The sequence below is a fragment of the Mchenga conophoros genome, linkage group LG13, assembly GCF_057382185.1.
Source record: "Mchenga conophoros isolate Kocher_MC1m ecotype Shallow Benthic linkage group LG13, M_conophoros_male_GT1.1, whole genome shotgun sequence".
Taxonomy (NCBI): Eukaryota; Metazoa; Chordata; class Actinopteri; order Cichliformes; family Cichlidae; genus Mchenga; species Mchenga conophoros.
This window is the reverse complement of record NC_140538.1, coordinates 26,270,793-26,331,740: the sequence shown is the minus strand read 5'-3', so window position 1 is coordinate 26,331,740 and position 60,948 is coordinate 26,270,793. Positions and strand designations below refer to the sequence as shown.

Below are 60,948 nucleotides of genomic sequence, written 5' to 3'. Positions count from 1 at the left end.
AATTTAAATAACCAAAAATTGCTGCTCTGTACTGTGCTTTGGGTCGCTCTCTGCATTATCCTTTCTACACTCACTGGCCACTTCTTTAGGTCCACCCGTTCAGATAAATATATATCTAATCAGCCAACAACATGGAAACAATTCAGTACATTTAGGCATGTAGACATGATCAAGAGAACCTGCGAAATTTCAAACTGAGCATCAGAATTTGAAAGAAAGGTGAAATTAAGTGACTTTGAATGTGGCACGCTGTCTGAGTATTTCTAAAATTACTGATTTTGTCCACAAAACAATCTGTAGGGTTTATAGAGAATGGTCCAAAAAGAGAAAACATCCACTGAGTAGCAGTTCTTTGGTTGAAAATGCTTTGCTGATACCTTCTGATAGGAAGACATCATTAAGGTATGTAGAAGAGCATGTCTGAATGCACAACACATTTTACATTAAGGAATATTAATATGAAATTGTTACACAGTTGGTAACACAGGTTTTTACGGTGGTTGAGCTTTTGCCCGTCTTTACTGATAAACTCTGCCTCTCTAAGAATCTCATTTCATATCCAGTCATGTTACTGACTTATTGCCGGTTACCTAATTAGTTGCACAGTGTTCTTCCAGCTATTTCTTTTTAGTATGACTTGCTTTTCCAGCTTGTTATTGCAGTTTTTTTTTTTACTCAGTTTAAAAATTTGCCATGTTTTTATATGACATATACCATGTCACAGGGGGAAAGGCAGTGAATACCCTAGACAGGTTTACAGTCTACTGCAGTGTAAATACAGAGAAACAGATGTCCATCCACACATATGGCCAACTTAGAATCACCAGGGAACCTGACCCTATGCATGTGCTTCTTACTGTGAAGCAGCAGTGCTAACCAATGATGTTCTGCCACATGCAAGGCATTGCAACCACCCATCTCAGCACTGCCAATATTAACTCTGTATTGCCCATAGTTGATCAGTTGTGCATTATCATGACTTACTAACCTGCTTGCAAGAAAACAAACAAGGAGACAATTCACATTTTAAAAAGAAGGTCAGAGCAGTCACAAAGAATTCAAGACAGGCCTAAAATATTAGTTTTTACATCACAAGGCAAATGCATATATATATAAAACAGGCAGCATTAAATGTATTAAAAAGAAACTAACCGGCTATACAGCTAGCAGTAGGTTACCAATCCTTGTTGTTTCCATACCACACCTTACTTATCCCATAAGTTGGCCACGACTGATATGACGCTTCTGTTTCTACTCCGTTTTTTCTTTTTTTCTGTTCAGCTTATATATATATATATATATATATATATATATATATATATATATATATATATATATATATATATATATATCTCGCCGGTCTGATTTTGACATTTCCGTGCGCTCGGGGGCCCCCTGCTGGTTGGTGTGGTAATTTCGCCAAAGCGATATAGGTACCTGTAGCCACTAGATGGCAGCAGATTTCTTTCCTCATATATCTATAATTGACATCATCTGTTCTGATCGGGAGCTCTAATCCGTCACACTAGGCACCTTTTCCGTTAAAGATTCAGGTAACGTCCTCCCCAAAAACATATGTCTGTTGTGAATTTGTGGTCACTCCTATTACGAATGAACTCTCTGAACTCAGGAAAATCTGCAAAGTCTAGTCTAAGGGGGTTTTGGACGTGAGGAAGGTGAATGTTTTCACTTTCAGGATTAATATTGCGCAATAAGGTAGAAGTTGTCATAAAGTTAAACTTATGCAACTCATGCATAAGTTTAACCGAGGGACATCAGATGCTTTGTGTCAGCAGAAATGCCCAACACTGTTTGGACAATCCTGTTATCCGTTGCACGTATTTGCTTTCAAAAGGGGAACTGATTATGAAAGTAAAACGCTCCTCCTCTTTTAAATCTTAACTCAGCTATCCCGCCAGTCCCTTTGGACTGGACACCGTGTGGGTCAGAGAGCTGGAGCACCCTGAGCACAATGGAGAAATCAACAAGCAGACAGAGCAGGAAAAAAGTTGTAGCAGTGGTGGGAGGTGGTTTGGTAAGACAAGAAACTCAAAGTGAAGTATTATTAATGTGCTTTTTTTTCACGCCGTGTGGCCTTTGACTTTCACACTTTAGAAAGTGTATTTGCATTTTAAAGGCTTCATTTAAGGGGAAAGATTGTTTAGCAGTGGGTATATGCAGCTTACATATTAATATTGTTACTTGTTTGACCATAAGATAATTATGTATACAAGACCATGCAGAATGGGATTGCACAAAGTTTCTACAATCTATCCTTTAGGTTGGGGCACTGAATGCCTGCTTCTTTGCAAAAAGAGGCTTTGATGTGGAACTCTTTGAAAGTCGGGAAGGTAGCAGTCAAAGCATTTTTTTCCTTTAAACTTTGGTTTTCTCTGTAATTGCTATCATCACACACTACTCTCTGACAAATATACCCACACACTAAAGAACATTACACGAACGTGTAAAACCTGTGCATGTGGTCTCTGGTCAGATATCCGACGTGCTAAGATTGTGAAGGGGAGAAGCATCAACCTGGCCTTGTCTCATCGAGGCCGGCAAGCACTGAAACATGTTGGACTGGAGGAGAAGGTATGCCGATTTATTCACTGTTTAAGTAGTAAAGCAGAGGTAAGGCAAAGTTTACAGGAGGGGGGCTTGGTGACCCCCCTGCCACAACTCCCCACCCCTCCCACTTGTTTATTGGACCAAATGAAAGACCAAAGTGCATGGAGGCAAACCTCCTTTTGATTTCTAGCAACAAAATAGCATGAAGCCATTCCCCGGGAAATCTCCCACTCTCCTATTTTTCTTTCTTTTTTTTTGCTTGAGTCCACTCAGGATGCTTTATAATAGCATCTAAGGTCACTGGCCCTTTTTTTGGTGCTCCAAATTTGCTGCGCTGATCACGTCATGAGCGAACTCTGCATCAGTCCCTTATTTTTACACATGCATGACTTTTCAGGTTGACAGAATAAGGCCCGCTCTGCCACATTTTCACATATACTATAAAGGGCAGACACTGAGTCACAAGCTGGCTGTCCATAGATTGCCCTTGTTTAACTTTTGTGCAGAAATGTCTGCCGTTATTTATCCCCAATGGTCCAGTTTTAACATTTAAGATGTTCTGCAATTTTTTTCTTTCTTAGATTGTTGCCAAAGGAATCCCGATGCATGCAAGAATGATCCATTCGCTGAATGGGAAACAGTCCCCAATCCCTTATGGCAGGAAAGGCCAGGTAAGCCTTACCAAGTGCATGACTGCTGTCAGATAGTACAGAATTTTCTAATTCTGTGATGTCTCACACTTACACAAAACCAAAAAGTCTAAATGAACCAGATTACACTGTGAAGACTGATTAATGAGCAGAAAATATGTTACTTATATGATATGTTGCTCATTACTGTTTCTTTTTGAGGGCTGTTTAACTGACTGCACATCCATTTTCTATCATTAGTTTGCTGAAAAATAATGTTACATAATAGTCTGTTTTTTGCTAAACATACTGTAAGAATTGCCTCATGTGTACAGATACAGCCTGCAGATGAATAATTTACTTTGCTTGCTAAATCTCCCCTGTGTTAAAACGCGTACCCCCCCCCCCCCACACACACACACACTGGTAGTTGTTTGGTGAAGTAACATAAGAATTCACCAAAGGATGACAACTACAACTGACAGGCTGTGCAGTGAGACTTGAGTTTTTGTCACACGACAGTATAGAGTTTGTTTGCCTTTACAGACTGCAGACTTTTAGGGTGTTTGGAAGCTGTTGTTCGATTAGAGTGCTGACAGTATGGCGAGGATTCTTCACCTCGTGGTTGGGGAAAAAAAACAAAATTATACAGTGAAGATAGTGAAAGCAGAGGCAGGCATTCTAAACCCTAGAGACTTCCTGTTTCCATATGAAAATGAGCAGAGTTGATAAGCTGTACCTGTACAATTGCACTACATTACAGATTGTTCTCCTTTCAGTACATCCTGTCGGTAGACCGAGCCAATTTGAACAAAGAGCTGCTAACAGGTAAGAACATAAATAGTGTCTCTGGAAGTGAGATGACATTACCAAGCAACTGTCACACCAAAATGGAATTTTTATCAGCCAAACGCTGAGTCTTTGTTACAAGGAAATGAGTCAAAATGTTTTTTGTTTTTTTTTTGGCATAGGTTTTCCTTCTTTCCGACATACAGCCTATATGGGCAGTTTAACTTGTTGGGGTTCAAATAATACAGGGGTGTCAAACATAAGGCCCGAGGGCCAGAATCGACACCACAAAAGACTCCAATCCAGTCGACTGGATGACTTGGATGGGACAAACTTTGGACTTTTAATAGCATTTTCATAAGTTTTACAGCCGTTCCTCATGATCAATTGCTCCCTTGTAGCTATTAACACAACGTCAAAGTGATTAATTGATAAATAATTAAATGAAAATAAATTACTGGAGGAAAAAAAGGGACATTCTTTCTGAATTTAAGCCCAGTCATACTGACACATTTTTCAGTTATTACAGCAGCACTTTTTCATCATGTATTTATGCATCTCAGGGATTTAATGTGTACTTAATCTTTTCTACAATGACAGAAAGGCGTGTTTCACCGGTCCACTTAAGATCAAAGTGGGCTGCATGCAACCCACGATGTAAAATGAGGCACTGAAATAAGACATAAATGTTACAATGACATGTTTGCCACACCTGACCTGCAAATCCCAAAAGACACAAAAATTTCAGATCAAACTTAAAGTAGAGCACATGAATTAATCAGCATTTAACAAGAGTCCCAACTATATGTCTTGTCATTAAGTGCTTTGTGCTGGCTAATGAGCTTTGATGATGAAAAGTGATGCAGAAATAAACAAGTGGATTCGTTCATGTTAAAGGATACTCTCTTTCAGCAGTTGTCCTAATTTTGTTTGATTGTTATTGAGCTGAGCCTCGACCACCGCAGATGCCCGCTGTGCAGTAGCTTTATGCACGCCTTCGAACCGGCTGAGTGCGTCACGTGACGTCAGAGGATATGTTAGTGTTTCAGCTAAAAAGGATTTTGCCTAATATTTAATGAAGAGCCTCAGTGTACGTTTGGAGATAATGTGCGACAGCATGGGTCTACATTTAATTAGATTGCCTGCTCGTGCTGAAAGAGAGGCTGATTACAAAGCCGTCACTCTTATCAGGGTCCATCCAGGCTTCTGGAGCGAACGCCGAGATAAAGAGATTTTGGAAAGTGTGACAGCCTAAACATAGGTTTTCATAAAACCACTGTCAGCTGTGCTGTGTTGTTCATGAGATTCGTCCTAATTGCCATGAGGCCGTATTCCCTCAGTGGCTGAACATTTCCTGATTGTTTTAATGAAGTATAGAGTGGTCATATTAAACTGATGCTGTTGTGTCATGCTTGCATCAGTGCTAAAAAAACAGTTTTTGTAACATTTTTCCCCTCACAGCGGCAGAGACATATCCAAACACAAAGATGAACTTCGACCACAAACTGCAGGACTGGAATGCTGAAACGGGCCTGATGACCTTTGCCAGGTAAACAGTCACTAATCTTATACATGCCACATGCAGACAGTCACCTAAGGAGAGGGTCTGCACTTTGGGATTCTTTGTTTTAACTCTGGATTTATTGACTATGGGCCTGTACATGTTAAACGCCTAAGGCTGGAGTTGGTGAAAAACAAGCTGTACTTGAAACCTTGTGGTGGGACTTTCTAGTTGCTCTGTAACTGGTTCTGCTTGAAGTAAATGTGACAACTCAATTAACACTGAAAGACCTCTGGGTGTCATAATCCGAGTGAGTGTCTGCTGTTTTGGTGTGTGTTGGCTGCCTGTCAGCTACTCCTAAGTTTAGTTTTGCCGTTCGTGAAACAATACTCAACTCACCTGCAGCTCGCTTTGCACGTCCTCTGCCACTACTGTGGCTGCACAATCATCGTTGGCTATCTGCCATCACTCATCCACTCAGGCTACATGCTACAGCCGCATCCACGTCACCTGCCTGCCATTGTCAATCACTGGGAATAAGGATTGGATCAACCACCTCTCTCATCCCGCTTCGCAGCCAGGACACTCCCTTCAAAGAGTTAATTTCCCTTCAGCTGAAAAGTAAGCCATTGCTCCTAACTCACTTTTAGCCAGTGGTCCACATGTCAGAGACTCGCATTACATTTTCCTTGTTTCCAGTTTTGTTTCCCTGTGTTCAATAAAGCACTGTCAACTGCTCGTCAGTTGTCTCTAGGGTCTGTTTTTGGGTCCACTCCGACGTATCGGCCTTCTGTCCACTGACAGTACAGAATGGCCTAAAAGAATCAACCCATCAGATCTAATTCTGACCACAATATCCAAACAAGTTGCCATTATCGGTTGGCCTGAGTGGGCCTCCAGTTTCTGTGATGTAAACCCATGACAAGGAGGGGGAGATTCTTTCTGCAGTTCAGGGGCTCTGTTCTGAGGTCACACCTGCTGCTCACCAGCCTCCAGCCTTCAAGAGCTAAAGAAAACTTTTGCTCATTCAGCCTCTGAGGGAAGAAATTAATAAATCTGTGTCGAGCTAAGCGTAGTGTGGCCGAATTTGTTGTCGATTTTTGCACAGGAGCCCTTTGCACGCCTTATACGATCAAATGAATCATCAACTGGCATCACGGGACAAGCCTGGTTCGTTTGAGGATTTAGTCTCTCTTTCTCTCTCTCGATTGATAATCATCTGAGGGAGAGAGGCTGAACAAGACCATTAATCTCATAAAACAATGTTCCAATCCTTCCCTGTGTCCATTTTGCCATCTCTGGAAAAAACATCCACCATAAGCTCCACCATCCACCTCTCTCTCCTCCTTATCCTCCACCCGAACCTATGCAGATCGGGCGATCTTGGCTCACTTAGGAGGAAAGAGAGAGGTGCTTTTATGCCCGTGAATGTTTCTATTATGGGAATCCAGATCATTTTCTTGCTGCATTCCTTCTTCGGCCAAAAAATTACCCACCCCCGTAATTTCAGGGATACAGGTGGAAGGCTCGTCGATTACTTCCAAACCCTGTCTCCCGCTACCAGTCACCCTTCGCTTCAACCAGGTCTCCAGTTCCCTCCATACTCTTATAGATTTTGGTGCTGAACAAAACCTCATCGATCTTGAGTTAGTCAAGCAGTTGGACCTCCCACTCATCCCCCCCTACCGGCCACTGGACTAAACAGCCAAGTTTTTGCTCACATTCACACCAAACCAAGCCCATTTGTTTATTCTCCTCCGGAAATCATTGGGAATCCATTTCATTATTCAAATTCGCTTCACCCGACACCTCTTTGATCCTCGGCTATTCATGGTTGGAAAAGAAAAATTATCATTGATTGGGCCGGCAATAAAGTAGCTTTTTGGAGTCTCTTCTGTTTGGCAGATTGCTTACAATCGGCCCTACCTACCGGTTCCTTTGACTCATTGCCACCTGCCAACCAACCATCGGTGCTATCCTCTGCTCTGAAGGAGTACCATAACCTACAGGAAGTAAAGATAAAGCTGTGTCTCCTCCTCCCCACAGGCCCTGTGATTGTGCCATTGACCCCCACTCCCTCAGTTTCATGATCCAAGTGAGTTTCTGCTGTTTTGTTTTGTTTTGCCATGCTGGTTCCAGCATCCACACATTGGGGTGGAGGTTCATTTCTACACCTGTGGTCCATCAGTGGCAATCAGCAGACTGGCTAATTTAAGACCAGCTCAGCCTTCCACTCATTGCCTGTCTGTCAGCTACTCCTATGTTTAGTTTTGCCGTTCCTGGAACAATACTCAACTCACCTGCAGCTCGCTTTGCACATCCTCTGCCACTACTGTGGCTGCACAATCATTGCTGGCTATCTGCCATCACTCAGTCTACACGCTACGGCAGCATCCACGTCACCTGCCTGTCCTTGTGAATTACTGGAAATAAAGGATTGGATCAACCACCTCTCTCATCCCGCTTCTCAGCTGGGACACTCCCTCCCTCCACGGAGCTCATTTCACTTCACCTGCATTTCACGTCAGAGACTCATGCTACATTTTCCTCAACTCACCTGCAGCAGTTTCCCTGTGTTCAATAAAGCACTGTTAACTGCTAGTCAGTTGTCTCTTCAGTCTGCTTTTGGGTCCACTTCCGCATATCTGCCTATTGGCCTCTGACACAGAATCTTTTTAGACATGATCAACATATCCATGCCGTAAAATATTAACACAGGATGCACGAGCACAAACTCCGCTCAGTCTGATCAGAGGGTCCTAAATTGAAAGGAGCCTTATCTATAATGTGTTTAACAACAACAACAACAACAACAAACATTTGATGTGTATGCTGCCCTATCTGCTTGAATGAGTCACTGTGAAGTTACTGCACTTAAAAAACCCCCACTTTGATTAAAAGAAGTCTTTTGTAGGCTTCAAATGCCACCCAGTCTCACACACCTTATGCATCCAGGGCACGTCTCTCCTGTTCTGCTGTGGCTGAACTGCAGCAGGATGTATTTGCTCTCTCAAGTGTATATAATTTAAAGCACACGAATAATCTGCTGGTCCTGTCTGTAGTTGCATCATCCCATACTAGGTGGGAAATGTACAACAGAAAGCCATCGGCATGAAATGCGTAAATGCAGATGACCTCTAGTCACAGAGTGTGACTCCCTTAAATCCATGCAGTGCTGCAAATGTAAATTAAAAACAATCTGAAGCCAGACTCTCATCATTACAAAACCAGATGCTGTTAGATTTACTATGCACTGGGTAATTATGCACGGCTTTATAGCTGGTCATTAACAATAATAAATCCACTTAGCTAATATTGTTGTAATGGTATTTAAGCAACTATCTGTATTCAGATGTTCCTGTGACCTAAACTCTCATTACTGTGTAGACTGGAAACTGCATTCAAAGTATGTATGGCAACCAAATGAAAGATTTAATGATCTTTTATCAGGAGTGTTATCATTTTAACTCCATCTGCATCAGGACTAAAGTGGTGCCCTGACTCCTCACTCTTCTTGACTTAGGATGTTGGCTAATGGAAGTAATACTACCATATCCCTCTACTGCATGACTTTTTAATTTTTTGGGGAAAAAATATTTCTCCCTATTTTGGGGGAGCTTTAGGGTTCCTAATAATATATCAATCATAAAATTTGACCCCCCCCAAACAGATATTTGTTTGTTGCTTCAAGGCAACACTGTGCGATAACGGTAGTAAAATGCCAAGTTATTCTATAATAAGTTGTATTAGTACAACAAGAATGAACAAATAAATAAACAACAAATAAACAATGTAAACATTTCACAGAACAATAAAACACCAAAATGCATCCAACATTTGACCCTAACCACGCACACGCACATGCATACCTTGTGTTTCCATCACTTTTGGGGACATTACATTAACTTACATACATTTCCTGGAGACTTACCCATCACAAGTCCCTGCCTGAACCTTACCCTAACCCTAGCCTAAAATTGAATGATTTAACCTGCAATTTGTCCCCATAAAGTAGGCGAGACCTCACAATGTGAGTGTGTACACAAATTTGTGTCCCCACAACAATAAGTAATACACGACCACACACACACACACACACACACACACACACACACACACACAGCAAAATTGGTATGGCCCGGATCAGGCTCACACAATGTGCTTACACATGGCCCACATACCACAAAGAATGACGGCCCTTTGGTGGCCCAGACCTGGTTTGCCAGAGGTGGCCCACACATGGGCCAGCACAAGGCCAGTTTCAGACACACTGGTGGCCCTGTGCTGGCCCATGTTTGGATTAACTCTGGCAAACCTGATCTGGGACACCAAAGGGCCGTCATTCATTGCGGTATGTGGGCCATCTGTAGGGGATGTGCAGCCACGGGCCAGTTGTAGACAAACTGCTGGCCATGTGCTGGCCCAGAACAGTTTCAGCTCTGGCCCCAGATGTCAGCCTAATGTGTAACATGCCACATTCACCCACTTTAGCTTAACTGAGTGCTTCCTAACTACATTCATACACATTCACATTCTTGACATGCAGACTGGAGGAGCCAGGGATCAAACCACTAACCTTCCGATCAGTTTGTAACCTGCTCTACCACCTGAGATATGGCATGCCATCGCATAAACGGTGGCGTCATTGCCAGACCTAGCACACATCTGGTTGACATACACTCTGCCAAAACACCAGTCAGTCAGAAGTGCCAGCTTGATGCCAGATCTGGGCCAGACCTGTTTTCTGTAGGCCTGGGCCACATAAACCAAGCCACAATCAAGCCATTTATGGCAAGCCATCACATAGACAGTGCCATCTATGCCAGGCCTGGCCCATATCTGGATGACATACGTCTTATCATGCCAGAAGTCAGCCAGCAGTGCCGACTTGATACCAGATCCTGGCCAGACCTGCTTGCTATGTGGGCACTAACACAGACACAGTTACTTTACCAACTGACCCCTGAGCTCCTAAGTGTCCTTCAAACCTCATTCAAGGATCCACTCCTCTACTTCACTGTCACTTCCTGAAAGCTCACTTTCTGAGGACAGAAAGTGCACATTCCCTTGGTTTCCTTCCATAAAAGGTATTTACATCCATGTCCTGTAATTATGAGCAGATTGTAAAGTAAAAAACATTGACTATGATCATATAAATGCACACAAACACATCTCTACACACATGCTAATGCATTATATTGCCTGAAAGAAACTGGGCTAACTACGCAGTGTTGCCTTGAGGCAATGAATGAAAATGAAAATTAACAGTTTTACTGCATAAATAAATTTGCTGCTAATATGCTTCTTAACGTATTCATGCACATACAAGTATTTTTAATATACATTTATTTTACTATAAACATGTAAAAGAGTGATCTTTATCTTGCCTCCTAATGGAAATGTCTCTCATGTAGTGTAGCTTGTGGAAAGGGGTCCACTACGGTGGCCCTGAAGTGCAAATCACACCAACAAATTGCTAAACACAACAACAAAATTGAGAGGCCCTGAAGTGCAAATCACACCAACAAATTGCTAAACACAACAACAAAATTGAGAAACACAAAAACAAATGGAGAATCACAAAATCAAACTAGAAAAATTTGCATTTCCTGCGAAAATGCTGTGTGGATGCCTTAACGCTGAAGATGTCTGCAGAAAAAAGCTGAAAAAGTTGAAACAAACAAAAAAAAAAATGATGCCCTGAGCAGGATTCGAACCTGGCCCTTCTGGTCTAAGAGCAGGTATTTAGCCCACTGAGCCAAAGTCTTTCTCACATAGAAGAGGTGGAGAGATTGACAATTGTGCTGAAATGAGCAGAAGCTGCTGAGAATTGTGCTGATAAGAGGTGGAAAGGCTGGGAAGAAAAGAGGTGAAAACTCTGAAAATTTTGCTGAAAAGAGTTCAATCAGCAGAATTTCTTCTGAAAAGAGTTTAATCAGCAGAATTTTGCTGAAAAGAAGTTTTTGCTGAAAACAGCTGAAAAGCTGGTATTTGTGCTGAAAAGTGGTGAAAAAACTGAAAATTGTGTTGAAAAGGGGTGAAAAAGCTGAAATTTGTGTTGAAAAGAATTAACAAAGTTTAACTGTTGACTAAAAGAAATGTTGCCATAAGCGGGATTTGAACCCGGGCCTCCCAGTCTGAGAACGGACGCTTATCTCACTGAGCTAAAACACAGCTCAGTCCAGCATGCAAAATCAGTGAGGCCATTGATAATGTGTTCCATTCATTTCAATGGTCAAAAGTCATAACACACATCAGCAGAAATAGCAGAATTTTTTAAAGTTTAAACATAGTATTTCTGCTAAAACTTAGTATTTATACTAAATAATATTTTTTTTCCTGCCAAATCATAGCATTTGTGCTGGAACACAGAAAGTTCTGCCAAATCATACAATTTGTACTAAAACATTATTTATAATTTAGCAGAAACACTGGGACTTGGTAGAAATACTATGATTTACATGAAATACTTTGACTTAGCAGAAGTACTACAATCTAGGAAAAAAGTACTACAGCATAGCAGAAATTCTATCATTGAGCAGAATTACTAGGATTTAGAAGAAATACTAAGATTTGGCACAAACACTGATGTGGCTCAAGAACCTTTATTGTGCAGTTATACTGTGATTTGGAAGAAATACTATGTTTTAGCACAAATACTATGATTTGGAAGAAATACTATGTTTTAGCACAAATACTATGATTTGGCTCAAATACTATGATTTACCAGTAATGCTATGTTTTGGTACAAATACTACACTTTGTCACAAATACTATAGTTGAGTACAAGTACTATGAGTTTACAGAAATACTATGATTTAGCAGAAATGCAATGTTTTTGCAGAAATACTGTAATTTCGCTTAAATAGTATGAAATAGCAGTAATACTATGATTTGGCAGAAATACTACTTTTTAGCACAAATACTATTGTACAGAATGGTGTACGTCAGTTTAAGTGCTGCAATAGTAACTAACCTCGGTCAGAAGGAGAGGCTGACATCCAGGGATTAGATTACCACAGGTGGAGTTTATTGGCGGTCAGATGGATGGTACAGGGAGGCATGGCATACAGTAGGAGGATGTGGAGAGGTGATATGGTGTGGTTTCTATGATTAAGAAAACTGGCAACAAATTCCTCCACTACAAATCAGTCTGATACCACTTCTTACAGGGTTCACGTTTACTAAGGCACTACCCAAAAGGCGCCACAAGAGGGCACTCCAACACAAGAGATGACCTATTTACACTGTAAACACCCCCTACTTAGCCACTACATACTACAGTGATATTACAGTATACAAATTCACACAAATACTATGATTTGGCAGAAATACTATGACTTAGTAGTAATACTATAACATAACAGTTCAATGTTCTAGCACAAATACCACAATATGGCAGAAATACTATGTTTTAGCATAAATACTGTGATTTGGTATAAATACTACGATTTGGCACACATACTATATTCCGCAGATACACTATAACATAACAGATATTCTACGACTTAGTAGTAATACTATAACATAACAGAATTATTAATTGGGCACAAATACCACAATTTGGCAGAAATACTATGATTGGGTACAAATACTATGATTTGGCAATAATACTGCATTTTAACACAACTACTGAGATTTGATTGAAATACTATGATTTTGAAGAAATACTATTACTCCATACAAATACGATGCTTTGGGACAAATACTATGTTTTGGTTCCAATACTATGATGTGCAACAAATACTATGATTTGGCACAAGTACTATGATTTAGTACAAATACTATGATTTGGCAGAAATACTATGCCTTAGTAGTAATACTATAACATAAGAGATATACTATGGTTTTGCAGACATACTATGTTTTTGCACAAATACCATGATTTGGAACAAATGCTATGATTTAGCAGAAATATTAAGATTGGGTACAAATACTATGATTTGGCAATAATACTGCGTTTTAACAACAACTACTGAGATTTGATTGAAATACTATGACTCCATACAAATACGATGCTTTGGCACAAATACTATGATTAGGCAGAAATACTATGACTTAGTAGTAATACTATAACATAACAGATTTCCTAAAAAAAAACTATGAAATTGCAGTAATTCTATGACTTGGCAGAGATACTACGTTTTAGCACAAATACTATAACAACGCAGAAATACTATGACTTAGTAGTAATACTATAACATAACAGTTCAATATTCTTGCACAAATACCACAATATGGCAGAAATACTATGTTTTAGCATAAATACTGTGATTTGGTATAAATACTACGATTTGGCACACATACTATATTCCGCAGATACACTATAACATAACAGATATTCTACGAGTTAGTAGTAATACTATAACATAACAGAATTATTAATTGGGCACAAATACCACGATTTGGCAAAAATACCATGATTCGGCACAAATACAATGACATGGCAAAAATACTATGATTGGGTACAAATACTATGATTTGGCAATAATACTGCATTTTAACACAACTACTGAGATTTGATTGAAATACTATGATTTTGAAGAAATACTATTACTCCATACAAATACGATGCTTTGGGACAAATACTATGTTTTGGTTCCAATACTATGATGTGCAACAAATACTATGATTTGGCACAAGTACTATGATTTAGTACAAATACTATGATTTGGCAGAAATACTATGCCTTAGTAGTAATACTATAACATAAGGGATATACTATGGTTTTGCAGACATACTATGTTATTGCACAAATACCATGATTTGGCACAAATGCTATGATTTAGCAGAAATACTATGAATGGGTACAAATACTATGATTTTGCAATAATACTGCGTTTTAACAACAACTACTGAGATTTGATTGAAATACTATGATTTAGAAGAAATACTATGACTCCATACAAATACGATGCTTTGGCACAAATACTATGATTTGGCACAAGTACTATCACTTAGTACAAATAATATGATTGGGCAGAAGTACTATGTTTCAGTACAAATACTATGATTTGGCAGGAATACTCTGATTTAGCAGAAATACTATGTTTTAACATAAATACTATATTTTGGCATAAATACTATAATTTGGTATAAATACTGTGATTTGGCACATATAATATATTCAGCACATATATTATAAAATAACAGAAATATTATGATTTGGCCCCAAAACCATGATTTTGCACAAATACCATGATTTTGCAAAAATACTATGATTTTTCAAAAATACTATGATTTAGCAGAAGTACTAAGATGTAGCAGAAGTACTTTGTTTTAGCAGAAATACTATGATTGAGGAGTAATACCTAAACATAGGAGAAATATTGATATACAGACACACATACACAGAGACTAAAGGGAACAGGAGCTGTGGAGAGTCTGGGCTTGGTATATGTAGGTCAGTTAAATTAGCTGCACCTGCTGTAGTCAGCCCTTACACACACAGACACAGAGAGAGGTGTGAGTTTTCTTCAGTGTATTTCTGACATTCAGGATTCCCCTCGAACAAATGGCCATAATTTCCTAACCGTAGAGGCTAGAACGGTCATTCAGACATTGTTTTGTTCAGAAGAGATGGGGGAATCTTCAGGTCTTCATAATTCAGAGATAAAATATAAATTATTAAAGATATATGACTTGTAATACACTGTAACTGAGTAGAGGCGAAGCAAAAACTGCCTTGACTTGCTCTCAAACAACCTTTGGTAACTCTAAATCTATATGGAGCATCAAAATCATTCTTTCACCGTAAGAAACAGCAGGCTTTGGTGAACAGTCATGGAAATTTTCAGGGCTCTGTGGAAATCCATCAAAAAGATATGACGAGAGAAAAAAGTGGTTCATTTCCAGAGATTGAAATCTGATGAAATCTGAGCGAGGGACAAATTTCCTACCCTCAAACAAGTCTAACTCATCTCCTAACGGTAATAGGTGAGAAAGAAATTCTTGAATTGTGAGCGTCAGGAGTGTCTGAAGATATACGGGGACAAGCATGATGTCTTAACTCTGCTTCGTTAAGGAGATATGACAATTTGAAAATGCCTCTCATCAGAGAAATCCAGCGGTGATTTTGAACAAACTCTCCATTGAGTTTATATGGAGAGTTTTCTGACTTTGTGTTACTCTGAGGAGATTTGCAAAGTATCTATAAGTCCCACAACAATGATAGTGACATTTTCTGAAAGCCAGCAAAAATACCTACGTCTTGATGTATAATTTGTGGGGCTTGAGTGGAAATTGAGCGAGTAGCAAGAAGTTGTTTGGACATGAAGAGAAAATTTAAACAGTTTCACTGTCCCCTCTGAGTTAATTGCATAGCAACCATAGCAACGCATGTATTTTCTGAAAAATCACAATTTTGCAACTGAAGACTTAAAGAGAGATAAGATGAAAACGGTAGAAGATCTGAAAAAGCTGAATCACACAGGAATAGCCCAATCATTTGAGAACGTTTTAAAGTTTGAATGGAGTTTCTAGGTGAAAGTATGAGGAAGTAGTTAAGTTTCAAAGACAAGAAAGTTTTAGCAGAATTGTGGAAGTTTCCCATTCATTTCAATGGGACAAATTAAAGGAAAAAAGTGTAATATTTTAAAAAGTATAATAGTAATAAACACCAAAAGTCATAGCTGGCATTAGCAGAAAGAGCAGAACAGTTTAGAGTTTGAACGGTGAAAATAGCACAAAAATTGTGGAAGTAGATCCACGGCGAAAAGTGTACGGAAACACCCGGAATAATAAAGAATAAAGAGAAACAGGAACTCAATAGTGTGGATGCCTATTAAGGCATCCACACAATTAAGAAGCACAAAAACAAAATTGTCCAAAGACATGCAGCTTGAGGGGATAGGTTAATTGGAAAATCCAAATTGCCATTGTGTGAATGTGCGAGTGAATGTGAGTGCGACTGGTTGTCTGTCCCTGTGTGTTGGCCCTGCGACAGACTGGCGACCTGTCCAGGGTGTACCCCGCCTCTCGCCCTATGACAGCTGGGATAGGCTCCAGCGCCCCCCGCGACCCTGAAAAGGATAAGCGGAAGCGAATGGATGGATGGATGGATGGAAAAACAAAATTGAGAAGCACAAAAACAAAACTGAGAATCACAAAAACAAAATTGAGAATCACAAAAACAAAATTGAGAATCACAAAAACAAAATTGAGAAGCACAAATACAAATTAAGAAGCACAAAAACAAAATTGAGAAGCACAAATACAAATTAAAAATCACAAAAACAAAACTGAGAATCACAAAAACAAAATTGAGAAGCACAAAAACAAAATTGAGAAGCACAAAAACAAAATTGAGAATCACAAAATCAAATCAAGAAGCACAAAAACAAAAGAAGAATCACAAAAACAAATTGAGAAGCACAATTAAATTAAGAAAACCGGAAAGGGTAGGTACCAGTCGGCAACAGGAGACATCACTGATTTTTGAATCACTGAATATTGTGTATGTTGGAAAAGTGACAGAAATGCTGGACACTATTTGTAAATGGTTTTATTAAAGAAAATTTTTAATGTTTCCTTTTGGTTAAATGTTAATATTTAAATCCATGCCAGTTGCTGTATATTATGAACAATATTATATTCAATTTAGCAAGAGGGAAAGGAAACACTACTAACATTAAAAAATGAAGGAAAAACAGAAGGGCTGGAGCACTCAAGTAAGTCCAAAGGTTTTATTAGGTGCAAAAAAAAGGAAAGAAACTAACGTTTCGACACAGTGTGTGTCTTCGTCAGAGTAACTCTGACAAATGTCATTACAAACTGAAGTTCAGTTGGTATCTAAAACCCAGCTATGTCCTTCAGGGCCAAATACAGTTCTGTGGCTGATTCCCAGTCTTGTGGCTGCTGCAGTGTGTTTTGTTGTACAGCCTGTTGTAAATATTCCTAAATGTTTGGATCACCACACAATCCAACCAGTAGCCCCTCCTCGGGAAACACATCCAGTTCCCTCTCCTCAACAGCAAATCCACAGTCTCTTGAACCATATCTGCAAAATGAAAATAGAACAGTGAAGGATTTTTGCTGACAATATGGAACTATATAAATCAACGCATGCAGTGACATGTTATAAACTGCTCTATCATACTTATGTGTAAAATTATGAATATATATTAACCAACTTAAGCAATAACAACACCTTGCATTTAGTTTGATGCAAAAGGTTAATTCATTTTCAAGGTTAATTCAGGCAAGAGAGAGTTCGTTTGGAATCCCCCCTGGACACGATGCAAGTCTGCTTGGCCGGATCCTGTGTTTGTTCCAGAGGTCTATGCATTCATCCAGGCCTTTCTGTAGAACCCCTCTGAAGCAGAATCTCAGCAAGCATTGGTGTTCGTGGCTTCCATTTAAGTTTCCAGAGTCTCTTAGGTCTCCAAACAAGTCCATCCAAAACTGAGACCTGGGTATATAATTAATATTTAAGAATCAATTTAGCTTTGTTCTTGGTCATTTTATAGGGTTTGTTACATTTTGGTCCCATTTAAAACATGCCACAAATGGATGTCAAACAAAGTAATGCATATTAGTTTTCCATAAATATTGAAGCGACCCTGCAGTAATGTTCTTGTTAAAAATGCTGTATTCTTTTCACTCTGTTCTGTGTGTTGATTGTGAGGAGTGGAGAGTTTGGTCTGAGTTTTTCAATTTGTATTGGCGTCGTTAAATCTAGGCAAGCATACTCATTTCGGCACAACAGCTGACGGTGACCATTTTGAGTTCCTGCAATAAAGTGATGGCTGTTAATGTCTATCTCATCCAACTTTTCAACACGTCCAGCAGGACGCTACTCTATTTTCTTAAATGCATGTAAAAAAAACCATGCATTTAACGATCTGATCAGCTTACACCTACCAGACACAAATGTACCCACCTTCCTCTTCTGAAATAAGACCACCATGACTCTATGCGCTGATTCCCAGTAGATGATCCGTAACTGTGGCTTGGCGATCCAGCATAATAGTCCGTGTGCGTGTGACGGAGGGTACACTGTATTGCTGCCATAGTCCCATTCTCAGTCCCGAAGTATGTTCGTAATCTCATTGGTATCACACCAAGACTCTTTACACAGTTTATATAATTGTGAGCTATAACAGCCGGGTTGTTGTTTGTTGCTCCACACACAAGCCACATCAGTCTTGTTAAGATATTCATTGTGTGTACTCATGTTGTACAGTGTTTAACTGCATTATGGTTACTGTGGTTTAACAGAGACAGTATTGATTATGAAATCTACATTGATCAGCCAGAAGGTTATGAAGAGGGAGAAGGGCTAGTCTGTAGATTACAAAAATCCTTGTATGGGTTAAAAGAATGTGGTGGTATCTGGAATAGGATCTTGCATGAATACCTAACAGCGAACAGTTTCAGGCAAAACCCAGCAGACCACTGTGTTTATACCAAAGAGACAAAAGATGGTAAGGTGATTATGATCATCTGGGTGGACGACCTGATAATTGCTGCTGGCAATGAAAAGGTAATGAAGGATGCGAAAGAAATGCTTTCAGTCAAATTTAAGATGAAAGACTTGGGCAGACTTAAGCATTTTCTGGGTATTGATTTCACTCAGTCTGATGGATGTGTAACAATGTCACAAGAAACCTATGTCAACAAGATACTGATGAGGTCTAACATGCAGAACTGTAAACCCAGAGGAACTCCCTGTGATCAGAAGTTGTGTTACACAGAAGGTGCTACTAAGATAAGAGATGTGAGGATGTATAGAGAGGCTGTAGGCAGTCTTATATACCTTGCATCAGGTACCCGTCCTGACCTGAGTTTTGTGGTAAGCAAGTTTTCGCAACATTTCCATGAGCCTACAGAAGAACAGTGGGGAACTGTGAAACATGTGTTGAGATATCTCAAAGGGTCCAAAGATAAGAAGTTGTGTTTTAGAAGAAACACAGATGAAAATTTGGGTCTAGTGGCCTACAGTGATGCTGACTGGGCAGGTGACACTGCCGACAGACGCAGCACTACTGGTTACTGTGTACGTCTATGTAACAACAGTTCTTTAGTTTCATGGAAGACCAAGAAACAGCCCACTGTGGCGCTCTCTACCTGTGAAGCAGAGTATATGGCTCTGGCTTCCACAATGCAAGAGTGTATATATTTAGAACAGCTTTTGAAAGGTATAGATGACTACAGCTACACTCAAACAATAGTGTACGAGGACAACCAGGGAACAATTGCCCTGGCTAAAAACCCTGTGAGCCGACAGAGGTGCAAACATGTGGACATTAAATATCATTTTGTAAGGTCCATTGTAAATGAAGAGAAAATGTGTCTGTTATATTGCACCACTGAAGAAATGGTTGCAGATGTTATGACCAAACCTGTTTCTAAGCTAAAACTTGCTAAGTTTGCTAACGTTATGTTTGGTGCTTAAAAGAAAAAAGGAGAGAAAAAGAAAAAAGGAAGTGTGGTAGAGATTGTACAACTGTTTATCGTTTATTGTACAACTTTTCTTTGATTCCAGCAACCTGAGTACAAGAGGGGGTGTTAAGATATTCATTGTGTGTACTCATGTTGTACAGTGTTTAACTGCATTATGGTTACTGTGGTTTAACAGAGACAGTATTTTAGTTGCCACCACAAGGAGGCACTGTTTCATTGTAAGAGCACGGATGCTGCGTCATCACGCCCCTAAGAAAAAAAAAGTATACCAAAATGGCACCCATGAGAAAAGTTTTGCCGCATGTTGATGAGGAATAAAGTTCCCAAAATATTAAGGACATTTTTGCCTCCGTCGTCATTTTCCTTCGAGTTGATCGCTGTCGGTGCTGCAATACTCAACATGTCTTCTTGAAAAGCCATCTATACATCCTGACAGGGCCAAGCCAAAGGGTTTCAGTTTATCATAGCCATCTACATGCCATATGTAATTGGGCCCCATGGAGTGATACGTGCGTCTTGTGAACCTCCTTCGAGTTCTCAAAGCGATTCCTTGAGGATTTAGTTGTCTCAACAGCCTCATAACTACATCACGCTTGACACGCAGCTTGTGTTTTTGTTTGAGAACTTGCCACATGGTCCGATATCCAAACAATTGTCCTGGTCCTCGAAGCTCGGCCAAAATGGCACGCCTCACCTCAGGAAGTGGAGAATAGTTGCCTCGTCTGTACAGTCCAGATTCTTTTAATTGCGTTTTCAGTGTACGCATACTAATTGAAATGTCACGATTACACTTGAGCATATCCAGTATCACCTCATATGTATGTCCTGAATCAAAATATTCTCGAATAGCAACAGCTATGTTTGGGTCACCGCTAATGTTCATGTTTGAAAAAATGCGCTACAGGCAGAGTAACTTCCGGTTCCAAAGATGAACAGCGCGGACGTCCAATCAGTGATGTCTCCTGTTGCCGACTGGTACCTACCCTTTCCGGTTTTCTTAATGTAATTGTGCTTCTCAATTTGTTTTTGTGCTTCTTAATTTGATTTTGTGATTCTCAGTTTTGTTTTTGTGCTTCTCAATTTTGTTGTTGTGTTTAGCAATTTGTTGGTGTGATTTGCACTTCAGGGCCACCGTAGTCCTCCCCCCCAAATGAAAGTCACACCACCTTCAACTCATCATTTTATTGGAAAGAGATGTGCCTGGTAGCATTATTTAAAAAAAAAAAAAAAAAAGATGTTTTTTTTTTTGAAGGGCCAGTGTGAGGCATGAAAATGTGGTTTGTTGCCTCAGGGCAACGCTATGCAGTAGAGGGATATACACACACACACACACACACACACTCTGAATATTGTGTTGACATTCATGGTCAAGAATGAATTTCCAAAAAAATAGCGTTGTTAATATCTAAAAGAAATTTGTGTCAGGGCTCTGTCTGCAGGCGGATGGAGAGGAGGATCCAAATGCGAGACTCTGAGACTCTGGAATTGAATTGAGACTGAGAACCTTAGCTTTATTGCTGGCGACAAACGAAAACGTGAACAGAACAATGACACCGAGAACTGAACACACAGGCATAATTCTGAGGGTACGACGCGACACCGAGCATGGGAAAACACAGGGCTAATATACACAGGGTAGTAATGAGGAAATGGGCCACAGAAGGGAGACACAGCTGGGGGAGATCAGGGCTAACGAGACGGGGGAGCTAAGCTGCACACACTAACAAAAGACAAAGACTTTCACAACAAGACAGGAAGTACTAAACCAGATGCAGACATGACGCTGAGAGACAGACTAGACACTGAACAGAAACTGCAATACACATGAGAACCCAAAACCTAAGAACTGATCCCCCACCAAGAATAACAGAAACAGATCCATAATGATAATAATAAACAGAGCACCAGAACATCAGAAAACAATCCATAATGCAAAAATAAACCAAAACATAATAAACTCAAAATACTGGGTCCAACGGACCCAGAACCGTGACATCTTGTATTATCAAGATTTTTTGGGTTTTGAGGTTTTATGTACTCCACCTCAGCTTTGATTGGTCAAGCACTTTAATTCTTGAGAAAACGCATCTAACATGAAATGAAATATTTGTCAGTCGTGTGTGTTGTTAATAATAAAGTAATAAGCTAACTGTTTTTTTCTGAATAGATGGACAAAAACTGAAATGTTGTCTTCAGAACTTTCTGCCAGAAAGATTTTCTAAGATGTAGTTACAGACAAAGGAATCTATTCAAATCAAACCAGGCTATATATATTATAAAGTGTTATCATTAAGTTGAACTTGCTAAACTTTAACTAGATTAAGGTTAATGGGTAGCTAAGTAAAAGTTTTAATGACCACTAAATGATCATCATGTGGCTTTTGATTCTAATAATAGTGACATTCTGACATTGTAAATTTAATAGAAATCTGCTGTATCTAATGGAACATTCAAGAAGATGCAGTTTAAGTCAACTCGGGCTTTGAGTCAGTAGTTCATTTGTGTCTCATTCAGACCTTAAGCTAATAGCCTCGAGGCTGAGCAGTTACCTTATTTTCTCAAGTATCAGAAAAGAGAGGCTTTCTATAAAGCCAAGCAGTGACAGCTCTGTACGCGATAGGACACTGCTTCCAGTAAGCCTTTGCTCATTACACGATTCAATTCTTATGGGTATTTTTTGTGTAATTAGGAACTCTGTGGCTTAATCATTAAAGCAGTTAATTCTTAAAAATAACCTCCATGTTACTTAGTTTTTAATGAAGTTAACTTGTCATGTTGCTCATGTGTTTCTCAGGTTGGACGGGTCCAAGGAGCAGGTCAAGGCAGACTTGATTGTGGGGTGTGATGGGGCTTTCTCTGCCGTACGTAAGCAGTTCCTTCGGCGTAGCCGCTTCGACTATAGCCAGACCTACATCCCTCATGGCTACATGGAGCTCACCATGCTACCCATTAATGGAGAGGTCAGCACGCTTCTAGTATTTGGCTCAGCAAAATTCATCTGCAGTGGTAGTTATCTTTCTGCTCATTTAATTTCTGCTGGCTGTCTTCATTATCCCCAGTTTGCTATGAAGCCTAATTATCTACACATCTGGCCACGAAACACATTTATGATGATCGCCCTGCCCAACTTGGTAAGTGTGAACTGATTTCTAAACTATATCAGTGAAATTAAGCAATTCAAGATTTGTTTATTTGTAAAGTTACTACTGCATATTATGTGGCAAGCTAAAGGAAACAAACACTAGCACCTTTCAGAGCTTGACTGACCTCTGGGATGTCCTCATGGAGTTAATTAGGCTCACTTCATAACTATGAAGTGAGGCTTACTCATCAGAAGTATCTTGGCACCCTGAGGTTCACCCTACTTTTCACACAGCAGTGTTGCACTCCTTCCCACCTGTGCCTCTGCATCTTTTTCTCTGACTCAACAACTCTCTGTCGTTCCTTTATCTGGTTAATCCCATAATGATTTGTCTACGTGGCTGAATCAGCACAACTCTTTTCCTCGCCTAAAGGAGACTAGGTTAAGGCAACTGACTTTTGAGTGCCTTCACACTGTCACTCACTCCCCATTTCCCAGAAACACATTTCACACGGCTGTGAAAAAAAAATTGTCTTCCTTGCTGTGGATACCATGGTAACAGTGCTAAAATGTCCACGGGGAGGACTTTGTGATGTTGATAGATGACACCTGCTCAGAATGCAAAAATAAACACAACCTTAGTGAACTTCCATCCAGTGGTGTCTGGCATTCGGTTTACATTGAGGATGGAAAATTCTAAACTATGATCAGCAGGGAAGATTTCTCAAACACATAAATTCATCCTTCCATTCTCTTCTGTTTATCCTTTTTCAGGGTCGTGGGGGGTGGGGGGTTGCTGGCGCTTATCCCAGCTGTCTTAGGGCGAGCGGCGGGGTACAGCACTTTGGCACGGTGGTTAGCACTGTTGCCTCACAGCAATAAGGTCCTGAGTTTATTTCCACCATCAGGCTGAGCTCTTTCTGTGTGGAGTTTGCATGTTCACCCCATGTTTGCGTGGATTCTCGTTGGGTATTCCGGCTTACTCTCACTGTCCAAAGACATGCAGTTAGTTAGTGGGGATAGGTTAATTGGAAACTCTAAATTGCCCATAGATGTGAGTGTGAATCAAACATATAAAATCAAGTAAAAAAATCTATTTAAACTATAAATGCTGCATCCTGCTGCCTTATATGCACCAGGATGCAAATTTTTTGGTAACGCTTTGGGTACTGAAGCTTTGGAATGGCCGTGCATCTCTGGAAACCCACTGAAGCAATTAGACAAAGTTGCTGACACTTGCAATCTAGAAAGCGATTTGATTCACTTTATGCAAGTGTTTAGTGTGTGAGGTACCTGTTTAACTGCCTGACGTTTTAATGTCATCTGCCTAATTAATTTTTTTTCATTAAACATTTGTGATGGATTTAAGGTGAATGTCTTTAAGGCTTTTAATAATCAAACTGTGTTGATTATATTGTCATTTGTGTACTGTGTGGTATGCAATCTGTGAGTGCTTTTGTTTACTTCAACCAGAACGATAATGATGAAGGAGGAATAAACACAGTGGCCTTCAGTTTTTCTTGATCTTACTTTTACTTGAACTTGCTTCCAAAAAGGAACAGGAACTTTATCGAGACCCACTAATATGTGGGTCTCGATTAAAACACAAGCATGTTGTGTTCCACCTCAGACACTTCACACCTCCTCTATTCACCCTGCTCACTCCCCCCCACCCCCAACAACAACATCCAATACACACTCAACACAAGGCTCCAGCCTGTCTCTCTCAACCACCCAGGTTAGGAGGGAACTGAGAAGGATTAATGGCAAGAAGGCAGCGGGTCCAGATGGCATCAGCTCGAGGGTCGTCAGGTCCTGCGCGGACCAACTGTGTGGGGTGATGGAGCACCTCTTCAACCTGAGCCTGAGGTTGGGAAGAGTCCCACAGCTCTGGAAAACCTCCTGTGTTGTACCAGTGCCAAAGACTTCACGCCCCAAGGACCTCAACAGCTACAGGCCGGTGGCTCTGACATCCCACCTGATGAAGACCCTGGAGCGGTTGGTCCTGGCTCAGCTTCGGCGCCTAATAAGCTCATCACTGGACCCACTTCAGTTTGCCTACCAGCCTGGCATTGGAGCGGATGATGCCGTCATTCACCTCCTACATCGTTCCCTCGCTCACCTGGAGACCACTGGAAGCACTGTGAGAATCATGTTCTTTGATTTCTCCAGTGCCTTCAACACCATTCTTCCCTCGGTTCTAAAGGACAAGCTGGTGAACTCTGGAGTGGACCATCACCTCACTACCTGGATCCTGGACTACCTCACCGACCGACCACAGTATGTGAGGACTCAGGGCTGTGTGTCGGACAGGGTCGTCTGCAGTACGGGGGCCCCACAGGGAACGGTTCTGGCTCCGTTCCTCTTCACCATCTACACTGCAGACTTCTCCCACAATTCCACCCAGTGCTTCCTGCAGAAGTTCTCTGATGACTCTGCAATAGTCGGCCTCATCACTGATGGGGACGACAAGGAGTACAGAGGACTGACTCAAGACTTTGTGGACTGGTGCCAGCTGAACTACCTCCAGATCAACGCCAGTAAAACCAAGGAACTGGTGGTAGACTTCCGCAGGCACAAGCATTCTCCACTGCAACCACTGAACATCCAGGGTATGGACATTGAGGCTGTGGACAGCTACAGGTACCTTGGTGTTCATCTGAACAATAGACTGGACTGGACTCATAACTCAGACGCCCTCTACAGGAAAGGGCAGAGCAGGCTGTACCTGCTGCGGAGACTCAGGTCGTTTGGAGTGGAGGGCCCACTCCTGAAGAAATTCTATGACTCTGTTGTGGCTTCTGCTATCTTTTATGGCGTGGTCTGCTGGGGCGGCAGCATCTCTGCTGGGGACAGGAAGAGACTGAACAGGGTGATCCGAAGGGCCAGCTCTGTTCTAGGATGCCCTCTGGACCCAGTGGAGGTGGTGAGTGACAGGAGAACGGCGGCTAAGCTGTCATCCCTGATGGACAACATCTCCCACCCCATGCAGCAGACTGTGACAGCACTGAGCAGCTCCTTCAGTGGGAGACTGCGGCACCCACGGTGTGGGACGGAGAGATTTCGCAGGTCTTTCCTCCCCACTGCTGTCAGACTCCATAATAAAGACTTTAACTGATCAAGCACACACATCCATACATATGCAATAATACTAAGTGCAATAATCCTTTCTGTCATCGTTGTATTTTTACTCAGTTGTATATAGTATTTGTATTTGTATTCTATTTTTATCTTATTGTATATTTATTTTATTTTATTCTACTGTATATAGTATTTTATTTTATTCTATTCTGTACAGTTGTGTACTGTATTTATTCTTATTGTATTCTAATTTTTGCCTCATAACTTTTGCACTGTCCACTTCCTGCTGTGACAAAACAAATTTCCCACGTGTGGGACTAATAAAGGTTATCTTATCTTATCTTATCTTATCTTATCTTATCTTATCTTATCTTATGTTAACTAATGCTTTATGACCAAATATCAGTAAAACTAAAACTAATAACATTCGTCCTTAACTGTACTGTTACATAAGGAGACAAATTATGCTAATGCTTAAAACTTTAATATCTTTTGATAATTGAATGTTAATCATTATTATTGCTATCAATATACTATAATTATCTATGTTTATTTAGCTGGTCTATTTTCCAGATTTAGATGATTAAAGCCATATTATTAAAAAGTGCAATACATAGCTGGCAGTGTAAAACCTGCAGTTAAACTCACATTAACAGCAGCATTAGCATAAATAATAAATACAGAAGATAATTAGATATTATTCTGAAACTGACCATTCTGCAAAATAAGTGCTTTGGGTACTTTGTTTTTATGGTAATCTCCTACATTTACTGATGTTGTAATAAAGGTGTACTTATTTTGGCCTGTTAGTATGCAGTTAGCATAGTTTGGGGGAAAAAAACAAGATTCAATGTGCCAAAATGAGTGAGACCACACAACAGTCTAATCTTTCATTTGGATGTATAACTTGGCGTGATGCTAACAGTTCAGTTCTCATGTATCTCTGCTGGAACAACAGGCAGTAAAAGGTTAATCCTGTGAAGCATCCTGTGATCAAGAGTGTCACGATGGATTTGGGAGCTAACGTCTCTGTGTACTCTGTTTACTTTCTGATTTAGGACAAGACATTCACCTGTACCCTTTTCATGCCCTTTGAAGATTTTGAGAAGATCACCACAGGAGATGAAGTCATCGAGTTTTTCCAGAAATACTTCCCTGACACCATACCACTAATAGGAGCGTAAGTGACTTTCTCCCTCCCCACCCATTTCCCTGAATCCCCCGTCTGCCTTTATCTCTTCATCCGACCTGCCAAAGTGTCTTCAAAAGGCCTTTTATTTCCCGTCATCCCATCAGCTCCAGCCACATCCACAGCTCTGTTCTGTGAAGTGTGAAATTGCAGACTTACAGTTATATGGATTTTGTGAGGTGAGGTTCTAATTTGAGGTGAACCATATGTTGCGGGTGACAGAGGTGGGGGGCTGTGTGAGGCACAGAAACGCTTGAAGCTTTCATTCAGTTACTCATTCAGAGTGCTTTGGCATAAACGGCTAAGTGCCTGCTTTAATTTCTCAGTTTAGCTGCTTAGTTAGACAAACAGAGCATAGCTGTGTTTGTGTCTTGTGATAAATGCTCTTTTGGCAAACACAAAACAGTCTGTTGCAACTGTCAGATTAAATTGTGCAAAATGAGTTTGTAATTCTTGAATTTCAATTTTTGTGTTGCAGGGATACTCTCCAGAGAGATTATTTCCGATTGCCTGCGCAGGCCATGGTGTCTGTCAAATGCAACCCATATCACATTGGTGACGCGTGCGTCCTTATGGGTGATGCAGCCCATGCAGTAGTGCCTTTCTATGGACAAGGAATGAATGCTGTAAGTAGCACTAAATGAGGGGAGGAAAAGGCAGAATTAGACAGAGACTAATTCATCTATTCATGTTTTATAGGGCTTTGAGGACTGCATTGTCTTTGACGAGATAATGGATCAATTCAATGAGGATTTCAGTAAGCACTTTTTAAATGACCAAAGATTAACGAAGAGAGAAAAGCTGAGCATACAGAATAATTTCCATACGGCCCTTTGTGTATCCCGCTAGGTGCTGTTCTGCCTGAGTATACCAGAGTTCGGGTTCCAGACGACCACGCAATTGCTGACTTGGCCATGTACAACTACATTGAAGTAATCCACATATTTTTTTTAATATGAAAGCAGGAAGTTGTGGTCAAAATTTTATACACTGTATGATTTACAGTGTATGAATTTGTTGAGCTGTTTTTTGTTTTTGTTTTTTACATAGTGGGATGATTGTACAGCATACATATTTAATGAATTTTAAAAAAAGTATTGGGTGCACAAGTTAGATTTTTTATTTTATTTTGATTTTCTCTAATCCACAAATGGTCAAATATATACTTATACTGCCATGTCACGCTGTGTGGCAGGCAGGATTGGACCCAAACGCAGGACTCGCAAAACACAAAGGGATGAATTAAGGGAGGCAGCTTTATTGTGCTGAAGAAAACTAACATACAGAATACAAGAAACAAAACCTAAAACTGGAAACTAGGAACAAGAACAGAAAAGCTAGAAAACTAAGAAACTAGGAGCAGACTCTGAAGAAAACCAGGGAAATGATGAGCACGGAGAAACATACACAGCAAATGGGAATGACACGACAACCGGGAGAGGAGAACCCAGGACTTAAATACACAAGGGTGTAACGAAGGAAACAGGAGGGAAACACAGCTGGGGCTAATCTGACAAAATGAGACGGGGAGGAAGCAAAACTGAAAACACTGAGACTGTCAAAGTAAAACAGGAAACAAGAGACCTACACAAAGAAAGTGACTTGACACTGTGACATGGAGGCATGACTAACTAGGGAACCAGAAACACAGAGACAAGAGTAACTAACCGTGGAATATGGAAGGCACAGTGACAGAAAACTAAAAATATAGCACAAGGAGAAAACGATAAAGAGAACCAAAAATGTGAAAAACAACAAATCAAAGAATATAACTTAATCCAAAAACCCAAAACACTGGGTCACAGGCCCAGTACCGTGACATATGATCCCACTAATATTTGGTGAAATGTCACGTAAATTGGTTGGTTTCTTGCCACGGCACAGCTTCTAAGCATAGTGGGTTGAAGTTTCAGTTTTTGTGAAGAAAAGGCTTAATGTAAGCCTGCTTTATCTGTTCCAAATCCTGTTTTGATGTTTGCTTTTTCCAAACATTCTCCCGTTGTAATATCCACTTGTGTCCAAGTTTCAGGTGTTGAGCTGCTTGAGGTGAAGTTGAAGAATTTGTCAGTAACCCTTGTTCTTCATTACTCCATCCATTTTGTGCAATGTACCAGTAGCACTGGCAGCAAAACAGCCCTACTACCACCACTATGCATGAGAGTTGTTACAGTGTTGTTAGGTTTGCACGCCTCGCCTTTATACCTTCAAACATACCACTTGATCATTGATCATTGTCTCATCTGACCATAGAAATTTTCTCCAGAAGGCATTTTGCTTGTCCATTTGGGAACCTGTGAATTGCAGGTGAGCTTGAATGTATCAGATTTGGGGCAGGGGCTTATTTCTTGGTCAGCAACGTCTCAGACCACAGTGATGTAAAACTCACTTGAAGGGTGGACAGTGACACTGCTGTTCCAACAGTTTCCAGTTCATGGCAGGCTTGATCCTTGGTGGTTCTTGGGTTGTTCCTAAACATCCTAACCAATTTCCTCTCATCTGAGGGTGACCGGGTGACCCATTAAACTTTTGAAACGTCCATCCTAAAGCCATTTTGAAGTACATTTTGAGAACCAACTGCTCAATAAAATGTATTTCCACTGACCTTAAAACTGAAAAACAAAAAGGTGTTGATGGGCATAAGTGATGAAAATCCTCTTCATCACTTCTGAAGCAGAACAGTTCTCTAACCTTCTGTGCATTTAAAGTCTCTCTCTCAAAAGTAATGGATAAAGCAATTAAAAAATAGCAGGACTATGTGTTGGCTTAACAATACTCTTGATCTTCCACTGCTGCAATTATATCGAAAGGCAGGAAGAAGGAAGTCTAAAGTTTCTCATATGGCTGAAAGATCTACCTAATGATATCATAAAATGGACAAATGGCTGACAAACACATTTGTTGTATTGTTTCATAGATGCGAGCACACGTCAACTCCAAATGGTTCCTTTTCAGAAAATATGTTGACAACATCCTCTACTTCTTCATGCCAAAGACAATAATTCCACTTTACACAATGGTAAGTTGGATACAGTATCACTAATGAATAGTAACTGTTTCCACATCATTTTGTCTGAAAACTAAATCTGCTATTCTTTCTGTTTTCTTGTCTCTAGGTCACTTTCACTAGGACCAGATACCACGAAGCAGTCAAGCGGTGGCACTGGCAAAACAAAGTAAAATACTTGGAAAAAATGTGCACTACACATGAATGCAATTTAATTTTGATGGGACTTTTCGTACCTTTGAACAGCTAAGCACTGTAATTAGCAAAGTGACAGTGTTATCAGAAGCAGCACTAAAGGTGGCTGCGACTCTTGAGTAAACAGTTCTCCATTTAACACACATCACGGCCGTACGCGTTTGTGGTTTCTCTCGCTGGGCTGTAGATAAGGCTGTTAGTCCTTGGCTCTGTGTTGAACTGTCTGATTTGCCTGTGCTGGCGGCTTCTGCTCTAATAGACAGTTGGACAGCCGGGATTTTCACAGCCTCCCCTGTAAATTGATTCAACCCGTAGGGCTGTTTGGGCAAAGGGTGAAATGACCTTCATGGGAGAAAGAAAAGAAATATTATCTCTGAAGCATTACAGTTAACACGATAATATGGCGTGATACTGAATATGGAATGACAGGTAAAAATATAGGTCAGAGACAGGGTGGCAGTGAAGTGTAAGGATGTATTATAAAAGTGTCAGTAACAGCAAGGTCATTGATTGGGTGAAGGGATTACTTCACTTTAGGTAAGCAACTGAACTACAACAATTACCCAATTTCCTTCGCGGTCAACCTTCAGGATCAATAAAGTTTTATTATATTGTAATTACATAGAAAAAAGATTTTAAAAAGGTGTCAAATTATTTAATTTACTTTAAATTTTTGAAACAAACACATGTTGTTTATTAACCCTATGACAATAAATGACCTACAAATCATTCAGTTATAACATAACTCAAGGAACCATTGTTATGTCTCTACCTAACAGGGATCATGTTGACATTAAGTTATGTATGTACATATACAATGGTGCCATGTTTAGATGTAATGTCATGTTATCAGTTTGTCTAACAGGCCAGGTAAGAATGGCTGAAATCTGAGCATTTTGCATATATTGCAACAGTTTTATTTGTACGGTGTTTCAAAAGCTAGATGCTTTCCTCCGGGCAGCTCAGCCACAGAGTTTGCTGGTTGGCACCTCAATAACTCCAGTCTCCGCACATCTCTGCACCTCATCTCTGGTCCTCAGCGTCACTATAAAAAGAGGAGCGTTCATTAATTAAATCCCTTCCACCCTCAGCCTCGCTGGCACTGCCCCTCAAGCCCGCTGCACCATCCCTCCACTGCAGCAGAGCCAGAGACCACACCCCTGTCACATACTGCCATGGATCTCCAGGGAAACAAAGCCTGGGTGTTTTCTTTGCAGCTATGTTTGGGATACTGATGTTCATGAAACTGGAAGCAATTTACCAACCTTTGTGTGATTTGTGAAGCAAATAACTGAATTCAAACTAATTATCTATTCATTTCTTCACAGGTGATAAACCGTGGCCTGCTGCTCAGTGCTGTGGGGGCTGTTCTTGGTGGTTCCTACCTGCTCATTAAAAATCCTCCAGATATCAACAAGCTCATCGTCTCTGCTGAGAAAATGTGGGACAGGCTTGTGGCTCTCAGGACGCTCTGAGCACAGGCATCATGACTGATCTGACAGACAGGTGTACAGACTTAGAGTTAAACACTAGAAAAGAATTTAGAGGCGCCCAAATATTAATTAGATTTTGACTAAATTATCTAATTCACAGCTATAACTCCAGCAATGGCAAATTACTCCAATAATGGCTGCCCTCACTTCAAGGACTTAGTGATTGATCAGAACGACTTACATCGTTTCATTAGTGTTAAACCGATAATGATCAGCAGCGGTGAGCAGAACACTGCTGTTTTAATTATTAAGCAAGTTTAATTCAAGAACACAGGGTCAGTTTTAGGTGTGTGTAGAAGTTTTTACTGTTTTTACACAAGAATGATGTCAGCTATTTTTCTTTGTCTCCACTGGGCCCAGTGACATTTACTTCACGCAAAATCTGGGATTTGTTTTTGTTTTTAAAGCTGCATTATGTTTTTGCAATGTTTCACTTATACATACATTACTGTGCAAATATATTGAGCCAACCCTTATTTCTTTATATAGGTGCAGGGAAATAGGTGCAGTGATTTATTGAAACATGCTAAAACATAAATGCAAATATAGACGACAGAATTGTGTACAACTCTTTGGATGTTTTGTTCTGTGGTCTGTCAAGATCGTGTCACACTGCTTCAAGAAAGGTGAAAGTTTCCTATTTATTAAGGATATGACTATCAAACGCTGTTCACCTGCAGTATAGGTTTAGATCTGCCAGCCCTCCACTTTTTTAAAGACACTTCACACCACTCTGAGATGTGATAGGTATTTTCTGCCTGTCAGACTGTGTTATCTTTGATTTTATCTGTTTATCTTTTTTGTAGATTTAACTAAAGAAATTTTTACAACAGCCTGCTGGTAACAAAGATACAATTTTACATATGTACTTCTGACCAACCGCCAATGTAGTATTTCCTCTCTTTGGGCTTGGAGTTTGGCTGGTTTGTCCACTTCAAATGTGCTGCTATGCTCACCTATATAAAACAAGTGAAGATGACTGGTTTTAAGGACTTTTATTTACCCTTCATGAAACTCATTGATCATTTTCACTCTCTGGCAAAAAGCATAAATGTTAAATTTCCAGTTTTGTCACCTATGGACACAGCTAGGCAAGTTTTTTTTCTGTTTCCAGTCTTTATTATAACATATGCTTCATAGTGAAAATACAGTAAGAAATCAACCAAGTCCCAGTTTTCCAACTGTCTAAAAAGACAAAATCCCTCTCACTCGTTCTCACATCCACAGTTAAAAGGGTTTTTATCAGCTAAGGAAAACCATTCATTAAATCTATTCATAGCTGACAGCTCAGGAGGAAATGAAAGGAGTGTGTCACTAAGGTCTTAGTCTCATTTCCTCTTAGTCTTCAAGTAGGGCTACTCCCATCGTCCTAATACATACAAATCTACCAAGTGTAATTTCACAGTGACTGATCTTGTCACACTTGATATTTACATTAAAATAAGATGAGCTTAAGTAAACAGGCTAGATAGCTTAAAATAGGGTCTCTTTATTGAATCCATACACAGTAATGTCAGTTTGTGCATTATGGGTTATGGCTAAGAATCTAAGGCTTGTATTCCATTATACACAGTTGGGTACCAACCAAAAAATGAAAATGCTACCACATGTTAAGCCAAACTCAGGTCCTCAACTGCCTTTCATATACTCAACAAAGTCCTACAGCTGTCACATATACTGTATGGCATATCTGACAAATGCGTGTGAGAAAAATACCACCACTACTACATTAAGTTACTTATATCACAACAGCCGATGTTAGATGAGGATGTCAAACTTTCATACTACTCAAACTGGTTTATTTGAGAACTTGGGCTTACAGTTGGGTTTATACATGAAGCTGTAACCAGGCTGTTACCACGTGTGGACACAGAAACAGCCAGGGAGGTCAGACAGGATTGTTTTGGCTTGGAGTTGCATGTTAGGTCCTAAGGCATACGGAGTGGTGGGGTGAGAAGTCCGGTGTTTTTGGCTCACAGTGGCCTCACTTGGATAACATTAAACTGCGTGGAGTTTCCAGCCTTGGAGGTCACATCCAGGTGCTGGAAGTCATCGCTGGTGATGATGAAGACGATTGAGGAGGAATTGAAGGTCACCCTCTTCTTGGGTCGCGCCTTGGTGCTGCTGCACATACTGGACACAACGATCGGTCGGATGGGACGCTCGGTCGGAGCCAGGGGGTGCTCTTTGAGGTTGCGCTGCAGCCAAGAGATCCGAGAGCAGAGCAGCTGCAGCAAACAGCGGCGGAACTGTGGAAGAGAAACAGAAGCAAAGGCTGGTATTTAACAACAGCCTCCTTTCTTCACTCATTAGTATGTCAAACACACAAGAGATCAGCCTCTAGCCAGCAAACCAAGACTAGTGGTCCAGACCATTTCACTCTGACATACAAAATAAAATAAATTTTTATGCTCACCATATTAAGGAATGGAAAAATATTTTTAAAATAGTGACATTTTGTGGGAAGATATTCCTGCAATTTGCTACTTAAAGCTGCAGTTACACAAGAGGAGACGAAACCGTCCCCTCACATTGAGATGCTATTGATTTGTTGTGTTTGTCCATATTTAATTATGGGTCAGCTGTGGTTACTCCGGGGGAGGGATGACAAACTACACAGCAAGCGGCTATTCAGAACTCTCAAGTGAAATATATCATGTATTCTAGACAGAAGCCTAACCTGGGCTGATTTTCGAGCAGCAACACAAAGAGATTGGTGCTGGAGAGGTAGCCTCACCCCAAACATTAAAAAAAAGAAAAGAAAAATAATTTGATTACAAACCTTTCTGCTCATAAAGACGTAAATGAGGGGGTTGTACGCCGTGCTCGACTTGGCAAAGAATGATGGGATGATGGCCAGAGTGGGCGAGACCATGCTCTTCCTGCCGAAGGCCTCCATCATGGAGACGACAGCGTAGGGTGTCCAACAAACCAGGAAGCAGGTTATCATCAGGAGAAACATCACGGCGACTTTCTTCTCATAACGCAAAATCTTGATGATTTGAACCGTTTGGAGGTCTTGGAGAGAGCGCAGCTATAAGAAACAGGACAGAGCAGGATGCTGACATGATGGGATATTTCTTTATCAAGCAAACAAGTTACAGTGACACTTTGTCATAAAGTAAATTTATGTCACAGTCTTTGATTTTGTTTTTTTGCTTAGCCTCATTAGTTTATTCTACTTATCTAAGACAATTTTATGTTATTTGGGGGGGGATTAATCCTAATTTCTACCTGCTACACCAAAGTAATTTCTCAACTCTGGGATATATATCAACCTGTGCTATATTATTGATCTCCCCATTCTCCCCTGTCTGTCTTGTTCCCTCAGCAGCTCTTCTACTTCCATAGTCACATTTCAGTGGTTTTTATTCCGTTTTCCTTTGCTTTATTTTTTATCATCCTAAGGGCTTTTGCCTGTGTTTCATCTTGGGGCCTGTTCCAGGAAGCAGGCTTAGTCAAAGAGACGGTCAGTTACCATGGCAACAGACTTTGTGAACCTAACCCTCTTGCTGGTAGGATTTGTACAACAAACCTCCCCTCCTGCTAACTTTGCAGGAACTGCTTGTGTACATCCATATAGTCAACGTCAAAACATATACCAGAACAAATTAATCTGCAGGAGTTAACATTCTTCGGGAAACAAATATTGGTAAGATGTTATTTTGCTATCCAAGAAGTATCTTCAACTGCCTTTAGACAGACACAGAGCACGTGGACAATGTGGATTTCATTCTCGTCTCAGAATCAAACCTTTGCAATGTCTTTCTTTCTAACACTGCGATTCTGTGCACATTCAATCCAGTTTCCCTGCACTGAAATATTTAGTGTAATTTACTGTTTGGGCAGCATTTAAGTAGAAATCAATAAATGTGTAGTCATTTTGAGCTCTTTGCCTGTTAATCATTGTACAACTTTAGCTTGTGACTTTATAGTTTAACCACTAGCTTTTGTGCAAGCACAGTGTGTGCTCCCCATGTTATGATTGGCCTCTGATTCTAAGACATGACACACTCTCTCTCCTGGCTGCCATCACTAAGATTGTGATTGGACAGCTGTCGAGTCCAGCTCTCGACTCAGATTAAATCAATTTAAGCTCTGTGTCAGGACGGCTGTTATTTGGAGTGAACATCCCGGTTCTGTGTCTCTTGTGGTAAATTTATTGGTTTAGCAGCCACATGGATGGATGGAAGGATAGTTAAAAAACAGAAAGTTAGTTTTCATTTTCATTGGGAGTTCTCTCTATTTGTTTTATTTCTTTTTATATTTAAACCCACCAAAGCTCTACAGCTGTCAGGCTAGTTTACTGGTTACAATAAGATAGATTACATTAATTTCCAGTTTTATCTCTCTTCTCCTCTTGAGAGTTGTATCTTAAGATGTTGGTAACATCGTAAAAGTTGTGAAAACATGATAATGCCTTGGTAACAGGCTGGGTTCACGACACTGCAGATCAAACCTACCCTTCAGCTAAAGAGATGTGATGATAAACAATATAGCTATTCTCTAGACTCGCTCAAAAAAGAACACAGCAGCTGAACGTAGACGTGAATACAATACTTATGACTTTACAATTTGTGCTCTTTATGCTCTTTTTCTTATTAATCCACAACCTTTTGCAAGCTTAAATTCTATTGTTTCTCCAGGCCTTCACATATCTATAATAAGATTTTCTTTCTGTAGCAAAGCCGACCAGCTGCTCTCGTATCAAACCAGAAATAGTCTGCAGGGTACTGAGTTATTCCTCTTTGAAGATGTTCCCAAAATACTGTGACATGTGACAAATCCAACCAGGCCTCTGAGGTGCTCCAAGAACGCAGCAGCTCACACTTCCTGCATGATTGTGCATATTTAAGAAAGGAAACTGATGCAGGAAGGCTTGGAAATCAGTTAGTCCCTTTCTCATTTACATGTTTCATTACAAAATGTGCTGTGTCACTTCAGCAGTCATCTCTTGAATGATGACTGCAGATTCCTTCACAGACAAAGTATTTTTTCGTGACATTATTAAAATAAACTGAACTCATGTCACTTGTCCTTTGCCACAAGAATTTAAGGCAATGCTTCTAAGAAGCACAATAGTGAGTTTTCTGGATGAGTTCTAGCATACAGGACAGGTCCCAAAGGCACAGAGGAATGTAATGATAAAACAGCCGTTAATGAAAAGGGTGTGAAATGAATGTCGCAGAGTCTGCATTTTCAATCTCTGGCTAAAGGTATAAAATAATCATGCAAAGAGATAAAAAAACAAAACAAAACTTTTGCAACAGTAACTGAGTTACTAACAATTTGAGAAGCTATTGACTAGTATGCTTACTTAGCGTCTGGAAGTGACGACTTGTTTGTTGTGGCTTCTTGACTAAGACTTCCTGTTCCATTCGCCAATCAGTTTGTAAATGCCGACCATTTTTAGAGCATTCGACTAAAGGCCCAGTGAGCTTATACCATGGCAAAGTGTCAATCTACAATCCATTCCACACATTACAATAACCTGTGAAGTGTGATGGACTGTGAGGTGGAGCCACATGACTGATGTTCTGTTTTAAACAAACTAAAAATTTTAAATTGTCAGATGTCTTTTAAATTAGATTTCACTCAATGCAACCCCTCAGCTGAAACTACACAAATATTTAGTGATATTCCAATATATCAGCCAATACTTACAAAGTAAGTACATAAACAGATTTCCCTAATATTGGTTATGTTTCCAACAGTGAAGTCGCAGAGTGCTCTCTGGTAGACAAACAACGCAATGCCAAGACTCATAACATGGTTTTCCCCTGTCTTTATTACTTTTTTTTATTTATCAGCTGCTATAGAAGCTGATACTGATTGAATATGTTTGGCGTATCATTCGTTCTATTGGTGTAAAGTCTGCAGAGTTCAGTTCAGTATCTTCTACTACAAAGCTATGCTGTTGTAATATCTGCAGTATGTGTTTTGGCATTGTCTTTCTAAAATAAGCAAGGCCTTCTCTGAAAAAGATGTAATCTGGGTGTTGCTCTGAAACCTGTAGATACAGCATTCGTGGTGTGTTTCCAGATCTGCAAGCTCCTAATTCAATACTCCCTAATGTACCCCCATAACACCAGAGGCAGGCTTTTAAACTAAGCACTGAGGGACGCTCCCCTCTTTATGCTTTTTTGAAAACAGTTTCCATGTTTTCCAAAAATAATGTCAGATTTTAAGGTTGCTTGACCACGGAACAATTTTCCATTTTGCCTTAGTCTATTTGAAATTAAATTTAGGGCAGAATAAACAGCAGCATTTCTGGATCATGTTCACATATGGCTTCTTCTTTGCATGACAGAGCTTTAATCTGCACTTGAGGATAGCATGGTGAAATGTTCACAGATAATGATTTCTGGAACTGTTCCTGAGCCCATGTAACAATTTACATGACAGAACATTTCAACGTTTTCAAATGAAAATGCATCTTTTTCTCTCTGTTTTGGCCTTCCGTCCACACCGGGACGGTGTTTTGGTCAAGGAAAACAGTGTTTTGAAAACGCTCTCCAAAGCAGATGCATTTGAAAACGCCGTTTTCACGTTGCAGTGTGGACAACGAACCCGGAGCCTTTTTGAAAACGATGACACATTTTAGTCATGTGACCAATTAAACAAAGATAGCGGAGGGCCATTATACAGCAGTTGTTTTGTTTGCTCTCAATTTTGACAGCCCTATTAAAGATTAATATCAGTCTGTACATGCTTCAGATAGCTTTTCTTCAGATTTTTTAATTCTCATTCGCTTTTGCAACTTTGTACTTTTGTGTTACTCGCAGCAACAACTCCACCTCATTGTTAGTCCATTTAAAAAACTCGGCGCTTTTCCTCGACATTTTGCCGCGACGTTTCAAAGAGCCGGAAAGTAAATAAGCGGCAGACAGAAATCAGTCAGGTCGAATCGTCTTGCGTTTCATGCATGCGCAGTACTGGAGCATAAGCGTTTTCGTCCGTTTCAATCTGGACGCACAACTCTGTGAAAACGACTGAAAACGATAGTTGGACGCGGAGCGTTTTCAGACGAAAATGCAGTTTTCAAATCTATCCGGGCTAGTGTGGACATAGCCTAAGATGGTGTTTTTATACCCAGTCATGTTTTTTACCTGTTGCCAGTTAACTTAAGCGGTTTCTGCTTAGGTAAGCTGTTGTTCCTCTAGCTTTTTCTTTTTAGTTCCACTTTTTTCTCTTCTTTTAAACAATTGATTCGTCAATTTGGAGATCAAGTGATGACACTGAAATATCCTTTGTAAGTTGGTATAAAACGCTGAAATGTTCTTTCGCTGCATGTGATGAACTGACCTCAAAGTCAGCTGAAGTGGAAGTCCTGCGACACATCAGTGCTAATTCATGTGTAAGCTGAAAGACAGCGACACTTCAAGTGTTACATGAACTGAGGTGTTAGCACTCAAAGCAGCTGGAGTGTGTTTACACACTGGAATTTGTTGTCGGGTATAAGAGCTGGAGTTTTGTTTTTGTATTGTTCTCTGATGTCTCACTTTTATTGTACATGCTTGCACAGTTGAGCTGTCAGTTATAAGACAAGGGAAGAAAACAGCAGTGAAAATTCAAGTTACAGCACAAAAAAGATGTTTCAGGAGTATGACCCAAAACTAAAAATGTGTTTTGTGCAAAATCTTAAAACAACTGAAGTCTACTATTCTGGAAGTGAGAAATAACAACGTACAAAACTCTACATCAATAAATCGATAAGCATCTGAAATGGGGGTTAATATTTGAATAGAGATGTATTTTTGTGGGGATGTGTACCATAAGTTTTGACCGTCGTGGTTAATGTTTTGATAGGCTAGCCTTCATTTACAATCCCATGTTGTTCATTCAGTTTATTAATCTTATTGTTTCTAAGAGAAGCAAGCAATAAAAAAACCCCAAACAATCCTTTTTATTCCTTACCCTTTGCACTGTATACAGGATGTTCCCATAGCAGTAGATCATGACACCAACAGGCACAAAGAAACATGCCAAGAGGAATAAGAGGATGAATGAGGCATCGTTTGGGTCCTTCGAGGTCCAGTCCAGAGAGCAGCCCAGCCTGTGGATCTCTAGAGTGTAGCGGTTCCACCCGAGCAGGGGAGCACCTGTCCAGGCCAGGGAGTAGAGCCAGATGTGGGCGATGGCTCGCCATGCCCAGGGGAAGTCCACCACCTGTGCATGGACCACCCGGATATAGCGCTCATAAGCCAGGGCCGCCAGAGTCATGATGGAAACGATGCCTGGCAGCAAAGGGAGAGAGACAACAGCAGGATTTGGGTCAGTGGCTACTCAGCGTGTCTGGGTTGAGTGTACATCGCACTCAGTGTAAACACAAATCTGAACATCTTGTGTCTGGACATCACATTCAATCATTTTGGTGCAAAACCCTGTGAAGATGCACAGAAAGAGGCTCTTGACTCCTACGCACACACACCTTTAGGACCCGCATCTGCATTACACAGCCTGCTTTTACCACACGTACTGAAGTGTCTTGTGTGCATAGCTGTCGCTCTTTTGTTCCTCCTGTGCATCATTTTACTTATAAGCATGCAATCTTAAGAGCACCTCTTAAAGCCCTGGTATAGCATCTACGATAACTTTGCTGAAATTAGGTCAATATGCCAGGGAAAATATTTTTATTCAAACTTCATCATACACCCTCCCCTAACCTATATACATGTATAGCCAGTTATGTAAGCTCAGATAGGTTTATTATTCTTTTGTTACATACGAATGAGACAGATACAGCATCGATAGGTGGATGCACAGATTACAAAGGGAGACGTTATATAGTATGCGCTAAGTTTGAGCCACAGCAAACCAGCTGAAGGAAGGATGTGCTTGGACAGAACAGCCAGGGCTTACTGCTGCAGCTCCTGTGGCCCTTTGTGTGTCAGTTACTGAGTCACACTTAAAGTAATGTGCAAAGAAGACATCTTATTTGTGCATGGATTATTGGAGGGCACACGTACTGTCAAGCCAAGGGGGTTATCTTTATATACCTCAATTGTAACAGTATGCTCAGTGTAAGCAGGTTCTCTGGATTTGCAGTGCTCACACCCACTCAAGCCATGACAACCTGTATGACCTTGAGTTTTTCACATATCAAATATCACACAGAATCCTTTCCCCCCCTTTTGACAAGGGGGGGAGGGAGGTTATCTAAGGGCCAAAGAGACAGAACGCAGCATCTTCTCTCTTCAATGCCACTTTATTCACGAAAGACTTCATCTTATATAAACTGTTATATCAACACTATCTTTGTATGCCTTTTGGTTCTGAATTCTCCTGTGACATGTACATTGCAAGCCACAACCACTGCTGCAGTGCTGCACACCGGACACAGGCGGGCAAGTGTGCCCTTTGGAATATGTGGAAAGAAGACAATGTCACTTAAAGGACAGCAGGATGACAGAAGTCCAGCTGGTTCGCTGGGTTTCATTTGCTGAAGCGGGAGAAAAAAAAAATAAAAGAAGAAGACTTGGAGGCTATCACTAATGAGCTCATTACCACACATGAGTCCTTCTGAGCTCTAATTCCTACGCTGGTGGGACCCAGACAATGACCCTCAATGTTTATTCACACTTCCCAGATGAATAGACTTATGCTGGAAATAAATGGACACTTTTGCTAACATAGAAGGGCAGGCGCAGGGAGGTGTCAAAAGATTCCTCACTGTATGATGCAAGTATAAATACAGGAAGAAAAAAATACACAATATAAAGCTCAGCATAGCAGCTAGATATTACTCTGTATTTTAATACAATTGAAGAGAGGAAATTTTCACAAGAACTCGTAGATAATGTGTCATTTGAAATTTTTTTTAAAAAAAACCCCCCCAATTATATTTAGATTTATGTTACTGATAACGTCCTTCATGCCTTCGTAGTGCATTCTTTGTTATTAATGAGCTTCTCTCCGCCTTCTGCCTATTTACACTGAGCCGCTATTTCCTTGCATATAGTGCGAGACACACAAAAATGTAACAGGGTTAAAGAATTATATTTGTAAATTATTTTAATAAAAACTATTATTAAATGTTAACACATGCTAGCATAAACGATTAAATTACTTTATTTTTTTCTCCTCTCACCAAATAAGCTGTTGCTGAAGCCGTCCCAGATGCACGTCGACTGGCTCCAAATCCATCCGCCTTTAACGCACGAAGCGAAGGTAAAGTTTATTCCGATGACAGAAACTAGAAAATCACTCAAACTTATGTTGACCAGCAGCAAATTGGTAGGCGTCCGGAGTCTTTTGAACCTACAGTAGAGTATTATGACAAAGACGTTATTGCAAAAGCCGAATACTCCGATAGTCCCAATGGTAAAAGCGAGAAGTTTGTAGGTGCCAAGTGCGAAAATGTAATGTTCTGTACTTCTCCCGGCTCTGGTTTCGTTAGGGAGATTCATTTCGCGGATGGAAACTTGGTTTCCAGCATTGTGCTGCGCGCGTCTCTGGGCACGAGAGGCTGTGCGCTCGTCGGCGCTCCCACACCGGCTCCTCGCGCGCCGCTAATTCAAAAGCCAACCTGAGACTGCTGTTTGCTGAAACTAGGTCAATATACCAGTGACTAGTCAGACCCAACAGGAACGTCAGGCTTCCGTTTATACTTTCAAAGTAAGGCTTTTTGTATTCTTAGGTCTATATTTAGGTCTACTGAGATTAAGAGTTTGGCTGTACTTCGAAAAAACAAAAAATAAAATAAAAAGTCAAACAAAGACATACATGTTGAAATAAAGGCGTTCTTTCTTTGTGGGGATTGCAAAGTGAACTAATTATCTAAAAAAGTTTTCACATGTGAAAGTGTGCCAGACAGTTGGCAAATTAGTGTTAATGATAGCCATACATGTGTATACTTTTGCTAGGAGTGTGTTGGAAATTTGGTAATTGAGTGTTGTGCAGTGAATTGTGCCTACAGTTTTGCAAAGTGTGTGTTACAAAATTGCAAACTGAGTGCAAAGCAGTTTTTGTGCTTTTAGTTTTGCAAACTCAGTGAGTGGTTTTGCTATAAGTCTGAATAGTTTTAGAGATTGTGCTACAGGAATCAGAGTTAGGGTTTAAGCAATCAGAAAAAACTGTAAACTAGATTTATTAATCCCTCGGGAGGATTCCTCCGGGTTCTCACACTTATTCAGCTGTGTGACAGCAGTTTATTCGACCATCTACGCCAGCGTCCGGTTATATTTTAGACAGCAAGGAGCAGACGGCAGGTGACGTAATTCTGAAGGCTAGACCGTCCAATTTCACAATCGCTCATTTCCGGTCTACCCGGCTTTTGGAGGACCCGGCCCACTTAGACCACAAAGGCCGGGTCCTCAGGTGGACGCAGCCTCTGAATTTGGACACCCCTGGCCTGTTTAATAATAACGGTATTTTATCCGATAAATAAACACTGTAAGATTCAAGTTTTTTGTATATATATATGTACATGTATACCCCCCCCCCAAGTAGGAGCTTGGCCCACATCAGTCTAAAATTGTATGTAACCATGAATAATGTGATGCCATGTCCACCAGGAGAGACTGGACAGTACAGATGTAAAACCAATATGCCAGCAGTTCATTTCAGCTAATGAGAGGAGCAGGCATGTGTTTGTTGTGTGGGCATGTAGTCCATGTCTGTTGCTGTAACAGTAGTTCATGTTGAGAATAAAACATCCCAGCTCACTGATCTGATAGAGGGCAGTAGTCCATAATGTTGCTGAGAGACCTTTTACTTTGTGGTAATCTTAGACGAGTAGTTTTATGGACAAAAACCAACAGGTCATTCAGTGTTCCCTTAGTGCTAATGTATAAGAGATGTTGGTGTACTGTAACTGAACTAATGTTGTTAATTTCTTAAAGTCATATTCTTTTATTGTCATGACTGTATTTGAAGCTATTTTTATTTTTGTATAATACCTGATTTATATGGAATATGGCTGAAGTAAACTAAAGCCTAAAATACTTAGTCGGTCATTTGTTTAATAGTAATTTAACATTATATAATTCACATATAAAACTATGAATTGTAATTTTAAATGGTTTAAAACCATGTAGAATAGCATATGTAGGCAAGTATATTTCTCTTTCTTTATCAAGAAGCAAAAACAAAAAGGAAAAAATAAGAAACAGGGCAGGGTTCGATGGTTGAATCATCCGTCCCCACCAATGCCACAACCAAATCTACACCCTTGCTGATGAGGAACACCTGAAGTCATGTCCCTAACACCTGCTGGTAATCGATTGAACAGTAATCTTATGCCTGACAGATTAGAGAGGATGGGGATGTTCTCCAACTGTTTTTATATTACCAGTGTAAAAAGGGGTAATGATGAGATTTCACATACATGCTTATATTCTGTATTGTAAAACTCTGTAGGAAACTTCTCACACTCAGAGTCTCACGTGCACTCGAAACCAAATGGTGACAGTTCATTAACTGTTCTGATTTTCCTTTTTTTTTTTAACAAATGCGTATCTGTGGGTCCTGTGACATTTTGAGGTGGTCTTCCTCCACCTCGTTTTTTTCCACAGAGAAATGTCATTGTGCTGCTGAAGCGCAGGGTTCCCACGGCGACGTTGTTTGTGTCTGACCTCGTTTCTCTGCGCCTACAGGTTGATTTAAAATAGCAGAATTCTCTTTAAGACGTGGGGATGTCGCACAGACTGGAAGTGCTTAAATTGTGCAGTTCACCCACTGACTCACTTGCTCACGTGCCGTTCATTCACCACTTAAAGGTTTTTCATTCAAGGCATAGAAGGAGCTTTATGTTCCCCCTCCATACAGCAGGGATTTATGCCACAGCTCGACTCTGTAATAAAATATGTTCTCCTTTCTTGCCAAGGATATTGTAAGGGAGGGTAAGTCGTAAGCCTGTGATTATTACTAACTGTAATAATCTGTGATGCAATTGTGCTGTTATGCTGGGAAACAGTGGTCCATCAATATATTGTTCAGACCAGCAGCACTTGAAATTAAACTATTATCAATAAATAGGTCAACAGCATTCAGATATAGATATCTAGTTAAGTTTTTGTTCTGTGTAGGCATCCTTTTTATGTTTAATCTTATTGCTTTTACTGCTATCCATAAGTATTTAAATTTAGACAAGTCTTTAATGTTTTTTCTCCTCTTTTTCTATCCGATCAGACCTTCTCTCATAATTTAGCGAGAGGCCATATGTTTAATTAAATGGAATCCCTCTACAGGTGATCTCTGAGCATATTTCAGCAATGCACATCTGCTTGAATGTACAAAATCACCCACTGCTTTTCTCCCTGGAGATGCAATTATTGTAAAGCTACTCTCACTGTGCTGGGAATTAGCTCCATAATGAACTTTAAAGTAGCTTTTTTTCACCTCTCCGTCACAAACATTAGCACTTCAAACATGACAGAGCTCTATCTCTGGCAGTTCTACCATCACTCAGACATCTATAAGCATCAACACACGCTTCCTGACTCTCTCCAGTCAGGCTGCAGCGGTGAACCCGGCTACCCTCCGGTGTCTTTTAGAGAAACCCGTGTGGGGCTCCAGAGGTGATATTCAGACCCTATGAGCTCGTTCAATCATTACAACTACTTTCATGCATGACCACACGGCTTTTGGCAGAAATAAAGCTGATTGCTTGCTGACTTTTTCTTTTTCTTCTTGGCCTTCTGAAAGGCAATTCAAGTAATCTATTCTTCACTCAAAATTACAGTCCTTATCTGAAATGGACAAAGCAAAGTCCTGTAGCGGGAAGTGGCGAACAAGAAGAAATGCAGCTTATAAGCTCCTCTTTCTTGCTATGAGTTTAAAAAGAAAATGAATACTCTCATGTTTGTATTATATATATGAAGAATCAACCGGCAGACGATTAACCTAATTGCGTGTAAACCTGGTAGGCTTGATGGATTGTTAAGACAGCCAAAGTAAGCTAGAAAAACAATTGTCCATAAAAGTGTCAAACAAATGCAATAATCAAAGCCACAGCATAGAAGCTCCGTCTATGTGAAACTGTGAGTTCACATGTTATTGTCTCTTTTTGTCACTAAAGTCATACAGACCTGTTTACCTGTTAAAGCCCTTCAAAAACATTTCAAACTCTTTGCTTTGTTCATTTTCACACAGAACTTTTTTTTCATTATGTTTTAACTTTTTCCCTCAAAGAATTTTAATTTCAAAGCCATTAAGTATGGTTTCTTTGAAGTTATTAAACAACTGAATGTAAAATTAATGTGAAACAGCTTGGCTTAATGAACTCGCTGCACCCCTACTTGGGCTTCCCAAATGTGATTTCACTAAAGGGGGAAGCAAACATTGGAACCCTGATGAATATGCATCTACACACAAATATTAACTCGTTTAAAGATAATTCAAAGAAGACACGTGCTCATTTTAAATCCCCTGTTTTCTCCCTTGCATACTTCAGAGTTTTATTAAGCTTTGTGTAGCTTATTCTGGGTCTTGGTGCAGACCCTCAGTTCCTCCCTGAAACAAACCATTTTAGCTCCGCTCTCTTTATGAGCGGAGCTAAAACACTCAAACATAATAAGTGAACAGTAGTGCGTGTGTCTTAGGTGATCATATTAAGGATATGTGTTCTAAATGACATCATACAGAGCTAAGAGTAGAAAAACTGTCCTAAACAGAGCATTTGGAAGAAATTGAAGCCTGAATCCTTGGTGGATAGGGATTGCTTGTAGCTATACTTATTTCATTTTATCTAACTGTGGACATGCTTAGTACAATAATTCACCATGACATGAATTTATGAAAAGGATGATAGGTTAATTTATGGATTACAGACCTGTTAACACAGATTGTTTTGTGGGGCCAAGCAATTTACCTCGGCTGCTCTTAGCTCCGAGCACAATATCTAGTGAAATTATTGAGGAGAAAAACAGCCCAGTACTTTTGCAACTAATGATGTTCATTTTTTTAATAATAAGTCACCACATGACTAAAACCCACTGATTATTTATTTACTATTGCTTTGACCCAGATGGGCAATTTGACGAGTCACAAATTCAGATTGTCTGATGCCACAAACAGCTGTCATGTATGACGTGGCTCCTGACTTACACTCGGCCCACATCCACTGCTGCAACAGCTGGCGTCTGCTCATTTTGTTAAATAGCAGAATAAAGCATGTGGCCAAAACCAGGTTCTCTCTAAAGGCCGTGTGTCCCATCATCCCTGCCCTCTCCGAGGGATTAACAGAGGAGAGGATTTGAACTTGGAAGTTGAGGACAGAGCATACTGCAGCTTTAATACATTGCTGTAGATGCAGCGCATTCTCAAGTTTATAAAAGTGTGCTGTCTGTGTGCTTTTTCATGTTTCCAGCCTCGTTCTTACAGCTAAAATAATTGTTCATTTTCAAGCTCGCTGCTGGATATAAGCTTTTTAATTGCGTAAACAATTCTCTGTGGATAGCGGCTGTCATTATTATTGACACGCTTATGTTCAGTGCCTCTTCACTGCCACGGCTAAGCGTCTTTGAAAATTTGCCAAAGAATCTCTTCTGTCAGAAATAAATAAAAATGTTAGCGTCACTGGAGAACAGGGATGTGCACGTGTGCATGGCGACACGGTGATAACACGTCATGAGTATTCCTCCTTTAAAATCTCATTTTAACGTTTCACAGGTCAAAGTCCATGTGCAGCTACAAGGGCAGCCAGAATTAAACTCTAATCGCAGCGAGTCACAGATTGGTGGACTCGATTCTGCCCCTGCAAACAGCAAGTTAATTACGGCGGGCAATTGTGGCAGCTGAATTCGAGAAATAATCTTTTAAAGGGATTCTGAGGAGCACACTTTAGACTGACACACTAACCTCTGTGGTGCATCCTTATTGCGCTATGAATAATTCATTACAGTAAACCATAGCTTGTCCTCACAGTAATTGGATAAGATAGACATGTGTGCATGTGTGAATGAGCATTTCATCAGAGCTGTCAGAAATGGAAATTAGAACATGCCATTGTGAGAGATAGAACACCTTTGTTGATTCCGTGGTCTGCAAGTCCCAGAGCCGCAGAGGAGGAGTAAGAGTGTTCTTGGATGCTCTGTGTCCTCATTGAGTCACAGATCCAAAAGGATTTTAGCTGCCACACCTGTGTTATATTGCACAATGTTTCCAAACCTGGTGGCTGGCTATTAATAAAATATACAAAATATATATTTTTTTAAGGATTTTATGCTGATACCTAATGGCAGTCAGGGTGCCATTGCTCATCTCTGCATGAATATGCCTCCCCAGACCATTACTGACCCACCGCCAACTCAGGTCATGCTGAATGATGTTACACACAGCATAATGTTCTCCACGACTTCTCCTGACCCTTTCACGACTGTCACATGTGCTCAGAAAGAACCTGCTGTGAAAAGCAAAGGGTGCCATCGGTGGACCTGCCAGTTCTGGTATTCTATGGCAAACAGCAGGCAGTGAGCACAAGGCCCACTGTAGGACATCGGATTCTCAGGCCATCCTCATGAAGTCTGTTTCTGATTGTTTGGGAAGAGATATTCAACACCAGTGTCTTCCTTGCACAAAGGAGCAAATACCAGTCCTGCTGATGTGTTGATGACTTTTAATGATGTGCCATCCTGGAGAAGCTGGACTACCTGTACAATCTCTGTAGTTATCAGAAAGATCAGGAGGCAAAAATGTTGTTTGCACCCACTTTAACACAGTGATGGCCAAAACCATGGCCACACTCTGAAGTCTGTAACTCTTGTGTATTTTTATTTCTTCATTTGAACACAGTAACACACTTTAGTTTCTAATAAGTTTATTGATTGGTTTAAGTACATTTGTCCTGTTCGTAAGCACGCACATTTAGTTTACTTATGTAAGCATACCAGTTGATTACTTTGTTTCTTTTACCTGTTTCTTACCTGCCATGATCCCTGGGAGTTGCCAGACAAAAGGTGGTGGCCAGGGTTTAAAGTCCTTAAATACAAAGAAGGACAATTGGACCGCACCACCACTTCCTGCTGAAGGGGAGAATGTGTATTTTCTTTAATTAAAATTAAAAAAACGCTTTTGTACTTAATTAAATATTTGAGTTTCGGGTTAGTGGTTTTGAGTTTCTTCTTTGATGTTTAGTTTATTAACAAACTGGACTCTTCTGCATCGCTTTTGTTGTTTATGATTGTGTTTTGTTTAGTTACCCTGTTGTGTCGTAGTGGTCTGATCTGCAGTATATATACCCCTGTGTGTCGTTTCCTGTTTAGGTCAGTTTTGTTTGTTGAGTTCACAGTTGTTTGACTGAGTCTAGGTTTGTTTCTTTGACCTCTTTTATGAGTTCAACATTTATTACTTTTGTAAATATAATTTTTGGGTTAAATAAATGAATACCCTATTTTTCTAACAATTCCCGTGACTCCTCCTGTTTTTTCAACTTGGTCCATCACAACACATTACTCCCAACTCTCTAACCTGTAAAAGCGTATGCTGGTTTTCAAAAGGCACCGAGGCAGAATTGGCTGTGCCTAAATGGGACGGAGCTAACAGTGGGGAATTTAGCAGCAGAGGAGCTGGACTCTTCCACAGGCAACAGGGTGAGATAATGTGAAATGTAGTATTCATTTCATTTTAATTGCATAAAAGCGACTCAGGCAAAGTCAGCGGAAATGGAAGAGTTTATTTTTCTCAGTTATTTCCAAAATGTTTGTTTGCTTAAGTAGAAGAAGAAAAATCCTCTTTTATCATTTTGTTTGCAGAGATTCTTGGTTTATTTTCACAAATATTTCTGCTTGTTTGTGTACACATCCTCAGCTTCTTTTCTCCACCTCAATTTTATGTATTTTCAGTGATATTTAAATATGTTTGTGTTTCAAGGTGTTGGAATAGATGTTGCTTCATTTTTCTGATCCCGCACACACACTCTTGACCTAAATCTCTCTTCACAGATGCAGTTTGAAGCTATAATGTCGGTGCATCAGCACTCGCTTTTGTGCACGTCTGTTTCTTCTGCCGATCTCTCTTCTGAGCCCCCGTCACTCCCCAACGGTTCTTTCAACTTCCCTGCAAAAGCTTTGACGTCAGCACAAACCTACTCCTGCACAAATGCAGATGCTGCCTGACTCACTGCATGCTAGAAGTGTCAAAGATTTATCTTTGTAATTAGTTTTTTTTCTTTTTTCTTTTTTTTTCTTTTTTTTTGCAGATGCTGTCTTCAAAGCTTGTGGACATTAAATACATTCAAACACAAAGTCACCCACTGGGACCTGCCAGTGTCAGCGGTCTATTTTCTGCTTGTCTCCATCAGCCTCTGTCCTCACCTCATCCCTGGGTGATCTCATGCCACTTGGACTCTGTTTTCTGAATCTGCCATTAGAATAAGTGCTCATGCTCGGCTAACTTCTCTGCAGTGGTCATCATTATATAAATATCATATTTGCCAACAATGTCTTACCACCTCACTTTGAAACATGCACTGCAAGCAACCCCTCAGTGTCATCTTTGATGTCCTTCGCTGTCATGTGAGAAATGCTGAGGATGCTCGTCCACGTCGCATTAATTGGATTGATGTTCACAGCCTCACACAGGCGTGTGCATGTCATTATCATAAACGCGTCTTTAGGATTGGTGCTCATCCAAAAAAAATTTCATCTAAACTCCACACAGGGGAATCCGGAGGATGCTTCGCAGAGAAGATGATGGCTACTTGAAAACAATTTTCTGCAATTTCACACATTTGATTTGCATAATTAATATCTGAATTACCCTCTGTCTCACAGGCCAGAAAATCACGGCACCCCCGTCAGTAGGTTAGATGTGATAATTTATGTAAGTGCTTCCAGCAGCGCGGCACATCCCGCTCGAGGTGACTTACTACACGTGGCTCTGTTTGCAGATGAAGAGGCAGAAAAATGAACAAGAATCCAGAATAAACATCATAAAAAGTAATTGCTTAATTAATTGCTTCGGGACAAGCCTTCAGTTTGAGTTGCTGCTTTAATTCCGCTCCGGGTCAGCAGCTCCTGTTATAGTTTATCAGGCAAAAGGTTATGTATGTTTGTAAATTTGTCTCTGTACACAGCCACTGTGGATTCTACACCAGACGATCAGAAGTGATCTGAACGTCATGTGCACAAGTGAAAGGGTCTGGAGCTGACCTGGTTATTGATAGTTAAACTTCATTTAGTTACTGGTATGCCAATCAGGTTTGATTCAACATAACAGGATAGAAGCTGATTTAATGAGGGACTGTGCTTTTTATCTTTTCAATACTGTGGCACTAACTGTTCCTTCACTATCAGATCAGCTTGTGACTCAGTCTGAAAAGCATTTGAAGCCTACTTGTACACACTGGCATTTGTGTAATGCATTTTAAAAAATGGTCTCTATGAATAATGCTGCTCGGTTTTGGTTTTTTTTTTTGTCTGTTTGGTGCTTTGAAGCTGCTCTCTTGTGAATTTGTGAAGCACATTGTAGTTCTAGTGTTGCAAGAAATTATAGAAATAATATTTTAATTATTATATGTTAATCTCTAAACCACACACCATCACCTAATTGCAGCACATTGCTAAATATTTGTTGAATCCATACAGAATCAGCTGCCTCTAATCTTTGTGCTAAATCAGACATGTCAAAGATACTTTGAGTTTCAGTTTTCTTTTTTGGAAAATTGCTTCTACATTTTCAAACTTCCTCATGCTGCTTTCTCTTCTCTTTATCAGTGACCGTGCTCCTCATTTCACCTCCTCGTCTGGCGTTGGCCTGTGCAGCTGGCTGTGTGACAAGCCACGTTAGCCAGAGGATATGCTGCTCTTGTCTCCAAGGACACACTCTTCTTTCTGATTGACACACTCTTATTTTCTTTGTACAAATGAACGTTAAGTGCACTCACAGATAAACAACACGAAGTGAAGCGAACGTATAGTAAACACCAACGGTCTTTTGTTACTGGCCGCGAGCCTGTTCTAGGTTGAGTGGCAATTTATCAAAAGCTAATAGTTGCTCATGATTAATAATGGCATACGTTAAATGTGTTGTCAGAGGAAACAATGGCCTATGAGGAGGAAGAGGTGTGCACCATTCTTTGGTGTGTCTGCGATAAAATGCAAAAACATGGTGATTATATATCACTGAATTTAGCTCAACATCTGAGCTAGTGGATGCTTTCTGAGATATCTTCATCATATTTATCAGGATTCACTTTTTCCTGCAAAAACATCCTCCTAGTGCTCCGATAGAATGCCCCATTTGGTGTTTTTCCACCCCAAATTTACTTATTTTGACTCATTTCAACACATAAAGCATGTTTTGGAATGATTGTGTTAATTTTATTTGCTTTTTATATGCTTTTTGTAGTTTGGATAAAAAAGTTAAGATATTCAAATGATTTTGGGCACGATTCTCTTTCATAATATCCAGAGTGTCCTTACTCTGACAGGGTAAGGTGTCCTTGTCAGATTTGTTTAAACTTTTCATTCTGTTCAAAGACTGAAACCTTTTAACATATTATACAAAGGAGTGCATAGGAAAGAAATCCTGGTGTTGGGTTATTGATTTATACTGATATAAAACGCTGCTTCTTTTCATTTTTGCTTTTAATCAGCCTCCAAAATGTAAGAAAAAAATAAGAAATAAGTGTCATATTTAGACTTGGTTACTTTCGATCAATCACATCTGGTATCACTGACAAGACCAGCATGGTGCTGTGGATTGGATTTTTAGTCTGCAGGTTAGCTAGACACATGTTAGCATTAAAATCACAGAATTACAAATACATAAAAAACAATATTTTAAATAATAGGATCCAATCCCTACCAAACTAACTCCAGATAAGCCAGTACAAACATGTCAAACGAGCACACACGGTAATACTTGCTGTTTACCATTGTCTGCCTTCTCACACCAAGAAAGCCGGAATACCAGGTGCCATGGGATGAGCGGTAGGGTACAACCTCAGTCTGTCAGAGGGTTAACACAGAGAGACAGACAATCATTCGCACCTATGGGAATTTAGAGTCACCAATTAACCTAACCTCACCAACTGCATGTCTTTGGACTGTGAGGAGAAGTTTGAGTACCTAGAGAGAACAAGCACAGACACAGGGAAAAACATGGAATCTCCACACAGAAAGCCAGTTGTTGGATTCAAACCCAGGACCTTGTTGCTGTAAGGAAACAGTGCTAACTACCGTGCTGCCCTGCTTTCCAAAATCCTGAAAAAATGTCATTTTCATATATACTTTTTTGTTTTCATTTTCTGTTGACACAAAAGTACTGTAATTCAAAACACATTCCATTACTGCCACAAGTAACGTTAGCATACTTTCTCAAATTACATCTTATACATTTATACATGTGCTTTTGTGCTGCATGAAACATTTATGATAATTACCTACTGGTAGATCTATCCGATTGTTAAGTGATGACGTGACGAATCCTACTTCCGGGCCTAAAGTAGTCTGCGTTTAATATGGCTTTTGTGTCGTTAACATGTTTAATGTTATGTATTTTCTTCTATTTAATCTCAAAAAGCTCCTAAAACAGTCAGTGATCACTGTTGACCTCCCTCGGCTTTTATTACCGCTAATCATTTATTTAAGCTCAGTTTTTAAAACCTTAGGATGTAACTACAGCTCAGCCCATGCAGCAGTATATGAATGACTAACCTCGTATTGTGGATGGATTATCTCAGTTGTTCTCCTGGCTGAAGTTTGGTCCTTTTACAGCATCCTGCCATGCGATTACATTTGTTCCTGACCACCGAGAACACTCACGTTAACTTTTATCGAGTGGAAAAAAAGTTAGCTTGTTTATATTATGCTATCATAGCTGTGTTGCTAGCGGTCACGTAGCACATCATTACATACCAGCTAACCAAACTTCAGTAACCCTACAAACGTCACTGCTGTTTAGTTTTCTGTCTTCATTTATGCTGGAAGTGATAACAGAGCTGTACGTTTTAATTTGTTTCCAAAACCCCGCAGTCAGGACATGCTATATTGTATTTAGATAGAAGCTAGCGAGCTAACTCCCTGCTAACTTCTAACTCCGTTAAATGTCATAAATTCCGTTTTCATGGATGCCTGGATGTTAAACTCAATTGTTACACCTGGTAGAGCAGAACGCTGATCATTTTATTAAAGATGAAAGACTTTAGACAGTTTTTCAACTCTCAGTAATGCCATAGTGATCATTTGATATATGGACCTGCAGCGGAGTTTAGACCCAGACACGGCTAGTGATGTCAGACTGAACAACCGGATACTGCTTGAGCTTGTTGTTGTTACAATTCTGCACACTCTGTACTACCTCAGTGCAGCAATCAACACAACCTCTCATAAACAAAAGTTTCCTTAGCAACTGAACTGTAGGAAACACAGAACAGCTTATTATAATATGATATAATATTTAGAAGACCTTCAGAAACTTTTCTTTGGATGCTACAACATTAATGGGCAAGTGGAGATATACTGTGAAATTATACCTTTAATGGCGCTAACACTTCAAGTTAATCACAAATGGATTCATTAACCCAAGAAGGGAGAAGTTGCTACATCATCTACGAAATTAATTTGGTTTAATAGTGCACACAAAACTAACACCTACACCTACTTTAGAATCACCAATTGACATGCATGTTTTTGGACTATGGGAGAAAGGAAAAACAAACCCACAGGCACATGGAAAACAACTCTCAGTCTGAAAAATCATCACACTGCTGCAATGTGGTCCTGCACTACTGCTCAGCAGTTTGCAGGGTCAGTAAACCAGCTTTGACCAAGCAGAGTGAAATGCACTGAAGCATTCAGATGAATAGACAATATTAAGTAACAATGTGTGCTGAGTAATAATAGCAAAAGATTTAAAAGAAACAGTCTGAGACAAGAATTAGAAGTTTAAAGCTACAAAGTAAGAACACAGTACACTAACAGTGAGGAGTTCTAAGACAAAAGGTCATAACAGACTAGGTGAGAACCATCCGAGCAACGGGACTGCAAAATCCTGGATTAGTGCGAGTTGGTGGCAGATAATATAGTAACTCTGTATTTCATGTTCATGTTCTGGAGGACTAGGAAGTCAGACAGGAAGTGGATAGAAACACACTCAGTATTTAAAAGTCAGGTAAATGTCACACGTCAACTGGAATACAACAAGTATTGACAAAGGAGCTATCCGCAGAATATCTCATTACTTCTATTGATGTTCTGGTTTTACTGCGAATGGTATATTCAATATTTGCCTGTGCAGTGCCTGTGGTTGATTATGTTGGCACTGCAGATTGATTGCTGCAGTTAAATAACCTCCTGAAAGACAACCAGCTTTGAACGCTCAAGGATTTTCTTTGTTAATCTTGATGCAGAGAAACACTGACACAAGAGAAAAATGTACACCAGCTCAAATACAAATGAATTACAGAATGGGGGATACACTGAGGCAACTTTTGCCGTTGACAAATACATTGCATTTACCTCCAACAGCCAGAAAGAAGAAGAGTCTGGCAGTTGATATAACAGCATGGCCCCTGCAGTGAAACTGATGATAGATAATGAAAAGAAATTAGAACTAGAACTAGGTTTTCCGACCCCCACTGCGTCGGAAAACCTAGATAGACAGGTGGGGGTGAAACCAGATAACAAAGTCAGAAGAGAGTGAGAATTTCGAGGCCATCCGATCCTCTTAGAGTCACCCTAGCTGTACAGCTAATCTCCTCATAATGAGACTAGGCTTCCAGCTATGTCCAGGTCAGGTTTGGGGTGAATGAAGGTTAGGCTAGCTCATCTGGAAAGTTACTTTTGATACTTTAAAAAAAGAATCACTTCATTACTTGCAAATTGTTACTGTAGTAAGTCATTATTAAAACTAATTTATTGGGAACTGATTTTTCACATTTGAAGGCTTGTTTGTTTACGCTACATATAGAAAATGATAATCTCAGTGTGAAGAAATGTGACCTCTGTAATGACGCTCACTCCCCTTTTACGTTTGAATTAAATGCAGCCATATGAGAGGCAAATACAAAAGACATGCAAGCTAGACTGACAAACCATCCCATTGCTTAGTGGAATTAATTGCTTCCAGCAATGAAGCCCACACACTGTGATATCTCTTACCTCCATCTGGAGCAGGTGGGTGAGACGGAGGGAGACAAGTACCTGCAGTTAAACAGCCATTTAGCATTCTGGGATGTAAAGCTCCCACTGTCATGCTGTCATTTAAGACCCCACTGCTTTAAATAATCACTGTCATTTATATCAAATTTATAGTTATTTACCTAAAGTTTTACAAACTGGGTATCTTGGTGCGATATTAGATGTGACCGTACATTTTGGTGCATCATTCAGTCACTTTTTGACACATATTAAATAAATGATGTTTACCTGGTTAGTAAGCTTTCAAACATTCAGTTTTGAACTCACTAATAGCATTTTGGCTGCTGCTACATTGCTTTCCCCCCCTTTTTAATCAGGAGCCGGAGTTCTAAATTATCAGCTGCAACTAGCAAGCTGTTTGGACATTAAGTAATTGAAATTTGCCAATTCCCCCACCCCCAGATCTCTATTACTGTATCTCTCAACAAATTGATTCAGCTAAATCTCATCAATTCTTAAAAAGGAGCCATTCAGTAAAATTATGACATCAAGGGAAAGTAGCTACTTAGTACACTGCAGGCTGCAGTCAAGAACCACTGATGCTAATGTGTAGTTTTTATCATGCTTTAGCATTAGGTAGCTGTGCTAAGTGTGTTAAAAAAATATCCTGAACACAAACATGGTGAAGAAAGCTGGATAGTCTAAATCCACATTTGGTGTTTTGTTCAAAAATAAATGTCTTTATCTCTTTTACAAAGACAGTTGCACTTAGATGGAGAGCGTGGTAGCTAATAGCCTCGCCTAGCATAAATACTACAGTAAGCTATTCCCGATATAAAAACCTGTAAAGACCTCAGTAGGAGATTAGAAACCACTGCTTGCATGATAACCATAGTAAAGGTTTGCAAATAATTTAGCCTACATTTTTAAAGTACTAATCACCTGCTATCAAATTTCAAAGTGACAAATTAATTTGATATTTCTGTAGAGATAAATCAGCCCTGAGTTTTTATACCCAAAAAAACCAACTTTGCAGCATACAGAAATCTGTGTGTAGACTTATCTGGCATGAAGATTAAGAATGTACCATTTTTGCTGTGTGGCCTCAAAGCACATTAAGTTGAGCTACATTGTGTGTGTGTGTGTGTGTGTGTGTGTGTGTGTGTTAGTATTCTTTTAATGTATTATGGGAGCCATAGCTTCGATTATTTTTAAGACGCTGGTCAGATTACTAAAATTTCAATATGATTCTGTTTTTAGGAATATTATATGTGTGAGTACTTTGTTTCCTTGAAGAGATCGCTCTGTTAGGGTATCAGCTATGAGAAAACAATATTCCCTCTCTGGTTCTATAACTCAACTCCAAGAGGTGGTGAATTATTCAGCAGTGAGCTTCATTTTATAGAGAAGTGGACATATGGAACAAAGTCCTGAAAAGGATTATTTGAGCGCTTTCAAGTAAAATAGCAGCAGAGTGACCCAGATGCATACAGCTATACAAGAATTCATTTTTGGTTTTCATGATGCACAGTTGAAGCAGAACAGTGCCACGCAGCACAAAGTCCAGCCAACTGAGTTTTCTTGTAAAAAAACAAAACAACAGCAGCCTTAAATTTGGGCCTAAAATTGGGTCAGTGGAACAAAGATTTGACAAAAATTCGTAAGGAAAGTGTTATTTCTTTGTGAATCTGAAGGCTTAACTTTGTGCCTATGATTCACAGCTGGAAGCTCTTCACTGGGTCATCCCATGTTTATTTCATCAAATGCCTCTAACCTGACCAATTTCAGATCATCCTGAAAAAAAAAAAGGGAAAAAAATATGCTTCTTAAAAGGAAAGTTGGATGCCATTATCTTAAAAATTAGTTGGGGTAAAGGTTCTTCAAATGCTTTATGGTATTTGTCTGGTAGCATGGCTCAAACAATTAGTGATGTGTCGGTCGCGAACGAAATGGCTCTTAGAGGTATGGCGTTATTTTTGTGCCACTATTCTGAGCGCACGTAAAAAAGGTTTGCAGGTGCAAGTGTTGCATTTTGAGGAGAAATTTATTTTGAGCGAAGAAAAGCTGAATTTGAGTGAACAAAATTCATTGCTGCATGCAAAAAATGTATATCCGTGTTTGCTATTATCCATATACACACGCACAATAGCAGCCCCTCTCGCTCAGTTTTTGTATTTGCGCTCGCAATGTGTCGCTCACGCTCTCAACATTTCTGCCCGTGCACGCTCAACTCTTTCTGTACACCGTTATATTTGTGCCACAAAACCAGCCAATCACAGACTTGGATGCAAAAAAATCTGATTGGCTGTTTTTGTCTCCAATCAGCTCGAAAGGACGAAATGCAATATCCCAGAATCCATTTCGTCCAAAGCTCAAACGAGGCAGTGGCGGAGGAACACAGAGTGGCGGAGTTTGAAATATTACTCTTTCTGGGACACAAAATAAACTTTTAAGATATTTTCATGTTAGAATGTAGCTGTGTGAACTTCAAATATCTGCTCGATTTATCAAGACATCACATATTTGCACAAGTGCTCCAACGTTTTCGGAGATGCCTGTTACCCACCAGCTGACCGGGTGGGAACTCGGGTTAAACATAATATATAAGGCTGAACTGACAAAAAAATCACCGACTACACCACCAGGTATTATTGGAAAAACCATAAAGCCTTTGAACGAAAACAAACGCTGTTGTGACAGTGATGTACACTGTTTTGTTGGTATATATGTATGATTTGTATCACCTTCATGTTTCCAGCTTTACAGCTGTGGCTCCAGCAAACATCAGCTGATACTAGAAATTAATTTTAAATAAATTCTAACAACAGCTGATCAATTTTGAACGTGCTGCTGTTGTTGTTTAGCGCAACATCCGCTGGTTTCCTGTTTCTGGCGCAAAGTGGGAGATAAACAAACAAGAGAGACGATCAGCTGATCATTGATCAGTTTCATGATTGAAGTAGCAACAGGAGAGGGAGGGAGAATGAGGAGAGAAGAGGCAGCTAAGACACAGAATAACTCCAGCTTTGTGTCTTTTTTATTCTCGCTGAAGTCTTTTCCCCTCAATACGGATGTATTGTAATTGGTCCAGCCCAGAGTTGATTATTACCAGTTGGCTAATCCACCACCTTTCATTGTTTATACCATTACAAAAACAAACAAACTAACATAAAAATGAAAAATCACCATTGGCCCACCGGGCAAATGCCGGGTAAATGCCCAATGGCCAGTCCAGGTATTCGGTCAGCTGGTGGGTAACAGGCATCTCCAAAAACGTTAGAGCACTTATGCAAATATGTGATGTCTTGATAAATCGAGCAGATATTAGAAGTTTACACAGCACCATTCTCGCATGACAATATCTTAAAAGTTTATTTTGTGACCCACAAAGAGTAATATTTCAAACTCCGCCACTCTGTGTTCCTCCGCCACTGCCTCGTTTGAGTTTTGGACGAAATGGATTCTGGGATATTGCATTTCGTCCTTTCGAGCTGGTTGGAGACGAAAACAGCCAATCAGATTTTTTTGCATCCAAGTCTGTGATTGGCTGGTTTTGTGGCACAAATATAACGGTGTACAGAACGAGTTGAGCGCGCACGGGCTGAAATGTTGAGAGCGCGAGCGACACATTGCGAGCGAGCGCAAGTGCAAAAACTGAGCGAGAGGGGCTGCTATTGTGCGTGTGTATATGGATAATAGCAAACACGGATATACATTTTTTGCATGCAGCAATGAATTTTGTTCACTCAAATTCAGCTTTTCTTCGCTCAAAATAAATTTCTCCTCAAAATGCAACACTTGCACCTGCAAATTTTTTTTACGTGCGCTCAGAATAGTGGCACAAAAATAACGCCATATTAGAGCCGGATCTTTGACGTGAACGACGCGAGCCGACTCCTTATAGCGAGCCGTGGGTTTTTTTTTTCTTTCTCTCACCCTCTCTCTCTCACTTTTTTCCGCTTCACTCCGCATGCGAGCCTTGTGCTTTGCGCTGGGAAGAGGGGGGAGGGGCGGTAGAGAGGGAGAAAAAGAACCAGGGACAACAACGTCACATTAGAAAGGTATAGTAATCATAAACAACTATTTTCAGTTGCGGATGATAAAGGATTCAGAAAGTTTATTCATGCAGGCCCATATGACAGAGAATGTGCATGTTCTTTTTGTTTTCATATTATAATTTATATTGTATTGTGTTGTGGTTTGCAGTGTTTTGTATTGTTTCACTTTAAATTTGTTTAAAAGGAAAAAGCTGAAAATTTAAATAGTTAAAAGTTGAAATGTAAATAGTTGTTTTTTGTATTATATAATTTATTTATTACATTTTATGAGGAGTGAATAAAGAAAAGTATATTTACTACAGGCCCCTAGAGACAAAGCACGTACCAAGTCCAAAACACATACAAACCTCAAAACACATGCAAATTCCAAAACACGTGAAACCTCCAAAACATGTACAAACTCATCCTGGAGCACACAACGGAAGTGCTCCAGGGTGCTAGGGGCAGTGTTGAGCTTTTGTTACTTAGTTGTTACACAAGCCAGGAAGTACCAACCCCAGTTTTGGTGTGTGGTAGTAACACGTAAATGAACTTTTTTTTTTTTTTCTATTTGAATATATATGAGTGTTTGTGTATAAATAAACAAAGAATACACATATGCTTTCAACTGTGTAATTTAAGTGATCTAGGTAGCTCTGTTTTGGAAGTTCAGTTAACGCTAGCAATGTGCTTTGGAGTTTGCACGTGCTTTTTAGAGTTTATATGTGTTTTGGAGTTTGTACGTGCTTTGTCTCTAGGGGCCACCGTACAAACTCCAAAACTCGCCTTGAGGCGACTGTTGTTGTGATTTGGTGGTATATAAATAAAATTAAATTGAATATATTTATATATAAACATATATAAATAAAACCACATTTTTTACATTAGTAATTCCTTTTGTGCATAATTTTATATTGTTGTTGATAAATTCATTAAAGCAACAAAACAACCTGA

At 40.0% G+C, this 60,948-nt stretch overlaps 2 protein-coding genes across 2 annotated transcripts; one reads left to right on the top strand and one right to left on the bottom strand.

Moving 5' to 3' along the window:
• The first annotated feature begins 1,538 nt into the window (after positions 1-1,538).
• kmo (kynurenine 3-monooxygenase) lies at positions 1,539-32,913 on the top strand. Its single transcript, XM_085297529.1, has 16 exons — positions 1,539-1,553; positions 1,908-2,035; positions 2,282-2,351; positions 2,495-2,592; positions 3,150-3,239; positions 3,977-4,025; positions 5,448-5,535; positions 22,685-22,850; positions 22,950-23,021; positions 27,112-27,233; positions 27,721-27,868; positions 27,942-27,999; positions 28,092-28,174; positions 30,157-30,258; positions 30,356-30,415; positions 31,770-32,913. The coding sequence occupies exons 2-16, from the start codon at positions 1,973-1,975 to the stop codon at positions 31,914-31,916; spliced, it is 1,416 nt and encodes a 471-aa protein (XP_085153655.1). The 5' UTR covers positions 1,539-1,553; positions 1,908-1,972; the 3' UTR covers positions 31,917-32,913.
• Positions 32,914-33,030: 117 nt separating this feature from the next.
• On the bottom strand, positions 33,031-42,473 carry opn3 (opsin 3). The gene is made up of 4 exons (XM_085297530.1): positions 42,025-42,473; positions 39,852-40,171; positions 34,717-34,968; positions 33,031-34,183 (listed from the first exon to the last, which is right to left on the bottom strand). Exons 1-4 carry the CDS (start codon positions 42,341-42,343, stop codon positions 33,908-33,910), a joined length of 1,167 nt encoding a protein of 388 aa, XP_085153656.1. The 5' UTR covers positions 42,344-42,473; the 3' UTR covers positions 33,031-33,907.
• Positions 42,474-60,948: the final 18,475 nt, after the last annotated feature.

Bases quoted from the DNA above. Each gene is read 5' to 3' on its own strand.
- kmo (XM_085297529.1), top strand. From the start codon at position 1,973: ATGGAGAAATCAACAAGCAGACAGAGCAGGAAAAAAGTTGTAGCAGTG. The intron at 2,593-3,149 runs GTATGCCGATTT...TTTCTTTCTTAG, and splicing joins ATGTTGGACTGGAGGAGAAG to ATTGTTGCCAAAGGAATCCC. The intron at 4,026-5,447 runs GTAAGAACATAA...TTCCCCTCACAG, and splicing joins GAACAAAGAGCTGCTAACAG to CGGCAGAGACATATCCAAAC.
- opn3 (XM_085297530.1), bottom strand. From the start codon at position 42,343: ATGAATCTCCCTAACGAAACCAGAGCCGGGAGAAGTACAGAACATTAC. The intron at 40,172-42,024 runs GTGAGAGGAGAA...CTTTGCTGCCAG, and splicing joins CTTCAGCAACAGCTTATTTG to GCATCGTTTCCATCATGACT. The intron at 34,969-39,851 runs GTAAGGAATAAA...TGTTTCTTATAG, and splicing joins TCCTGTATACAGTGCAAAGG to CTGCGCTCTCTCCAAGACCT.